Raw genomic sequence first — 71,764 nt, 5'->3', positions numbered from 1 at the left:
TAATTTGTTATATAAAATTCTCGAAGTTGTATATAACTAATAGTATATAGAATTAACTTGGTTTAATCAATCCAATTTATACAAGTTAATTTAGTAGTAAATTAGATTTTTAAAATAAACACACTAAAATATTGGAATTGAATCAAATTCTTGGAATCTAATTAATTCCGATTCAATTCATATATGTGAATGGCCTAAATATTCATGGAGTCTAATATTATATTAGATAACACTTTCAAAATATATTATTATATCATGCATAATAACATCCTCAAATATTATAAGAACTCTAATGAAAAGGGAAACCCTGGTCTATACATAACCGTAGCCTACAGAAAGGGCCAAAATCTCAAAAGTTTTAAAAAGCACAGACACTTTTTTTTAGTTATTATTGTATTTATGTAAATCAAGGTGGTTTGGTTTAATAGTTAGTTCACTAATCTATTTAAATAAGTGTTAGGGTTTAAATTTCGTTTTTTGTATGCAAAAACTCATTTATCAGCGACAAATTTTTAAATGGAACTTAGTACCACACTAAATTAGTCTTTAATTTACTAGATTGGAAACAAAAAAAAATTATTGTATTTATGTATTAAACGTATTTTGGATATAATTTTTATTTGATATTCATTTGTTACATGTATTTTTTAATCTAATCGTATTTTAACAAAAAATATAAAATATTTTTTCAAACACACTTAAATATACTTAAATATTATTATATATTAGTCGTATCCAATTTGATCATTGATTTTTATTTTTAAAATAAATTTAAAAATAATATATATTATTATTTATTAATACAAAAAATTATTTTAAATACATATATTTTTTTGTATTTAATCGTATTTTAACAAAAAATATAAAAATTTCACCAAACACACTTAAACATACTTAAATAATCATTACGTATTAGTCGTGTCCAATTTTATTATTGGTTTTTATTTTTGAAATAAATTTAAAAATAATATATATTATTATATATTCATACAAAAAATTATTTTAAATATTTTATATAATTAAAATACATTAAAAATAATTAAAATATATAATATATATTTTAATATAAAAAATATTAAAATATTATTATAATATACCTAAAAAATATTTTATATTTTATATATATATTGTATTTTTATTTTTTATAAAATATTAAAATTTATGTCTATTATATATTCCATGTCGTATCATATTTTGTAAGTGTTAAACTGTTCATACTTCATAAGATGAATGAGTTAGTCCTATTCAAGGAATATATATATGACCAAAAAAAAAAACAAAGAAAAAATATATTGTGGTTTATTTATGTGATGATATGAAAGAAGACGGTGGTGTTGTGGTGGTGATGGATATAAATGTATAGACACCGGCAACACATTTTTGTCCCAAAAAGCCAAACGAAAATTCGACAGATCATCATTCATGAAAGATAGCACAAGAGACCTTTTTTGTTGCACATGGCTGAGACAACATACCAACCACAAATATCATTATTAATTAAACTAAACACGCGGCTCAAATTAATTAATGGCTCAATGGCCATAATCTAAATTCTAATTATTATTATGTTTAATTTTTGTGCACGGTGATGAGTGAAGAACCCTTTTATTTGATATTTAGTAAATATCATAGGAAATAAATATAAAAATAATGAAAAAAATATATAGGGGTGTTCATGGATCAGATCCGATCCACATATCCGCGGTATTTATCCGAATCCGATCCGAAAATTGCGGATATGGATCCGATATCAGATCGGATCCGCACACTAATCAGATCGGATTGCGGATTTTGTGTTGATATCCGCATATCCGCAAAAATAAATAAATAAATAAATAAATATTCTTTTTATGTTTTATTTCAACTAATAATTATAATATATGTTGTATTATTTAATTTATTATTTAATTTATTATTTAAGAAAAGTATGTTTAATATTATTTTAAGAGTAAACATTTTTAAAAGAATAGAAAAAATGAATTTCATTGATATTTTTTTAATAAAAATAAGCTTTTAAAAATATTTTTGTGTTTTGCGGATATATCCGATATCCGATCCGATCCGCAAATGTGCGGATCGGATCCAACCTTAAAAACTGTGGATATTGGATCCGATGATTTTAGTGCGGATCGGATCGAAATTTTGGCCATATCCGATCCGATTCGATTAGCGTGCAGCCCTAAAAAAATATATTCTGTTATATGACTAATAAATATTATTATTTTTAATCAGCAATTAATCATTAATAATTTACATCTATATTTATAAATATTTTGTACATAAAAAAACATATAATTTGTATTTATATTTTTTAAAATTTTATACACATTAATCAATACAATTTATATCTATATTTTCAGAATTTACATACATAAATTAATAATATTTATTTATTAAAAATAATTTAATGTTTATACTGACTAAATTATGATAAAAAAAACTATTAAAAATTATTGATTCTCAGAAAATTTTCATATATATATATGCAATTTTTTCTTAAAAAAACTTTGTATCATATATTAGAATAAAAGTGAGAATAATAAATATAAGAATAGGCATATATTTTATTTTGAGGCATTTATCAAACACAATTTATATTAATTTAATTAAATAATGTCACGTAAATAAAAATAATTAATTTTTTAATCCACTATTCAAGAAAACACATTTTGATATATATGAAATACCTATTTTCTTTTAAAAAAAAAAGAAAAAGAAAGTGAATAAATAAATTTAAAGTAGTCTTATTATTGATAAATGCTAAAAGTTGAATTTGAATTGACATGAATGAAAAAACACACTAGTGTGATGACAATGCTGAGTATACCCCATTTGAATTTTGAGTTTTTTGAGGGGAACCAAACTTTGGTTAAACTTATTAGGGACATTATTGGGAGGACCACAATATATCAACTTCTATCACTTTTCTTCATTGTGTCCTCACTCATGTGTAGGGTGAAACATTTTTGTAGCCACTTAATTATTATAATCATTATTAACCCATTAGATACACAGCATATATATAGAGAGAGGACAAGCTATGTGAGGTGAGGTGCTGTGTAGAGTTAAATTGGGCTTGTTTGGGTCCATTTCAAGTTTTCAGTTACATGTGTTACCAATCCAATCCACCAAGAATGAATGATGAATTTCTTAGGTTTTGGCATTGTTTTATGGCAATAATTTATACATGCGTGTAAAACATTCCTAGGGTTCAAATTTTCCTATCAATTGAAGCAGAGAGTTTTTTTTTTTTTTTTTTTTTTACGGTATCCTCTAGTTTGATCGGTTATAAATTAATTTATTGTGGATCGAAATTTTATTTATGAATTTGTTATTGGCCAATGAATTACTGCAGTATAAGGTGAGATTCAAACTCCCAACACTTATTTAAATAGACTAATGAACTAAGTATTAGACCAATTTAAGTTGGTTAATAAAAAAAGAGAGTATAAGATTCACAAGTACATGAAAAAAATGAATTCATGCTTAATCTATCCACCAATAAAAAAATTTGTATTATATATGGTTATTCTTAAATCGGTGTGTGGATCAAATTATAGTATGCTATAATATAATAACATATAATTTAATTTTGATACATTGTCAATGTAAAATAACTTTACACATGTATTTAATTACGTAACGCCATATTAACAAAAATAATTATTTTTCACATTGACCGCGTAATGATCATAAAAAAACAGACATGATTGTACGACTATGTAAAATATTTTACATCATTGGCAGATCAAAATTAAACTCAAAAACATACACCATCTATCATAATATCAACAAAACTATTCAACAAAGGAGAGTTGTAAAATTTATTTGTCCAGCACCATCAATGATTTTCTGATTTTCTCATACATTTTTGTTTCTTTTTTATTTTATATATATATATATATATATATATATATATATATATATATATATATATATATATATATATATATATATATATATCAAATCATACTTTTTTACCTTTTCCTTGCTAAGTTTTAAACCAATCAATTAACCACATTATAGGGTCAACTACTAACCATGGCATGGGTATTAAAAGATGGAAATGATCGTAAGGTAAAAATTCGGGTGAAGTCAACTTCACGTGAAGTTGATACTTGAGAACTATTAGATGAAAATTTAGTTAAATCAGTCAAATCATTTAACGGCTCTCAAGTATCAACTTCGCGTAAAGTCAAATGCACCTGAGTTTTCACCTTGTCGTAATAAGGTTAATCTCCTTATGTTAATTCTTCTACTCTGTGGGTCAAGCTGTAAACAAAAATTTTCGAAACAAAAAAGGATAAGTTGGGTGACTTGATCAGTTAAAAACTTCTCTAATTAATTTTGGTGTAACAATAGATGTAATAACTAGTGACAAAAGTCGTAAGTGTTTACTACCACGGTATAGGTAATTAAAGAGAGGAGAATGTTTCTAAAAACAAAAATTATTTTTAGTGGTAAATGTTTAGTAATAATAACATAATGATTATTATATGTTTTATTTCATTTATATTTTTGTGATAATTATATATTTTTTGTTATTACTATATGTTATAACGACAATTATATACTCTTTGAGATTATTAAAATTTTTTTTACCAATAATTATAAAATTAACATTAAAACTTTTTAGCAACAAAGTATAAGACGACTAATGTCTAATTACCAGTAAATATATTAGTTAAGACCATCAAAATGGGCTAATTAAACACATTAGGTCGGCTCATTTTCTCGTTTAAACAGGTGAATTCTGTCTCTAAAATTAAGCATATTTACATTTCAAATTAAACAAGTTGAGTCCAATTAATCCGATAAAAATGGCGGGTTAAAGTGGCTAAATAAGCAGTCCATTTATTTTTTTTACAATTAAACAAAAAAGTTAGCACTTTCGGCTAATGTTTCTTCCGATCTGACCCATCAATAAAAAAACTGTTTATTTAAAGCTTTTGACTTAAAAGTGATATTTTTTACTAAACTATTTTTTAAAAATTATAATAAAATAATAAATAGACCAACCCGTTTAATCCATCAAACTAGTCATAAACAGTCCGATTTAAAAAATTATGGTCTACAAATAAAATGAACTTAAATAAACCGATTCGTTTAACCCACGAATTTAAAGCTAAATCGGTTGAATTGGTCTATTTAACCGTCCGAATATTAATTACTATACTAATTTTTCTCTATTTTGTGGGTTAAATTGTAAACAAAAACCTTTTGAGATAAAAAAAGATTACTAGGTTTTTATGTAACTCACAACTCAATTCACATAATTTTTTTTTTTTTTGAGTGATCTTAAATTTGTGTGGTAGAATATGTGAATATGAGCTTTTGTTATACGGTTTGAAAATGACTATTGTTAAGTCTTAAGAATTAATTTTAAAAAAGGCTATAAATCCTAAATCCTAACAAATTTTAAAATTTTTTAAAAAATTTTAAAAAATCCTAAAAAAACTTTTAAAAACACTTTAAAAAATTCTAAAAAACCGTAAAAAATCAGACTAATGTAAATATGATATGAAATATATATTACATATGTCTCTTCCCACCTCCCTTCTTTTACTCAAGGTTTTAACTTAAAAGGATTGATTTTATTTTGAGAAACATGGTAAAAAAAGATCAGATGATAATCATCATATAGTAGTATATTTTAGGGTTTAGGCAAACTGCATGCTAAAGACGCCATTATTACCAATAGGAAAAAAGGAACAAAGCTTGAGATGGATTGTTAATTTTTATTATTAGTTTAAAAAAAAATTAAAACATAATAACATGTCGCTGCATGTTGATAAGATCAGATATTTCCAAAACTATATAATAGAAAAATAAATAAATTTTAAGGGATCAACATTTTTTATTATTAATATTAGCTAATTCTTTAAGTTAATATTTTATTTGTATACTATTAGAATTTAAAATTTAATACCAAAAAAAAAAAATTGTTCGTCATAGTATTGCTAAGAAAAATATAACATGCCACAAACATCTTGGCATTTATTTTCAAAAGGAGATAATGTTCACAACTTATATTACACTTTTTTTTTGGCTAATACAAAAAATTTACGAGTAAATACTTATAATAGTCCTTTAGATTTATGAGATTATCCAATTTGATTTTAGAAGTTTCAATTTTATCATAGCAATCTTTTAGATTTAGCTTAAGATATCATAGTGATTCCTAAACATCTTTTTAGTAATGATTCAATTGTTTCAGTGCTGATGTGGCTAAGAGCACCTCCAATGGTGAGTTTCTCTTTGACTTTTTTCTGACATACAGGAACTATAACCATTGGAGTAGAGAAGGAGTGAGTTTCCGCACAAGGATCAAGGTAAGGGAGTCCCTCTAAGCAGGGACTCAAATTAACCAATAACAACTTGCCATTTGGCAAGTTATTATAAAAAAATAATAATATAAAATCTGAAATAATTAAATAATAATTAAATTAGTAATAATTATAATAAAAATTATATTAAATAATTAATTAGATTAAATAATTAAGTTTTTATTTAATTAATTATTTATATTATAATTAATATTGAATATTATTTATATTATTATATTAAATTATAATTAATTAAAATTTACTTACATTAAAAAATAAATTTAATTTTTATACTTTATAAAATAATTTTTAGTTGAGTTGGTTATTTTTATTTTTAAAATTTAAAATGCTAATGATATTATTAAAATTAGCAGTTGTAAACACAAAACTATAAATTAATATAATCTCGAATTATATATTGTGTATTATTATTATATATGAATTTATTTAATATTAATATCTTTTAATAATGAATTATTTTTAAATTTATAAATTTAAATAATATTATTGAAAAAAATTAATTATATTAATTTTAAGTATTTTAATTAATTAATTAAGTGGGACCACAATAGGGACTAAAGTTAGTTCCTCCTAATGGAGAAGAGAGAGATGCTTTGAGTTCCTATTTATTGTTTATGACGCAAAAGCTGATGTAGAGTTACTTTTTATGACAGGTGGGCCATAAACAGGAACTGGGATGAGTTCCCTACTGGAGATGGTCTAACGTGTACCACTTTGGCACTTGTAACTCATCTAACTCAAACTATCTTTCTCTCTCTACAATCAAAGGGTGCAACTTTCTCTCCTTCCATCTTCGCCCTTTCCTAGTCCTCCAATATTCTCTTCACCATGGTTGGCCACCCCTCTAACGTTCGCTCCCTCTACCTCAACGGTCCAAACTCCGTCATCTCCTCCCTAAACCCTAACTAGCTATGTCACCGTCGACATCACTAGTTCTCACTCAGACCTCGCCTACCAGATCTTCTCCGCTGCATGACAACACTCGTCTTGGTCCGTCGACGTGCCAGTCTCGAGCGGCGACATTGGCACTCAGGATAGAAAAATGGCGATTTTCGCGGCTGGAGATTGCGATGTGGTGGAATGGCTACAACTGTTGCTCTCGATGATAGGAAAAATAACGTACATAGGAGGTGTGGGGTGCAGACAAAGTTGCAAGATCGCGCGAACCAGATCACCATAGGAGGGAACCTGGTTAGACTAAATGAGGGTCTGGTGTTCGCGAAGTGTGTGGGACTCGATGTAAGCGAGGTAGTCACAAAGTAAAAAAGTTCCAAAATTCTATCCTAGAATGGCGTCATTGATAAAGAAAAGTAGAATAAGAAGAGTAGAAGTGATGAAGATGCATGGACGAGTGAACACAAACCGTCTTTGAGCCTAACCAGACGACGTCGTTTTGATCCACAATAGGCGGCGCCAAACCAAAACGATGTTGTTTTGGTATGTTTTAGTGTGTACACGATAGTTACGTCATCTTTGAAACAGTCGAGTTATAATTAAAAAGATGTATAGAGATCACTATGATATCTAAAATTAAATCTAAAGAATTATTATGATAAAATTAGAACCTCAAGAATCAAACTGAATAATTTCATAAATCTCAGAGAGTTCATTATGAAAATTTATTCAAATTTCACTTTTTTTTTTGTAAAGAAGAAAAATATTTAACTCGTTTAAATTAAGTGCATGCAGGTGTATTTTATATAGTCAAGTGGACAATCTCAATTATTTGGCAGAATAAAATCCGATTCCACAATATGATTAGTTGGTAATATATATTAATATCAGTTAGCAAACTTTTTATTCCAAGTATCATCTCCTAATTTTGAAGGCCCTAAAATAAATTAAGGAATCTTCTCACTCAAATAATTACTCTAACCCTATGCCATGCATGCAATTATATATTGCTAGAAGCACTCAAACTTATTACCACTACCGTACCATGCAATTAAACAAACCCCCCATAATAATAATAATAATAATATATTTATAATATTATATGAATTTCTCTCGTTTATTTAAAGTTGCACCGCACTTTGGCAACATACATATTATAGGAAACATTTCAAGTGTACCGGAGAGTATCGGTGCACCAATTATTTTAACCGTTAATTTCAATTAATATATATTATATATATTTTTTATAATTCAGATCAACGGTTAAAATAACTGGAGCACCGGTACTCCCGGTGTACCTAAAATGTTTCCCATATTATATACATGCATACCTAGCTAGATTTTTATTGTTTATTTCCTTATATATAGTAGTGATCATAAAAGTGTTTATTATTATGTACATTCTATGGATACGATGAATTATTTTATACTATCCCATCCCAAAGAAAGTGAAGTCTACAAAATATCCTAATGTCCACTTTGCTACCAATAATAGTGACTTTAATTTGTAGATACTAAATATAATAGTAACGAAATGGGATCAGATATGTACTTTGGTGCATAATATCGATATCATAAATTTACCACTAGCAAACTAACCATCAAAATTAAAGCATATATATAATAATTTCGAGGTGTTATATGAAATTAAGATAGATTTTAGACGATCTAGACGTAAGGTCTAATATTTTTAGATGAAAAATCTCACTTATTCAACTAGACGATAGTTTATTCGATGTTTTTGTCTGAATAATAAGAAGATGAATTTTTTGGTATAGAATGAAAGACAATTGCACACCTATAAAAATGTGCTGGAAGTAGTTAGTGTGTGACAAGTGTCTAAAAAGAGACAATTTCTAACCGTGCACAGTGAAATTGTTTGGAATTTTTTACGTAATAGGTTAAGTTAATAGTTTGTTAATGTTAGAAAGTTCTGAATAATTAATATGGGATAATCAATGGACTTATAGGTGAGCTTCTTTTGGTGCAAGGTTAAATGAATCTGAATTTTTGGACGAAGTTAGATAATTTTTACAAATACCAAAAAAAAATAATTTTTACAAATTTATAATTAGTTTGTTATTTTTTGGACGTTGAGATATAATTGGATTTGTGAACATGTGTATATTCAAAGGCTTGACGTACACACTAAGAGGGCCAAAGAATATCTGACCCATGTTTTTAGTAGATTTTGAGTTAGAAAAAATATTTTCCCACCCTTTAAGAACTCTTGTGGTCACGTTCTTTCGCAAGGAGAGCATATTTCTCTAGATAGCTAGAGCGACTACTTCAACAGGAAGCTGGTTCATCTCCGACAGCGGAGCTTTCGTAAAGAAAAAATAGAAATACTAACCAAAACTATTAGAAGTGTCCGAGGCCAGGTCTCCTCTTTGCTAGAAAGTACTTCAAACTCATGGCTATTTTAAGAGGAGAAGTTCTTCACCTAGATGAAGACCATCATGTCGGTGAGTTTCAAATAACAAAGAAGCTAGTTGGAAGACTTTTGACAGAGAAAAATGTAAACAAGATTACTGTTGAAAAACAATAAAGAGGATGTGGGGTGAGCCTCAAGGATTGATCATCTCAAATATGGGCACAAACTCATATTTGTTCAATTTTAAAAATGAAGAAAATGCTATGAAGTGTTATGAAGAAGGTCCATGGAGGGTGGACGGGCATATGCTCAGCTTGCAGTGGTGGAGGCCAGAGCTTTCCTTTGAAGAGATAAGTTATAATTCCCTTGCTATTTGGATTCAAGTTCATGCTTTGCCTTTGGAGAAGCTAAACAAGAATATTGCAGAGAAGATTGGGGCCTCATTGGGCAGAGTGTTGGAAATAGAAGATCCATATGTTGATGAAAATTTGCTTAGGAAGTTTTTGAGGGTTAGAGTAGAGGTGAATGCTTTGGAGCCATTGAAGACAGGATTTTGGTTTAGGAGAAGTGATGGTAGCTATTCAAGGGCGTCCTTTAAATATGAAAAGTTATGTGATTATTATTATAATTGTGGAAGGATTGGGCATGATAAAAGAGGATGCAGAGAGGTGATAGCAATGGATAGTGAGAATTCAGGTTTACCAAAATATGGGCCAGACCTTTCAGTTCCGGGGCTTAGGTCTATTACTGCAGTGGTTGAAAAGGTGGGAATCAGAAAAAAGGGTGGTGGTAATAACAGTTTAGAAGGGAGTTCATCGGTGGCGCGTGGTGAAGACACAGGGAATAGCGAGTGGGTATGGGAAAGAGATAGAAGAGAAAGAGAGACAAGTCAGGAGAAGGTAGATAGAGCCAGAGCTGAGGGTATAGAGACAGGACTACATGCTACTAGAAGGTTCTCACAACAAATAGGATTTGTACAAGTGGAGGAGGTCCCATTTTATCAGCAGGAGCAGCAGATGGAAGTAGAAGGAATGAGTGGGAAAAAAGATACCCAATTTCTCGAAAATAGTGATACTCAGCACTTGGGAGAAAAAATGAAAAAAGATAATGATAGACATGATGGGATTGTAGGAGAAGAGATGGATGGGAGTAGGAATCTTTTAAATGTGGAGAAAGGGCCTAGTGAAATGGAAATTGGGCCAGCTTTAAATGGCCCACTTAACACTTTGCAACAGAAAAGGGATGGAGTAGAGCCCATACAAGGGATTCATAAGCAAAAGACTTCAATAATGCAGGAGGCGGATCACATGGACAGAAATGAACGAGTTGAGGAGATCTTTCACAAGAACCAAGAAAGTACAGATGGGCCTGGGAGAAATGACGAAGCATTAGTATTCAAGAGGGATGATGTGCACCAAAATCCAACCAAGAATAATTTTCAATTAAGTAATGAGAAAAGGGCAATTAGGAGAACAAAAAAGAGCGGGAATGAGCAGGAATTGGATTTAGACAGAGGAGAAATTGGAGGCAATCAGGAGGGACACAAATCTGAGAAGATCCGAGCACAATGGAGCCAAGAAAAAATGCCAGAAAGAAAGGAAAAGCAAATTCATAGGACTGAAGATGGACGGAGTTACATTGTTGAGCTTGCAGATGAAGAAGAGGAGGAAGAAAAGTACAGCAACCATGCAACGACAGTAACATATGAGTATGAGATTGATTTGGTTTCAGAGGATTGTTCATAGCTTAAGACTGAAGGGAAAATGGGAGGAAGAGGCACAGGTACAATTAGAGGACATTACTGAAGAAGTAAAATACTTGATACAGGGTCGGGGAACAAGTAAGAAGAGCAAAATGGTCCAAACAATTTCATGGAAAGGGCAATGAATGCGAAAAGAGCATGGCAATGAAGAAGTAACAGAAGATACGAAGGCCGAGGAGGCGGGCCTAATCATGCCCCCAACTCAACCATGAGCATCATAAGTTGGAACTGTCGCGGGTTAGCGGCTCCTGCGACAGTTTCAGAACTACATAGTCTATGTAAACAGATTAAGCCGACAATAATCTTTTTAATTGAAACAAGAGCAAAAGAAAAGACTGTAAGTAGAATTAAGAAGAGACTTCATTTTGAAAATGCCTTTTGTGTAGAACCCCGAAGTCTGTCCGGCGGTCTATGTTTGTTTTGGAATGCAATATATAAGGTTGATATTTATTTTTGGTATGATAACTATATTAAAGCTCGAATTATGGATAAATAAGGAAATATGTGGTTATGCAATTTTGTATATGGTAATCCTAATTTAAAAAAAAAGACGAGCAATGGAGGGAGATCACGGTCAGTTGCAGAAGTGAAGGTGAACCTCAGCTCTTCATAGGAGACTTTAACGACGTTTTGAGTCAAGAGGAGAAGGTGGGACTGCATCTGAAGCCGCAAAACCAGGTCAGAGACTTCAGAAATTTTGTAGATTCAAATGCTCTCATAGATTTGGAATTGAAAGGAGGAGGGTTCACATGGTTTAGCAATCCAAGAAATGGATTTGTGACAAGGGAAAGAATAGATAGGGCTTTGGACAATTGGGAGTGGAGGATGATGTATCCACATGCCTATCTTTCGTCAATGCCTGCTATTAGTTCAGATCATAGTCCTCTAATTCTAGATTTGAACCCTATGCATAATGTTAGAAGGAGTTTTAAGTTCGAAGCTTTTTGGGCAGACCACGAAGATTGTGAGAATGTAGTGAGAAGGGGCTGGAGTAAACGAGAACCTAATGGCTGCGAATGGGGGAGATTAACTAATAAAATCAAGAGTTGTAAGGATGAGTTAAGAAAATGGAGTAAAACTACCTTCAAATGGGCAGACAAAGAGATTCATTGTTTGAAGGAGGAACTTAAAAAATTACAAGCCTCTAATTTTTCAGAAGAAAAACAAGAGCAGATGCAGAATATAAAGGAGAAATTGGTTAATTTGTGGAGCCAAGAGGAGAAGTATTGGGGACAAAGAGCAAGGGTAAAATGGCTGAGGCTAGGGGACAAAAACACCTCTTTCTTCCATGCAACCACCATTCAGAGAAGAGATAGAAATAGAATTCAAAAATTGAAGGATGCCTCAGGACAATGGTTGAATAGCAAGGAAGAAATAATGGAACACATTGTTAATCATTTCACGAATTTGTTCACTTCAACAAGAAGACAGAATTTTGATAGCACCATTAGAAAAATCCCTAAGAGGGTTACAGAAGAGATGAACAACGAGCTGCTGATGAAAGTTTCAGAGGAATAAGTTAAAAAGGCAGCATTCAATATGGGAAGTCTCAAAGCACCTGGGCCTGATGGTTTGAATGGATTGTTTTATCATAAGTATTGGGATGTCATTAGCAAGGAAGTGTGTAAAGCAATGAGAAGTTTCTTCAAAAATGGATATATACCGGAGTGTATTGGGGAAACTACAGTTGTATTAATACCCAAAACCAAGAACCCCGAAAGTCTTAACCAACTAAGACCCATTAGCTGTTGTAATTTTATTTACAAAATATTGGCAAGGGTCATAGTGTTAAGACTTAAGGGAATAATGGAGAAAATAATATCACCAATACAGAGTGCATTCGTGGGAGGGCGTCTCATTCAAGATAATTTAGTCATTGTGCAAGAAATATATCATAGTCTCAACAAAAAAGGTAGAAATGGACCTCAAGATATGGCGGTTAAATTAGATATGAACAAAGCATATGATAGAGTGGAGTGGGACTTCTTGGAACGGGTCATCACAACTTTCGAATTTCATGAACGGTGGGTAAGATTAGTGATGGAGTGTGTTAAAAGTGCCAACTACTAGTTCAAAATCAATGGGGACTTGTCAAGAAAAGTGAAACCACAAAGAGGATTACGACAGGGAGATCCGTTTTCGCCCTATCTTTTTATTCTTGCAGCGGAAGTGTTTCCTATATTAATGGAGGAAGCACAAAAAGAAGATAGAATTTCAGGCCTAAGAATTGCCCCAACAGCTCCAACAATTACGCATCTTTTATTTGCAGATGATTGCATTATTTTTGCCAAAGCAAAAGAAGAAGAGGCTTATCAGATAATAACAGTCCTTAATGAATATACAGAGGCCTCGGGGCAAAGAATAAATTTAGATAAATCTGGTATTACCTTTGGACATCAAGTCTCAATACAAACAAGAGTATGCATTGAAGAGATACTAAATATGTCATCATGTGAATCCCTAGGAAAATATTTAGGACTACCTGCAATTTGGGGAAGATCTATAAATCGGGCTTTGTCGTGGATAGAAGAGAGAATTTTGAACAAGCTTGAAGGATGGAAAGAGAGGTTACTGAATCAAGCTGGCAAGGAAATTCTGATTAAAGCAGTTATGCAAGCCATACCAGCTTACGCTATGAATGTGATAAAATTTTCCAAGCAGTTTTGCAAGAGAATCAATTCAAGAGTAGCGCGATTTTGGTGGGCGACATCCGGAAAGGAGAGAGGTATTCATTGGAAGAATTGGAATATAATAACAAAGAGCAAGATCGAAGGGGGATTGGGCTTCAAGGACTTAGAAATGTAGAATATAGCGCATCTTGCAAAACAAGCATGGAGAGCTTTGAAGAATCCATATGCAATTTGGGTAAAAATTCTACAAGCTGTCTATTACCCAAAGGGCAATTTCTGGGAGGCGCAGGTTGGGAAGAATTCTTCGTGGATATGGAAAAGCATTCTGCATGGACGAGAATTGCTAAGGAGGAAAGGAAAGTGGAGTGTTGGAAATGGGTCAAAAATTAATATATGGATGGATAATTGGATAGCTGAAGTAGGTAAGGTGCTGGGGAATGGTAGACAAGATAATCAGAAAGTTGAAGAGCTCATTGAAGAGGGAAGGGGTTGGAATGAGAGCAAAATCAGAAGCATGTTTTTGCCAGAAATTTGTGATGCTATTATTAGAACCCCAATTAGTTTTGTGAATAAGGAGGATAATTTATACTGGCCTGCAAGAGATGATGGTATATATACTATAAAGACAGGTTATTTCGCAGCAAAAGGAGAATTTCAATCTCGAGATCATGGGAACCCATCCACAAGTGATGCTAGGAGGGAGTTATGGAAAGAAATTTGGAAAATGAAAGTTCCCTCTAAAATCAAATCATTTTTGTGGAAGGCAGCCTATGATATCGTGCCGGTAAATTCAAATTTGTTCAAGAAGAGAATTGCTGGGAGTCCTATATGCCAGATTTGTACTAAAGAGGTGGAGACAACAGAGCATGCGTTATTGCTATGTGAGTGGACAAGGGCTGCATGGTTCGGAGCTGATTGTCAGTGTATTCCAACAACAGAAATAGTTACTGAGTTTGGAGACTGGTTTATGACTATCATACAAAAAATCAAATCAGTAGGGGGAGGAGGAAAATAAAAGAATTAGTAAAATAGGATTTCTGGTGTGGGAGATATGGAAGACTAGAAATCAGAAAGTGTACCAGCAGCAAGAAATTAATCCTAGCTGGACTATAAAGAGGGCTAAACTAATGGAAAATCTGTTTTGGAGAATAGCGAAAAAGAAGATAAATTTAAAAGAAAGACAGGTTCAAAAAGGAACGAGAGAGGTTCATTGGAGGCCACCCCTGCGGATTGGATCAAGGCAAATGTGGATGCTTCTTTCAAAAAGAATACAGGCAAAGGAGCTATAGCAGTGGTGTACAGAGATAATAGAGGAAAGATTTTATTAGGTTTCACAGGATTAATTCAAGCAAACTCAGTCACAATAGCAGAAGCTTTAGCAATCAGACAAGCTCTAATCATTGTAAATAATTTGTTCATGGAAAAAGTTCTCATTGAATCAGATAATCTAAAAATCATACAAGCAATTAAATCCAAGAGTCCAATTGGAGAAGCATGGGCAATTATTCAGGACATTCAGTTGTTATTGGAACAATTATCTGGTAGGGGCATAACTTGGACTCCCAGAGAAGGAAATCTTCTTGCACATAAAGTGGCCAGAGAAGCAGAATTAGGGAATCTTCATTCAAATTGGAGCATGCAACCATCATTAGAAATTTTGCGTATTATGCACAATGAAAGTAAGAATCAATAGAAAGAGCAAGATATGTGAAGAGACGAGCTATATAAAAAACATCACCTATTCTCATATTTCATCGATAATAGAAAAGAGAAACGTCTCTTAGCCAGATCATATGTGATCTGAGGCAAAAGCTCTAAATGTTACCCAGAGTGACTCGGTCCAAAAAGAAGATGGCCCAGGTTATTATGTCCATGGATGAGAGCTGTATGGTTTGGAGCTCAAATTCAATGAAGTCCCAATACACAAACAGTCTCCTCACTAGGATGTTGGATGCTAGAACTTATCAACAGAATGAAAGTGTATGGGAAAGGATTACATATACTACATTAGTAAAGTAGGATTTCTCATGTGGGAGGTGTGGAAAGCAAGAAATCAAATAATTCACCAGAAAACAGAATTAAACCCAAACATGGACATATTCAAGGCTAGATTACTAGAGCATGAGCATGCAGAGAGAGCTACTGAGAAATTAAATGCAACAACACATACTACAAGAAGAGGAGAAAGAAAAGTTACCTGGCATCCACCATCCAAGGATTGGATAAAATGCAGCATTGATACACAGGCAATGGTTTTACATGGATTACAGAAGAAGGACATCGATCAGCTTCACAATCCAATGAATCCTCATAGTTGGTGCTGCATCATTTGAGAGGGAAAAGATAGGAAGATGTGTGTGCGTTTCAAAATAGATTGAATGAATTAGGATATTTAGGTCGGGCTGGAATTGGGCTATGTTGTTCTGTTGGGTAGCTCGGGCCTTAAAGGCCCATGTCCAAAAAAAAAAGTTAGAAAAGAAAAAAAAAATATATATATATATATATATATATATATATATTTTGTACTCATGTAATTTATGAGCAGTTTATTAGTTTTATTTTGTATAAATAAAATTTAAGTGTCTGATTTAAATAATTAGTGGTTAAAACGAATTTAATGAATGAAGTTATAGTTGATAATGTATCTCCAAAGATGAGTAATTTGGAATTTTCAAAATTAGGATTTAAGATTCAGATTTAGGATTTATGATTTTAGAGTTTAAATAATTTACAAGAATCATGAATATAAACTATATAATATGACACTTGACAATAAAATTAATAACCGTAAATCATATATTACCATTTGTGAATCGAAAACGTATATTTGTAAACACTAAATCCTAAAGTATAAACATTAATTTTGTTAAAGATAAACTGTAAATTCTATTTTGCAAACCATGAATCCAATAACTTAAATAATAAACACTAAATTATAAATCGTAAATCCATAAACCGTAACACATAAATCATAATCTATAAACCTTAATTCATATATTATAAAACATAAACTTTATGCGTAAAATTCTAAATTCTAATTTCTAAATTTGTGAATTCTTTTTTATATTAATTTAATATTTAAAATTTAGGATATAAAATTATGTTGTATCATATTTGTTGTGCGTGTTGTTCTCTTATGAAAAATAATGGTGTGGTTTATATTTTGATTTTTGTGGCTATTGTAATTGAGTAGTATAATGAGTAATTAACGTAGGTAGTTGAACGTGTGTATTATTTTATTTTGTATAATGAATGTTATATATATATTTAGAGTAATTACCCAAATCAGTTTTCAAGAATTTAAAAAATGGACATTTTAGTCTTCAAGAAAAATTAATACACAGATCAATGTTCAAAGTTTTACTTCGGCAGATAAATCAGTTTTTAATTCATTTTCTGGCAGAATAACTACACAGATCAGTTCTCAAAGATTTTAAAAATGGACATTTTAGTCCCCCCAAAAAAATTAATGTACAAATCAATCCCCAATATTTTTTTTCGTTAGATATAACAGTCCTCCGTCTAAAAATAAAATAAAATAAAATTATTATTATTATTATTATTATTATTATTAGTATTATTATTATTATTATTATTAATTACCTAATAATATTGTACTATAATTTTTTGTATTTTTTGGACAAAAATAATGATAAATTTATTCATTAGATTCTTTTATATATATATATATATATATATATATATATATATAGTCATTTAATAATAATAATAATAATAATAATAATAATAATAATAAATAAATAAATAAATAAATAAATAAATAAATAAATAAAATTATTAGAGATTATTTTACAAGAAATTCAAGGTTAAAATATCTGATATTTTTGTATTTAATATAATCAAAAGATGTCATATTTTAAAAAATATGTATGTATTAAAATAAACATGAATTTAATATAAATTTAAATTAAAATATTTTCTTTTAATACATATTTTTTAATACAAATATATATTTTTTTTAAAATAGGATATCTCTTGATTATATTAAATACAAAAATATCAAATAGTTTTAACTTTAAATTTTTTTATAGAATAATCTCTAATAATTTTATTTATTTATTTATTTATTTATTATTATTATTATTATTATTATTATTATTATTATTATTATTATTATTATTATTATTATTATTATTGAGTGACTATATATATATATATATATATATATATAATGAATAAATTTATCATTATTTTTGTCCAAAAAATACAAAAAATTATAGTACAATATTATTAGGCAATTAATCCTAATAATAATAATTATTTTATTTTATTTTATTTTTGGATGGAGGACTGTTATATCTAACGGAGAAAAATGTTAGAGATTGATTTGTACATTAATTTTTTTGGGGACTAAAATGTCAATTTTTAAAATTTTTGGAAACTGATCTGGGTAGTTACTCTGCTGAAAAATGAACTTGGGACTGATTTGTCTGTTGGAGTAAAACCTTGGGGATTGATCCATGTATTAATTTTTCTTAGGGATTAAAATGTCTATTTTTAAAATTCTTGAGGACTAATTTAGGTAATTACTCATATTTTTATTTTCGTTTAATAGTTTATATATATGGACCAGGTATATTATGTAGCAAAATTATTTAGGTGTGTGCACTTTCAAGTTCTAACTGTGAACCTTAAAGAGTTTTGTCAATCCATATACACTTATTGTCTAGGGGTTCTATTAGTCACAATAGTAGAAATCTTTTTTTCTTTTTGGACATGACCTAAGTCCAAAAGAAACGACCCGGCCCACACAATCAGAACCCAACCCGACCCGAAGAACTACCCACACAGAGACCCACCCCAACCCGACTCCTATCCTCTCTTCTTCTCGTTCACCTTCAACCAGAGATTTTCCAAAGCTTTCAGCCTATTGTTGCATGTGGATGAAAATGAGCTCCCGGATCCTCATCACTGGCTTTAGTCGGATTCTGCATGTACTGATTTCTGAAGGTCGTGAAAACTGCATCTCCTAGAAATCCTTTGAAACACCTCAATTGGATTTTTTTTTATTGAATTTTTCAATACATTTCTTCTATTTTCTCTCAGCATTGTTCAAATCCTAGCAACCACAAAGCCCACTAAATTTATAAGAATCATTCCACCTATGCAAAAAGGCCCAATAAAATGATTCCCAACTAAAACTCATACTAATTAACTATCCTTAGTCTAGTTAACACAAAATAATAATGTTCCCATGTCACGTGAAGTTAGTAGCGATTTCTGACTCGAAAGAAACCATTACTACAACTTGTCACATCTGTTCTCTAGGTCACACACTTGTCGTACACTGCCAGCTTCACGCATTTTTATACATGTCGAAGCCACAACACTTTCTACACAGAAGACTTCGCCTAATAAAAATACTTGGTCTATAAAAAATTCTGATGTGTAAGTCAACAAAAATATTAACAAATTTTAAATGAGATTAAATTTAAAAAAATACTTAAATATTTAAATATTTATAAAGTAATAGAATAAAACTTAATATTTTTTAGAGATAATTTCTAAAGTTCATAAGCAATTATTCTTTTATAAAGTAGAAGATTTTTTTTATTCACTATAAAATAGTAGAAAAATAATTTAATTTACTCTCCAAATTGGGTGGAATACAAAATAAAAAACTGGCATCCAAATCAATCCAATGCGTGGATGAGACCACGTGGATTAAATTCACTACTATTGGACCGATCGAGCTTGTGTGACTCAATTTAAAGATTATTCATTTCTTAATAAAAATGTGGACTGGATCTATAAACCAAGGTATGAACATATATATTCAACCTTGCCCCTTGCATGCAAAAACAAAGTTCTCATTCACTGCAATAATATATATGACTTGACCAAAATCAACATAATCTATTTATCATAAATACTATATTTTATTAGTAATATAATTATTTATGCATATTATATGACCAAAAAAAAACTCAATTATTGTTATAAAAAAAATCAATATAAAACAAATTAAAGGTTCAGGCCCATACACGAAAAGAACAAAGAGAAAAGGGAATGTGAAAGTAAAGAAAATAGAAAAAGTGAGAAGCTGATTCTTGTATTGTAAATTAGTAAAGTGAAAAGTAATGAATAGTGACCCATCTCTAAGATCACTTCCAATAGGAATTCATCCCAGTTTTTATTTATGACTCACATGTCATAAAAAGTAACTCCACATCAGCTTTAACGTCATAAACAGTAAATAGGAACTCAAAACATATCTCTCTTCTCCATTAGGAGGAACTAACTTTAGTCCATATTGTGGTCCTACTTAATTAATTAATTAAAATACTTAAAATTAATGTAATTAATTTTTTCAATAATATAATTTAAATTTATAAATTTAAAAATAATTCACTATTAAAAAATATTAATATTAAATAAATTCATATATAACAATAATACACAATATATAATTCGGGATTACACTAATTTGTAAAATTAATTAATACAAAGAAAAATATAATTAAGCTTTATAGTTGATAAATTTTAATAATGTAGTTAGTTTTGCAACGACTAATTTTGTAACGGCTAATTTCGCAACGACTAATTTTAATAATGTGGTTAATATTTTAAATTTTAAAAATAAAAATTATTTAATAAATTAATTATAATCTAATTATTTAATTATATAAGTGTTAGCATTTTAATTATTTAATCTAATTAATTATTATTTAAATAATTAATATAAATTATTAATTACATAGAGAAATAATTATTTACTATAATTATGTATTATAATTATTATTAATTTAATTATTATTTAATTATTTAATATAATTATTTAATTATTTTAAATTTTATATAATTATTTATTTTTAATAATAAATTGCCAAGTGGCAAGTTATTATTGGTTACAATGAGTCCCTCTAAACAGGGGCTCTCTTCTCTTAAAAAATGTGTTGGGACTGAGTAGTGATATACTCCAACGGTAGGTTTCCCAAAATGTCAGAAAAAAGTGGAATGGGAACCAGCTGTTGGAGGTGCTCTAACTATTTAAACCAGGAAAAGCTATAGCTGTCAACTAACTAACTTTGTTATCACAAAACTAACCACGTGCTAACTCTAACTAAGAGCAATGCCAATACTCACAAACTAACTATCCACATTTTACTGAAGGTCTGAAGCTGCTAATCAATTCTGTTTAATTTATTTACTCTATCATGATCCCTGCTTCTTAGTTCTTCTTCTAGTCTTCCAGCATTTTAGTCTTGTTAGCTTTAATTTCCAACTCGATGTCATGACCCTGCTGCTAGGTTTTTTGCCTGTATCTTCTGACTCTGAATTTTTGCATTTCTCCAATTTCCCTTTTTAATCTCCTCTGTTGAGCCTATTTGTACCATTGTTGTTACTATACTTAACCAGATCCTCAACCAGCAGTTTTGACCTGAGCTCCAAAAACGCAGTACTGGGTAGAGGTTTTGTCAATATATCATCCAGCTGTGTAGTTCCAGGAACATGGTTTACATGAACAATTCTCTTAGTGACATAATCTCGGATAAAATAAAGGCCAGTCTCAAAGTGTTTTGACTTTGAGTGCAAAATTGGATTTGCAGCCAACAGTACAGCACTCAAATTATCACAATAAACAATTGGAGTTGTAGAAAGTGGGGCTCTTAACTCAATCATGAGGTTCTTGATCCAACAGTTCAGCCACTAGGTTAGCCATAGCCTGGTACTTAGCTTCAGTACTGGATCTAGCAACAACACCTTGCTTCTTTGAACTCCACAAGATTATATTTCCTCCAAGAAAAATACAGAAACCACCAGCGGACTTCCTATCATCCGGGTCTCCCTCCAGTTAGAATCATTGTATGCTTGAACCTGCTTAACACTCATCTTGGATAGGTGAAGGCCAAAATTAAGTGTCCCCTGCACATATCTTACCACGCTTTTGACTAGCTTCCAGTGTTCATCTAGTGAATTTTGCATAAAATGAGAGACTTTACCTACACAATAGGCTAACTCCGGGCGAGTGACAATGAGATATTGTAAACTTCCCACCACTGACCTATATAGCTTAGGGTCTTTGAAGGCTACTCCTCCAAAGGCAGAGAATTTTACTGAGGAGGGCAGGGGAGTAGAACAGGGCTTGCAGGTCTCCATATCTGCTTTCTTGAGCAGATCCTTGGCATATTTTTCTTGCGATAAAGCTAGACCACCATTGACAGTCTTAGTAACCTGGACCCCAAGAAAGTAGTGAAGTTCTCCCATATCCTTTAATGCAAACTTAACATTCAGCTGCTGGATTACTAGTGAGATTGCATCATCAGAATCTCTAGTGATTAATATATCATCAACATATACCAAAACAAACAATGAGGATCCATTCTTGAACCTGGTAAAGACAGATACATTGGACTTTGTTGCATTGAACCCAAGATGCTGCAAGGCTGTGGACAGTTTGTGATACCAGGCTCTTGGTGCCTGCTTCAAACCATAGAGGACTTTGGTAAGTTTGCACACCAAATTGCCATCACCAACTTCATAACCTTTGGGCTGCTTCATGTACACTTCTTCATCTAGATCACCATGCAAAAATGCATTATTTACATCAAGCTGTTTGATTCTCCAATTTCTGGACAATGCTAATGTGAGCACGACCCGAATTGAAGTGGGTTTTACCACTGGGCTGTACGTTTTTGTGAAATCAAAACACAGTCTCTGAGAAAAATCTTGAGCCACGAGACGAGCTTTATTCTTTTGTAAGCTACCATCTGAGTTGTACTTGACCCAAAATATCCATCTGCTACCCACTGCCTCTCTATCTTGGGGAAGGAAAACTAGTTTTCAGGTTTGGTTTTGCATGAGGGCATTAAATTCTGCATCCAGTACAGCCTTCCACTCAGGCATGGACATGGCAGCCCGGATTGTCCTTGGTTTAACACTGGCCAGAAAAGATCCGGGCTTAAAAACTCCACTTTTACTTCTTGTGGTCATAGGATGAACATTGGAAACGAGTGGGGCTGGAACTGGAAGCTCATCACTAAAAGGAAGAAGAATTTCAAGGTCTGAAATGGGAATAGGGATTGGAGTTGCAGATTGAGCTAAAGGTGTTATTTGTGCTGCTGTGGAAGTTGGGTTTGAGAAGGACAAGGTTGGTGACACTCTTGTTTGTACTTGTGACTGGGGGCTGGCGTTTGATACAGTGGGATTAAAGCGACGTGTAAGTATTGGACTTTGAGGTATTTGAGGGGAGCTGGTTGCAGTGGTTGAAGAACTGTGGGAGGGCTGGGTAGGGTTGCTTGTGTAGGTGTTTGGAGGTTGAGTGGGGTGTGTGTTTAACAAGGGAATCACCGGAGGTAGGTGAGGGTCAAAGGTTGAATTGTCAGTATCAATTAAAGAAGGTGAAGTTTTGAATGGAAATTGTTGTTCATCAAATACCACATTACTAGTAACCAACACTTTCTCTTGTGCAGTGAGGCATTTGTAACCTTTGTGCACTGAGCTATAACCCAGAAATGTGTATGGTGATGATATGAATTCCAATTTATGCCTGTTGTAAGGCCTCAAATGTGAAAAACACAGGCACCCAAAGACCCTTAGGCTTGTGTAGTCAAAATCTTTTTCAAACAGCTTCTTGAAAGGTGACTGCCCTTGCAGAACTTGGATTGGTAATCTGTTTATGAGATGTACTGCTGTCATAAACGCCTCTCCCCAATATTTGACTGGCATTCCAGCCCCTGCTAACATAGCTAAGCCTTTCTCCTTTATGTGCCTATGCTTGCGCTCGGCACTGCCATTCTGCTGATGCTCATATGGACAAGAGAATCTGTGCAGAATTTCTTGCACCTGTAAATCCATGGCTAGACTTACATACTCAGGAGCATTGTCAGACTGAGGCATCTTAATTTTAGAATTTAATTGCAACTCAATCATTTGTTGAAAACATTTAAAAACTGATTTGATTTGAGACCTAGTTTTGATGAGATATAGCCAAGTATATTTACTAAACGCATCAATAAAGACAACAAAGTAGAAGTTTTCAATTAAATCTGGAATAGGGGCAGGACCCCAAACATCTTTGTATATTAACTATAGTGGAGCAGTGTACAAAGAATTTGAAGGAGGGTAAGAAAGACTATGGGACTTTTCAATACAGCAAGATGCACATGGGTTTTTATTTAAAGGAGCAACAACATTACAAGACTTTAGAACGAAAGAAACAATATTATTTGTGGCATGACCTAACCTGTTGTGCCACAAAAGGAACTGGTCAACAGTGGACACCGTTGAAACAAATACAGCTAACTTATTTGAAGGGCTGAAGTTGAGAAACTTGTACATTCCTTTATCAACTTTCCCATGTATGACAATTTCTCTAGTTCCCTGAGATTTCACAACAACCATCAGTGTGAAACTCAAAAAAGACACTATTGTCACAACAGAATTTATACACACTAAATAAATTCTTTGTGATATCAGGCACGTGTAATAGTTTATGCAGCAGGAATTCTCTATTATTCAAATCAGTTTTAAAGTATAAGTTTCCAACAAGATTAATGCGCAAACCTGATCCGTTTCCAACGATCACCTGATCCACGCCTTCATGCTTTTCTCTCTCAACCAAATTTTGTTGATCCAAAGTCATGTGGTGTGTGGCACCCGAATTTGGATACCAATTCTGATCTTGCAGGTGTGGCCAACACATTGCTCATATTTGCTTGTGAGCTTTGCAGGTTTTGTGAGTTTGAGTTTTCATATTGAACTTCTGAACCTTCTGGTCTGTCATACCTATACCAGCAAGTTTTTATATTAAACTTTTGGGATGAATGGTTTCATGACACAAATTTAAAAAAATGTTTGTGCACAATTACATTTCAAATGCAATATATATATTATATATATATATATATTATAAAAATTATAATTATTTATATAATTAAGTGTATGGAATATAATAGATATATAATATATTATCAATCAATCATCAAAGTGAATTACATAAACAATCTTCTTCTATACACAGTTGCTTTGCCATGTGATAACAGTGTAACACACATTCATGCTAGAGAGTACAAAATGGACACTATGAGAATTAAGTATAAAAATAATGAACTTTCGGTATTAAAATATTTAAATAAAATGCATTGGCACAATCTCCACTCATCAATCATCATCGAGCACTACTTGCATAGTTTTTAATGGAAAAGACAGATATGTCTCTAATTTTTTATTTTGAATTCATTAAATTTAATTGTAAATAGGTTTTCAATTTCATGACAATTTGACCTGTTGTATTGTAGTACATAATTAATGGGAATTTTAATTTATTAAAACATTATTGAAGCATTTTCTATACAAATTAAAGTAAATGAAGTTAGTTGATAGCCCTTTAATAGTGTTTTTTTTTTTTTAATATTCCGTTTTCATGAATTTCTTATATATGATGTGAGTGCAGGTGGAAAATATTAGGTCGACCAAACTTTATGCTTTAAATAATTAAGAAGGCATGTATGGTTCTGAGTTTTTAAGGTTATTTAATTAACATATTTTTTGGTCCAGCATGAGCTTTTTAATCAAATGTATGTGATTTGATTGAATACCAATTGGAAGGTTTAGTTGGTTAGAAGTTTATGTCATATGCTTTTATTGATTGTCAATTTTCGTGTTTTTGTCAAATCAATTTTAAGATGATATTTCTATAAATTCGTAAAATAATTGAATAATCTATTTTATATTTTAGATGTCATTATGTATTATTGAATATTAGTACTTTCACTACTTTGTGATGGAAGTCTTTTGGTGATTAAAAGTTTATTACTAATTATATACTTTTTTTTTTACTAAATATAGAGAGACTCGAACTCGCAACCTCTTAAATGAGTATGGAGAAATTATGCCATTTGAGCTATAACTTATCGCCATTACTAATTACATACTTGTTATAAAAAAATTTTACACTTTCATCTAATTCTCTTTTTTGAGTCCAACATCAATGCAGGTATATACTTGAGTAGATCACATGATAGATATATAATGAGTTTCTCTTTTTCAGATATGAATTATTATTTGATCTACAATAATATTTGAGAAATAATAAAAAATTAGTCTAAATATTTTAAAATATTTTATTTAATATTTATTAATTATTACTAGAATAATATATAATTTTAAATAAAATAATTTTAAGTATTGTCTTTTTAATATTACAGATTGATGTATATCATATATTAATATTCTAACTCTTTGTATAAATATGACAAAACTTAACATATTTAGTAGTACGTCATTTAAATAGATAAAATGCCTATTAAATAATTTATAAAAACATTAATAGATCATACGCTTGTTAATTATATATCTCCAAGAGATCTATGTATATATATAATAAAAAATATTCTATTATTATTGTTATTATTATTATTATTATTGTCAAATGATAACAATTATAAGTCTATTAGTAGACCTATAATAATAAACTTTTTTCCATCTCTTATATATGGCATGAAAATTTTAATTAGTTGACTTTTCTAAGGAAAAAAATTTTGCAGTTAATAACAGTATACAGGTCTAATGCATGTGACCTAAACCAAAAATCCCACAGAAAACCTATTTGTTGAAAAACAAATAAATTTTTCGTAAGGTCATTTTTTTTCAAAAATTAAATTGATACAAAAAATACATATAAATTATTATAACTTTAACATGTTGATAGGAATATTAATATAATTACTATATTCTGTTTAAGTGAAGTTAGCAATTCAGTTAGAAGCTAGTAATTTAGTTTAAGAATTAGTTACAAGTCAACACTTCTATACTTTTTTAGATGAATTTTCTCTTTATAAATATAAAAACCTTACTCACTCACTGTACACTTCACTTTACCAATTACACATTTAGAAATACATTCAAGTCACGTTTCTCTTCCTCTCTCTCTGTTCTTGAAATTTTGCTTTTTCACTCACTCTTCTTCTCATATCTGATCCTCTCCTTCAACACCACAAGTTCTTGATACCTTTCATGGTATCAGAACTTATGGTATCACAGTTTCCATAAAGTTCGAGAAATCAAGCTTGTTCAGCTACAAGATTCAGTAACAATGGCATAAGGGTTCACAGCAACTCCGATTTCAATGAAATTAGATGAGGATAACTACTTACAGTGGAAATATCAGGCAGAGTCAACAATTGAAGGTAATGACATGCTAAGTCACATCACAGGAGAAGAAATACCTCAACAATTTCTGGTGTTTGAGAATGGTGGAGCTGGCACAATAAACCCTGGGTTTCAGAAATGGAAGAGGCAAGATGCACTCCTCAAGTCATGGCTGTTAGCTTCGATGAGCAAGCCATTTACAACAAGAATGGTTGGATGCATGTACACATGGCAGGTTTGAAAGAGGCTGGAAGATCACTTCTCTTCTTAAATCAAAGCTAAGGTAATGCAGTTAAAGAACAAGCTGAGTACTTCAAATTGGTGCCTCTGTCACTGAATATGTCCTGTCTATAAAAGGAATAATAGATGCACTAGTTTTTGTAGGTGAATCTGTGAAAGAGAGTGACCATGTAAATGTGATACTAAATGGATTGACTGAAGAATACTCATCACTGATAACCTCAATGTTAACAACATCAAGATCCCAAAGTATAACTGTAGGTGAATTAGAAGTATTACTTTTATCACATGAAAGGATGTTAACAAGGTTTAGAAGGTTAGAAACACTTGTGCAAGCCAATTTAGCTCAGCACTACCAGTATGGACAAAATCAGCAAATGAGAGGAGGATTCAGAGGTAGCTTTCGAGGCAGAGGTAGCAGATTTAGAGGAGACAGAAATTCATACAGTGGTGGCAGAGGTATGCAAGAACAGTATAATGAAGGAAATGAATATGGAAGGGGACAACACGGAAGAGGCAGAATAAATAGTGCAAGAAATTTCGGGAATGCAAGAACACAGTATGAAAAGCCACAATGTCAAGTATGTGACAAATAAGACACACAACAAAGACATGCTGGTATAGGTATAGCGAGGATCAATATGCAGAGGATTACAACAACCAGATCAGCAAAGATTATAGCAACCAGATCAGCCAGCCTGCAGCTAATTTCAGCAAAGTACTAGTTGCACCTGCCACCATTCAGGACCCAAATTGGTATCAAGACTCAGGGGCCACGCATCACATGACACATAATGAACACAATTTGATTGAGAAAGAAGAATATGTTGGAGATGAACAAGTTATCATTGGAAATGATCAGGTTTGCGAATCAATTTAGTTGGTAATTCGTGTTTTAAATCTGATTTGAGTTCTAGGCTATTTAAGTTGAGAAAAATTATGTTTGTGCCTGAAATTACAAAGAACTTGATGAGTGTCCACCAATTCTGCTGTGATAACAGAGTTTTTTTTGAATTTCATACTGACAAATGTTGTGTTAAATCACAGAAAACCAAAGAAACTGTGCTTCAAGGGAAGGTCGATAAATGCCTCTATAAGTTTGTCAATTTTTCTGCACACACACCACCAGAAGCTCATGTGACCATTCTAAATAACAATAACAGTCTCCTAATATGGCATGTCAGATTAGGACACCCCAGCCAAAGTGTTTTGTCAAAAGCCTTAAGCAATTGTTGTAATTTTTCTTTTCCAACTAGTAATAAAATAGATTGTTCAGCCTGTTGCATTGGAAAGTCCCACCAATTGCCTTTTCCAACCTCACAAACAGTGTATACACAACCTTTACAATTTGTATATACATATATCTGGGGTCCAGCCCCTATGTCTGACAATAATGAAAATAGGTACTTTGTGAATTTCATTGATCCATTCTCAAAGTTCACTTGGTTTTATTTCATTAAGTCTAGAGCTCAACTAAAAATAATTTTTTAATCACTTTCAACGAATGATTGAATTGCAATTAAACACAAAACTAAAAGTGATACAAAGTGACAATGCTGCTGAGTATATGAGTCTGTCTAAGATTTTGCAGGAAAGAGGGATTATACACAGGTTTTCCTGTCCTCATGTACGTCAACAAAACGGCTCAGCCGAAAGGAAACATAGACATGTGGTTGAAATGGGGCTGACCTTACTAGTAGCAGCTTCAATGCCTACAAAATTCTGGGGTGAAGCCTTTGCTACATCAGCAAAACTAATCAATTTACTACCTTACACCTGTGTTGGAAGGACAGTCACCAATGAAAAAACTACTTGGAAAGAAACCAATCTATGAGAACCTCAGCGTATTCGGATGCCTATGCTTTCCCCATCAAAGGCCCTACAACAAGCACAAGCTTGACTTCAGGTCCTCTTCATGTACTTTCATTGGATATGATTCAGTTCGAAAAGGCTACAAATTCCTCACTCAACAAGGGAAAATCATCACAACTCCAAATGTGGTGTTCTTTGAAGAAAGGTTCCCTTTTCAAGAAGCAAGAGAAGCAACCAACACCAGACAAGACTCAGAGACTTCAATTCCAATTTTTCCAACAATTCCTAGACTCAGTGAAATCACAAGGACACTAGCCATTAGCCTCAGAGAAGAAAAAATCACTCAGGACAGCTTCAACTCAACACAGTTCAGATGCAACTCAACAGACTTCAGAAGTAGCAGCTTCAACTCCAACTTTTCCAACAATTCCAAGACTCAGAGAAGAAAACTCACTCAGGACAGCTTCAACTCAACACAGTTCAGATGCAACTCAACAGATTTCAGAAGTAACAGTAGCAAACTTTCCTATAAATGCAAGCTCAGTCCAACGAAATTTAGTAACTCGAAGCCCAATTCAAACAGCACAGCAACAACCCAACCTTCAAGCAAGTACACCTCAACAAAGGCCAGCAACAACATCAGCAACTCCCATCCCAATTCCAATAAATGATATAGAAATTATGTTACCAATTTCAGAGCTAGAAGCTAGTCAAACAGTGTCAAGAAATTTACATCCGATAGTCACTAGAAGCAAAGCAGGAGTATTCAAACCAAGAGCCTTCCAAAAAAGTGTAGAACCAAAGAGTGTACAACAAGCTCTCAGTCTACTCGAATGGAAAGCAGCGATGGATACAGAATATGAAGCACTAATGAGGAACAAAACCTGGGAATTTTTCACTCTCCCTCCTAATAGAGAAGCAATTAGAAGTAGGTGGGTGTTTAGGATCAAGTACAATGCAGATGGGTCATTACAAAAACACAAAGACAGGCTAGTAGCACAGGGGTTTGCACAAAAGCCTGGATTTGACTTCCCTGAGATATACAGTCCAGTGCTAAAACCAACCTCCATCAGGCTAATTCTATCAATGGCCTTGGCAAAATCTTGGGTGATAAGGCAGCTAGATGTGAACAATGCATTCTTGCATGGAGAACTGATAGAAGAAGTGTATATGAAACAGCCTAAAGGGTATGAAACTAGTGATTCATCCCCAGTGTGCAAACTAAACAAGGCCCTCTACGAGTTGAAACAAGCCCCAAGAGAGTGGTATCACAAGCTGACAAATAGACTAAGTACACTAGGCTTTCAAGCAACAAAGTCAGATGTCTCAGTTTTCTTAAGAAATGTTGATGGCACAAAGTCCAACATATTGGTGTATGTGGATGATATAATCAACATAGGTGAGTCAGAGAAGCATGTGAAAGAAGTAATTGAGCAACTGAATGCAAAATTTGCCCTTAAAGACATGGAGAATCTTCATTACTTTCTTGGAATTTAGGTGGAAAAATCAAAGGCTGGTGGTTTGCTCTTATCACAGCAGAAGTACATTGGTGAGGTTCTAAAGAAAGCTGGCATGACCGGATGCACTAGCTATCACACCCCATTGCTGTGAACTATAAAATTCTCAGCTTTTGGTGGTTCACAATTCGCCAATCCTCAGCTATATAGGTTAGTAATTGAAAGCCTATAGTACCTAGTATAGTGACTAGGTCAGAGATCTCATACAGTGTCAACAAAATGGCACAATTCATTCAAGCTCCTTTGGACATTCACTGGCGAATAGTGAAGAGGATCCTGAGATATCTCAGTGGCATAAGACACTATGGACTGCACCTAAAGAATGAAAACTCAATGCAAATCACTGTATATAGTGATTCAGATTGGGCAGGAGACTCGGATGATAGGAAGTCTACAAGCGGATACTGTGTGTTTCTAGGTGAAAATCTGATTTCGTGGGCATCAAAGAAACAAACTACAGTTGCAAGGTCCAGTACAGAAGCAGAATATAGAAGCTTAGTTGATCTGGTTGCAGAGTTACTGTGGATAAAGAACTTAATAGTTGAACTACAGTGTCCCTTAAGGGAAGCACCACTAATGTATTGTAACAATCTGAGTGCAGTACTATTAGCACCAAATCCAATCGTACACTCAAATTTCAAACATTTTGAAATTGACCTTCACTTTGTAAGAGATCATGTAAACAATAAAAATGTTAGAATCGGCCACATTTCAGGAGCAGTCCAAGTAGTTGATATTCAAACAAAGGCAGTTTCCTTAGAGAAGTTCTTACAGTTCAGGTCCAAGCTAAGTATTGTTGGAATGGAGATTAATGAACAACAAGCTTGTCAGAAAACCAGAACTGGTAACATCATCTAAAAGGAGTGCAGAGGCTTACCTTCGTCTGTGTCTTTGCAACAATAACAAAGAGAACTTTCTGAAGAAAAGGAAAGTGGAGATGATGATAGGAGTATTAATATAATTACTGTATTTCTGTTTAAGTGAAGTTAGCTAGAAGTTAGCAATTCAGTTAGAAGCTAGTAATTAATTCAAGTTAGGAGTTAGTTATAAGTCAACACTTCTACACTCTTCTAGATGGACTTTCTCTTTGTAAATATAAAAACCTTACTCACTCACTATATACTTCACTTTACCAATTACACATTCAAAAATGCATTCAAGCAAGTCACATTTCTGTTCCTCTCTCTCTGTTCTTGAAGCTCTGCTTCTTCTCTCACTCTTCTTCTCAAATTTGATCCTCTCCTTCAATACCACAAGTTCTTGATACTTTTCACATGTATCTCTCAAATTTTGATATCATATCATAAACTTATTTCTCCTAATAAATAATATTTAAATTAAAAAAAGAGTTATATAAATAATTACATCTCTTAACAAATTTAAAAAACAAAAACAAAACATACACTGCCCATAAGGTGTAGCTGCTCAAACTTCTCGTGATCTCTATTTTATCTTTTATTTAGAGTGAGTTTTTTAAAAAATGATCAAGATAATACCCAAATGCATTCTTAATGATGAGAGATGTGTTCTAGAGTAGCTAGAGATTAATTAATTAAATTCATATACTCATGTTATTAGTGTTGACTGAATTGAGCTAGTAGCAAGTTTACACATTTAATTTATAGTAGCAATATATCATTTTTGAGGATAGAACACAACATGCCTATAGTAATATTTAGATATAGAATTAATACTTTGTTGATCTCTATAATTTATAATTAGGTTCTTATATTTTTTTTTTTCAATTGAATTTTCAAATTGCTTTTATTGCTTTTAGTTTGAAATTGATTATTTACGAATGTAAAAAGTATTAGAATTAACGAAATGCTTTTTTACAAATTAAAGGTATCAGAATTAAGAACTTAAATTAATTTTTGACACATATTTTTAAAAAGAATATTCAATTAATTTTAGTATTTTTAACATAAAAAAATCTAATTATAAAGTTAAAAATAATGAAAACCCAATTGAAACAAAAAAGAAATATAAAACCTAATTACAAATTTAATAAAATTATAAGAATTAAGTATTAAATTCAATTTTTGTATGTCTGGTTTAAATTTGGCTTAACTTAGTGTCTTCCAATTCTAATGTCACTATATAGTAATAAAAACTAAAAATATATTGATAATTGTTTTAATATTTTAATTTAAAAATTTAATAGATTATATTAATACTTAAAACAAAATAATAAAATATATTTCTAGGATTGAGACACTCGTATATATAAAAAGAAAAATTTGAAAATGAAAAATAGACAATATTTCTAAGTTCTATAGTTGTCAAAGAATATAATAATAAATAAAAGAAACTGCAATACCATAAAGCACTGAATCAAAAGTCATCATGAGGCGATTTTGTTATATATATAGCAACAAATAATTCTCTCATTCTTCTCTATCATTCACTCATTCATTATTTCTTTCTTTTAATTTTCACTCTTGCTTCTCTGCTTTCTTGAAATTCTCTATAATATTCAAGCACAAATTGAATTGGTGGGTTTTTACATACTATTCTTTTCCTTATTGCTGTAAGTTTTTTCACACCTTTGAATTCACTTAATTAATTACCATTTTATATGTCTTTATTAATCATTTTTTCTATGCCACTATATATTAATTCCTGAAAGCTTGACTTCTTTTTTTCCTTTCTAGCTTGTTTCTTTAAAAAATATTTGTGTATAAGTAGTGAATATATAAAAGTATAATATACATAATTTAACATAATTTGCTGATGATTAGGATAATAATGGGTAAAATAAAGTTTAAATTTTACACTAATTCTATCTTTGGATTGAAATTTTTCAAGTTGAATTTGTCTATTTTACAGGTTTTGATCTGATATTATCTGACTACTTGATCTTTAAAATAAAAAAAATGTATTTCCATTGATACCAAATATGATGTAAGAAATGACATATTTTATTACTAATTTAGCAGTATTGAATATTTATACGAAAAACAGACATTTGAGTTTAAATATTTGCTAACTCGTTATATGTATATATATTCAATTGAATATGCACATTAAATAATAAGAATATAAATTGAACAACTAAAGTTAATTCGATATTTAAATTTATTTTTAATCACTGCAGATATTTTTTAAGTCAAACTTTACCTATACTCTACATATCTTGATCTAACGAATTTTATCTGATGACTTAATCTGTAAAATAAAAAATGTATTTTTTACCGACAATATTAAATTTTTATTTCACTCTGATCGAAGTACAAATTAAATAAGTAAATTAATTTTATATTTAAATTTATCTTTATTCACTACAAATATATCAGATTATCAATTTATTGTAAAATGGGTTGGATATTCGTAGATATCTAAAAAGAAAAAGTCGAAAGAAAAAAGTAAACAATATTATTAAGTTCTATGGCTGTCAAAGAATATAATAATAAATAAAAGAAATCGCAATATCATAAAGCACCGAATCAAAAGTCATCATGAGGCAGTTTAATTATATATATATAGTAATAAATAATTCTCTCATTCTTCTCTATCATTCACTCACTCATTATTTCTTTCTTTTAATTTTCACTCTATACCTCTCTGCTATCTTGAAATTCTCTCTAATATTCAAGCATAAACTGAGTTGGTGAGTTTCTACATACTATTCTTTCCCTTATTGTTGTAAGTTTTTTCACACCTTTAAATTCACTTAATTGATTACCATTTTATATTTCTTTATTAATCATTTTTTCTATGCCATTACTAATTTCTGAAAGCTTAAATATGATCTACACTTCTTTTTTCCTCCCTAATTAGCTTGTTTCTTTAAAAAATATTTGTATAAAAGTATAATATACATAATCTAACATAATTTGCTGATGATTAAGATGATAATGGGTAAAATAAAGTTTAAATTTTATACTAATTCTATCTTTGGATTGAAATTTTTCAAGTCGAATTTTGTCTATTTTACAGGTCTTGATCTGATATTATCTAACTACTTGATCTGTAAAATAAAAAAATGTATTTCCACTAATACCAAATATAATGTATGAAATGACACATTTTATTACTATTTTAGCAGTATTAAATATTTATATGAAAAACAGACATTTGTGTTTAAATATTTGCTAACTCGTTATATGTATATATATTCAATTGAATATACACATTAAATAATAAGAATATAAATTGAACAAGTAAAGTTAATTCGATATTTAAATTTGTTTTTAATCACTGCAGATATTTTTTAAGTCAAACTTTACCTACACTGTACATATCTTGATCCAACAAATTTTATCTGATGACTTCATCTGCAAAATAAAAATATATTTTTTACCGACAATATTTAATTTTTTATATTTTATAATATCAAATATGACGTATTATTGGCACGTTAAATTACTAGTTTGGTAGCATTGAATATTTATGACAGAAATTTGAGTTTAAATTTTTACTAACTCATTATGTATATATATTTGATTGGATATACACATTAAATAATAAGAATACAAATTGAACAAGTAAAGTTAATTTTGTAACAGCCCAAACCATCCGTTAGTACGATATTATCCGCTTTGGTACACAAGACCTCACGGTATTGCCTTTGACGATAGGGATGATAGTCGAAGCCCCCCACACTCACTCGTCAAAAAGCATCATGCTAGGGAGAGTGTACTCTGATACCATCTGTAACAGTCCAGACCATCCGTTAGTACGATATTGTCCGCTTTGGCACAAAAGGCCTCACGGTTTTGCCTTTGACGATAGGGATGATAGCCGAAGCCCCCCACACTCACTCGTCAAAACGTGTCATGCTAGGGAGAGGTATCCATACCCTTATAAGGCATGTTTCGTTCCTCTCCCCAACCGATGTGGGACCTTACAATCCACCTCCCTAAGGGAGCCCAGCACCCTCGCTAGCACAGGCACATCAATCAGGACTTTGGCTCTAATACCATCTCTAACAGCCCAGACCACCCGCTAGCACGATATTGTCCGCTTTGGCACACAAGGCCTCACGGTTTTGCCGTTGACGATAGGGATGATAGCTGAAACCCCCTACACTCACTCATCAAAATGCGTCATGCTAGGGAGAGGTATCCACACCCTTATAAGGCATGCTTCGTTCCCCTTCCTAACCGATGTGTGACCTTACAATCCACCCCATAAGGGAGCCCAGCACCCTTGCTGGCACATTGATCCGGGCTCCGGCTCTGATACCATCTGTAACAGCCCAGACCACCCGCTAGCACGATATTGTCCGCTTTTGCATACAAGGCCTCACGTCCACCCCCTAAGGGAGCCCAGTGCCCTCGCTGGCACATCGATTCGGGCTCCGGCTCTAATACCATCTGTAACAGCCCAGACCATTCGCTAGCACGATATTGTCCGCTTTGGCACACAAGGCCTCACGGTTTTGCCTTTAACGATAGGGATGATAGCCGAAACCCCCCCCCCACACTCACTCGTCAAAATGCGTCATGCTAGGGAGAGGTATCCACACCCTTATAAGGCATACTTCGTTCCCCTCCCCAACCGATGTGGAACCTTACAATATGAGTGTGGGGGGCTTCGGCTATCATCCCTATCGTCAAAGGCAAAAACCGTGAGGCCTTGTGTGCCAAAACGGACAATATCGTGCTAGCGGGTGGTCTGGACTGTTACAGATGGTATCAGAGCCGGAGCCCGAATCGATGTACCAGCGAGGGCACTAGGCTCCCTTAAGGGGTGGATTGTAAGGTCCCACATCGATTGTGGAGGGGAACGAAGCATGCCTTATAAGGGTATGGATACCTCTCCCTAACATGGCAGCTATGGTAAATTGCATATCATTTTGAAACCCCGAATGTTTCTGATACATATCATTTCTCTCATTCTTCTCTATCATTCACTCATCACTCATTATTTCTTTCTTTTAATTTTCACTCTATGTCTCTTTGCTTTCTTAGAATTCTCTCTAATATTCAAGCATAAACTGAGTTGGTGGATTTCTACATACTATTCTTTCCCTTATTGCTGTAAGTTTTTCTACACCTTTAAATTCACTTAATTGATTACCATTTTATGTTTTTTTATTAATCATTTTTTCTATGCCATTATTAATTCCTGAAAGCTTAAATATGCTCTACACTTCTTTTTTCCTTCCTAGCTAGCTTGTTTCTTTTAAAAATATTTGTGTATAAGTAGTGAATATATATTAAAGTATAATATACATAATCTAACATAATTTACCGATGATTAGGATAATAATAGGTAAGACAGAATTTAAGTTTTATATAAATTCTATTTTTGGATTTAAAATTTTTAAGTCAAATTTTGTCTATATTTTACATGTTTTAATCTGATTTTATCTGACGACTTAATCTGTAAAATAAGAAAATGTATTTTCACCGATAATATTTAATTTTTTTATATTTTATAATATCAAATATGATGTATTATTGACACATTGAATTACTAATTTGGTAGTATTGAACATTTATACAAAAAACAAAAATTTGAGTTTAAATATTTATTAACTCATTATATGTATATATATTCGATTGAAATATATACATTAAATAATAAGAATACAAATTAAACAAGTAAAGTTAATTCGATATTTAAATTTGTCTTTACTCACTGCAGATATTTTTTAAGTCAAATTTTACCTACATTTTGTATATTTTTATCCAACCTTATTTGATGACTTGATCTGTAAAATAAAAAATATATTTTCACTGATAATATTTAAATTTTTTATATTTTATAATATCAAATATTATGTATTATTGACACATTGAATTATTAATTTAGTAGTATTGAATATTTATGTAAAAAATAAAAATTTAAATTTAAATATTTACTAACTCATTATATGTATATATATTCTGTTAAATATATACATTAAATAATAAGAATACAAATTAAACAAGTAAAATTAATTTAATATTTAAATTTATCCTTACTCATTACATATCAGATAGTTGTAAAATTGAATTTTTATTTCACTCTAATCGAAGTACAAATTAAATAAGTAAATTAATTCGATATCTAAATTTATCTTTACTCACTACAGATATATCAAATTATCAATTTGCTGTAAAATCGGATTTTTATTTTACTCTAACCGCATTAAAATGGTTTGGATATTCGTAGATATATATAGATAGTGTTTCCAACCCTACTAATAACACTACAAGATACGTGGAGGATAGCGGTGGTAAATTGCCTGCGATTTCTTCATTTGCTGCAATTTTTCAAAATAGTTGCGATTGACATCCAATTTCTTCATTGTGACGCAGAATCAACTTAAATTAGTGTCGATTCTATGAAGTCTGCCGCTAATCCCAACCTAATATAGTGATTTCACCCTAAATCAGTTCAGTACCCAAAATCAGAAAGAAGAGGAACCTGCGACAGAAGAGTGAAAGTGCAAGAACCCTCTGTGCTCAAACACACCGTGTGCCGCTGTGCGTCACTGTAGAGTCGCGTGGCTACCGACCCAACCGCTTCTCACCGTTGTCGACCGTTCCTTCTACTTTACGGTGCGTAATGATGGGTATGTAGTAGAGAGGTGACCAAAGTATCAATAATTAATCTCCTTTCATGGCGTATGTTCTAACTTTTTCATGACATCCCAATTTCTAATATACAAATACTTTTTATCTTAATCAACCAATCCAGGTTTCTTAATAATTGCTCATTAAAAAGTTCATTTTTTTTATGTTTTCAATAAAAAAATTCATTTATAATTTTAATAATACGTGCGTTTAAAGCACAGAATAGGTAAATCTTTAATTAAAAAAATAGTTTTCTAACAAAATCGAACTAATAATGTTCAAACTTTAACATATATATATGAGTGGATTAGGTTATTGTCTTTCTCATTTTCAAATTAAATATGAATGAAAATAATTTTTTTTTTCTAAACATGCATGTTTATTGTGGGAAGAGATGCTTTTATATTTCCCTAGAGGTCACTCCCTCCTCCAAAAACATTGTTTAGAAAATTATATTCAAATTGATCAAGAAATTAAATTAAATCAATAATGACAAATAAATGGTTCTAGAAATGAATGTAATTCATGCATGATTGATACTCTATAATATTTCCAATGCCATTAGTAAATGCAATAATTGACTTAGACCCAACTAAAAAAAGCAATTCTCTCTCACACACACACATAGTACTTTTATCATTATTACATATGTAATTAGAAAATTTTCTCTCTATTAATTAATGCATTGATCTACATCTATACTACTAGTCACATTATTCATTCTCATTTTTCCATATATCTTGTGATACCCTAAAGAAGCTTTATCATACATACATTTATTCCTTTATCACAATGAATATTATTGTATCCACAAAAATTAAAGAACATTGGTTTATTAATTAATTTGTTTTTGTTCATTGAGAAATTTCTTATTAGTTCATGTGGAAACCAATTCAGAATGTGACTTGATCAAGTTATATCAGATAGGTTTTTTTTTTTTCATGAGTTAATTTTTCTAAATTTTAAATCTTAAATCCTAAATTCTAACCCTAACTAAATTACTCAAACTATAAAAAACTAAAAAATAATTTTATAATAAAAAATAACTAATATTAATTAATTAAAAATTGTTCCCTAAACTTTTTTTTTTATTTCTTCTAATAAATGGATAAGGGTGTCACATGGTTTCACTTTCTTTAGATTTCATGAACAATTTGAGCAATAAATGAAGTAGTCAACTTCAACATTTATGAAGCCTTAAACCATGCTTTTGAAAGCAATAGCCTTGTGAACTTTTTGCATTCTTCTTTTAACTGTCAACCAACTAACACAAACTATATATAAATCTATATATATACCTGACCGGTCTTGTTTTAAGAAAGATATATGTTGGTTAAATACATATTGTTATATATTTTATTAATTTTTCACAAACATACATTTGGGTGCAGGTAGAAGAAGAAATCAATTAACTTGATGGGATACTTTCCACAATCATCATCACTTTCGGACATGAAATCAATCTTTGTTGAAAACTCGGATGAGAATAATGAAGAATCCGCTGTTTGTTCTTATGAATCTTGGCTAGTAAGCTCAAAACTTACCCTTCAATATATAAACTTCTCTCAATATATAAAAATTTTCTTAATACTTTTGATGCATATGTGTTTATATTACAGAGAAATTTGAAAGTTTACCTAAATTAATTAGTTAGTTTATTAGGTAAATTAAACTTATAAAATCTCATACTGTTTTAAACTTAAAAGTTTGATTATTTTTATAAGTATAAGATAACTTTTATCGTTTAAATTAGTTTTTAAGATAAATTAAATCTACTTAATTTTTAAAAGGAAAAGTCTACGGGGCCAGCAACTTTGTTAAATTCTGGCCAGCATGTAACCAGCAAAGAAAAGTGAGTCATTGGATGAAATTTCACACCAATCTCACACCATTAAAACCATCATTGATGGCTATTTGATGGCTACAAATCACAAAAGTTGCTGGCCCCTAGCATTCCTCTTTTTAAAAAATCTAAAATTTGACTTCAAAACTCATAAAGGTTTTGTTTTATTTACTTGTGGACTCAATTTGGAAACTTCTTAAAATGGTAAACTTGTAAGAATTTTATGAGTTGATTAGCTTGAGAGTTTGGTAACCCATTTGCTTTTATATATATATATATATAACAAAAGCAGTAAATAGCGGTGATTTTTTTATTGTTGCAAAACGTATAGCAACGGTTGATTGACCGTTGAAACATATGATACCGGTAAACCTTTAGCGGCAGTTTTCTATGACCATTGAAATAACTACTGCTAAATTGTTTTTAGCAGCGAAAATATTTTGCGGCGGTTATGACTTCTACTATTGAACAGAATTTATTCTAGGCCTTATCTTGCAGCAGTTAGTTAACCACCGCTAAATATGCCGTAAAGAATAGTAGTTTTGCAGCTTTTTACAGTAACCGCCGCTAAAAATAATGTTTCGTATTTCATTTATATAGCTTATTTGAATTTTTATTTTATATCACAATCACCAATTAAAAAATCTTTTAACCTGAAACTATTACGTATTGATTTAACTGATTATGTTTTCAATTATAATAAAACAACATAATTAAAACACAACACAATGTTAGAATAAACCAAATTATATATATAAATGCCAAAATAAAATAGTAGATAGTAATTTGTCCTTAAAGTGCACTGTTCATCAAGCAAACAAAAAAAAAGGTTGTTACAATGATTTGTATTAGATATAAGCTTATCATTGCATATATATTATAAAATCTTATATCGTAAAGGTTTCACCATCATTCCTAACTTGAAAAACAAAAATCAAAATCGTGAGTGGGTTAGGCCGTTACATATATTATTACTCATATAAATCATGAATCTAAAGTGGTAGGCCTTGATGTATGTTGAAAGGAAAATCATCCTAATGCATTGGAAAACTTTGAAGAAATATTGAGCATTGCTAATAAAGGGAAAGAGATTGTTTTGTTTTTGGATTATGATGGAACACTATCACCAATTGTGGAAGATCCTGATCAAGCTCATATAAGTGATGCCGTAAGTATTATACATTAATTAATTTTTCAGTGTATATAACATAGTTTAATAATCAAATAACTTATTTCTTTTTACATTTGCCAAAAATACTTAGATATATATGTAATCATATTTACTAAATTTTTCAACAAAATAATGAATTATATGTTGCAGATGCGCACCGCCGTACGTGAAGTTGCTTTTCATTTTCCGACGGCCATTATCAGCGGAAGACAGAGAAATAAGGTAGTAATTAACATTTGTAATGAACTAATGATTGTGTCAACTTGGTTTTAAAAAATTAATTTTGATCAAAATTAGATTGGTATTTGAATAGAAAAATAACTTTTAACAAAAAAAGGGAGACAATCTAATTAATTAATTAGTTTATTATTATTATTATTATTATTATTATTATTATTATTATTATTATTATTATTATTATTATTTGCTAAGGTTAAAGTATCTAAATAAATCCCACTTTACTTGCCTTATCCAACTCTTTAATTTTTTGGGTTTAATTATTATGTTTGTCTTTATAATTTACTAAATTTATAATTAAATTATTTTTATATTTTTTATTAATTAGGTTTGTATATTATTTTTTATTTTGTAATTAAATTTTTTCGTGTCAAAAATATTAAAATTAATGGAATATTCTTTCCAAAAGATATATGGTCAAATATTTAATTAGGTTGTTAATTATGAGTATCTTTAATTTATGAAAAATATTTTATTAACTCTAATATTTTTTTATAAGAACTTAATTATAAAATAAAAAATAGTGTAGAAATTCAATTAAAAAAATTATAAGGACTAATTATAAATTTGATAAAATAATAAAGACTAGTAAAATAATTAATTTTTTTCTCTAATTGAAAAATGGATAATAGTTTAATTTGCATGGAAAGTTTTCTTAATTAGAGAAAAAAAATTTCTTACATGTAATTTTATTTTACTTTTTATGACACACTTATTCATCTTAACTTCTTAAGTACTAACAATATAATGTCTAATATATATACTAATTAATTTCATTAATTTGTTGATGACATCATCATCATCATCTAGGTATATGAATTTGTAAAGTTAAGGAATGTGTATTATGCTGGAAGTCATGGCATGGATATATCCACTCCATTAGGCTCTTCAAATAATCAAAATCAGAAGCATCAAACAAAGGTTATTGATGAAAATGTATGTTTACACTTTACAGAAACTCATTTTTTTTTTATTTTCCAACATACTTTTTTTTTTTGTCATTCATATATCTCAATATCTCATAATATATATTATATATATAATATAATGTATTTATACGTTAATTTGTAGGGTAATCAGTTTGTTAACTTCCTTCCAGCAAAAGAATATTTGTCAACTATCCAAGAGGTATATATATAAAGACCCACACTGAATAGATCATTCTTTTTCTTCATCAATTTTTATAATAATTATTATTAATTTATTAATTATATATATATCGTCATCTTCTACTTATCAAAGTTTTTTATTTTTTAATTTTTTTTTCTATTTAGCAGATAATTGAGGTTCTAAGGAAAAATATTGCAACAATAAAAGATTCTACTATTGAAGATAATTTGTACTGTATTAGTGTACACTACCGACGTGTCAAGAGGGAAGAGGTATTAATAATAATCCTAATTTCATATTAAACAAAAATGTTTAATAAATAATAGTAAATCAATCTAAAATAATTTAAAATTATTTTATTTTGTATTTAGTTATCTTATTTTATATTTTTTAATCAGTATTGCAATCATTTAATAATATTAGATATAATAAATATATAATTATAGATATTATATGTATAAAATTATAAATATTAAATTAAACAAGATAATTTTAGGTTATTATCTCTTGAACATTACTGAAATTAAATATCACCATGTTATGATAATTATTATCAGTCATTATATATATCATGCTTAATTGTATAGATTGACGAATGTTGTGTTAATGACTTAAACTCTTCAAGAATGATTATATATTAATTAAGATTCACACCATATATAGTGATAAATAGAATTATTCCAAAATACATAACCTTCCAATTTATTATAATTATTAGTTCTCAAACTTATAGGATGTTGGTGTCCTCAAAGAGATTGTGGAGTCCATTATGAAAGCTTACCCAGATTTTCAAATATCAGGAGGAAGAAAGGTAATTATTAATTAAAATAAAAGTTTCTTAGTCTTGTATATAGCCATGTTATGTAGGAATTAGTTTCGGAATGTTTTTAATATATGAAAAAAAATATTTCTACATAAATTTCATTTAATTATGTATTATCACAAACCATTAATAGTATTTGACTATCCTTGAAATTGTTAAAGTTCATGGGACCATTAGGAACGAAAGAAAATAATAGAAAGAAAGTGAAAATAAAAACATAAATTTATTAATAAAAATAAAAGACATAGAATAATAGAAGCATATGCCTTTTTATATATAGAGAGCAAATAGATGTCACAAAAAAAATACAGAGCAAATAGAATAATATTTGAGGAATGTGATAAAAATATGCTAACAAAGTAGTAAATAATCCTAACTAATGTTATCTTGATATTTTCTAAATAATAATATTTTAATTATTGAAAATATACCATATATTACACTGATATATATCAAAATTAATTTTCTGATTATATGATATTACAATTTTTTATTGACACATACATTAGAGAGCTACGCTATTGATTATTCTTTTTTCTTTTTTAATTTCTTAGACTTAATCTTATTAAGTTGAATAATTAACATAAAATTAAAAGATTGATATGTTTGATCAGGTTATGGAGATACGGCCAAAGATAAATTGGGATAAAGGTCGTGCACTATTGTATTTGTTAGATACTCTTGGCTTTGACAACTTTAACCATGTTCTTCCAATTTACATAGGGGATGACAAAACAGATGAAGATGCTTTTAAGGTATACATACATATAAAAATACATAATTAAGTATAGATACATACATGTATGTTTGTTTAGGGAATGTTAAAGAGATATGATAGAAATTTCTTTAGGGAATGTATATAGGTGCAAATTATTGCCATTCCTAAATGGAAAAGTATATGGAATCAATTCCAAATCAGCTAAGAATAGAACAACTTAATTAATTATAAATATAGTAATTAGTTTTATTTATTTATGATTTAAAATATTAGTTATTAAATATTTCACCACATTCAAATTAGGAGGAGATACGTTCAGTATTATTGCAACGTGAATCACGGAAACTAATTCAATTAGCTTCCGTCTCTTCACTCTCCTTCCCTCTCCAAATGCTTAAAATATGATAAATTAAAAAACAGATTTAGAATCATCTAATTTATAAAGTAAAGAAACATTCTAATGCCTAGCATAAATACCATCCACGTAGAGATTTTAGATTCACTCAGAGACATTTGGCTGGTTTTTTTATGAAATCATCTTGGTTTCCTAGCATTATTGTTCCTAAATATGTTACCGTGCATTAACATTATTATTATTATTTGAAAAATTAATGTATCTACTAATGATTGTTGTTTGCATGCATGCAGGTTATAGTTGAGAAAGGGGAAGGTTTTCCAATAATAGTTTCTTCGGTTGCTAAAGAGACCATGGCTTCTTTTTCTCTGCGTGACCCTTCTCATGTTATGACCTTCTTGATACGTTTAGCAAAATGGAAAAGGAACTACTCATCATTCATCACCAAAACCAAACAAAGTTGAGATAAGAGTAGAGGGAGTATTATATTAGTTATTTAAGAAGAAGGAGAGATCTTTGATGGTCAAATGTTATAGTGGCTAAAAATGATTTAATTAATTTATAAACATATGACATGTGAAGAGTTGTTTGTAGATTGGTAGTGGGTTTGATCATATTATATGTTAGGGATGATGTAAAGTAGAAAATGAGTTGACCAAAATGATGTATATATTATGTGAGCTTTTTATGTGAAAAAAAATTCTATTAATATTTTTTGAGTAGATAACACTAAAAATGGAAAATTCATTACAACGTTGGATCAATAAAAATTCTTTAATTATTAATCTATTATTTATTATTTATTATATATTATTAATTTTATAAAATCAAAATGTATAATATCATATTTTTTAATTATAATTAAAATTAAAACATAGTTATATTATATATAGTTAAATTACACAATTAGTCCTATACTTTTAGTGAAATTGTAAATTGGTCCCTACACTTTAAAAGTTTGTAATTAGATTCCCAAAGAGAATTAAAATTTGTAATTTGGTCCTCCGTTCAAAAAGTATTTAATTTAATAGAATATGTTCATTATATTCTCTATTTTAAACATGTGAGCTGCACATATTTGACAATAGGGACCAATTTATAATTTTAGTAAAAATATGGGACCAACCGTGTAATTTAACTATTTGAAAATGACCAAAAATTTTCTAGGCTATCTGAACCCACCTCGTCCCTCCCTAGCTCTCTCGCTCTCACTTTCTCACTTTCTAAAATGGCACCCCAACTCCAGCGCTCTCTGTCTCTTACCTTGGCTCACCATCGCTGTGTCTCTCGCCTCCGTCACTGCACTGGATCCACTGATAAATTGAGTTGCTATTTTTATGTTGATTTGTTGCTTTTTTCTCTTAGACATTGAATTGTTTGCTTTAAGCATGTTTGGGTTTAGAATTGTTCTCTTTCATTTATCGGTGTTCAGTATTGGGATTGGAAGAGAAGAAAAAGTCGCCGGATGAGAGAGGCGAGATGGAGGAAGAAGGCGAGACCTGACTCGTAAACACAAATGCGGTGGATCCGGCGCGGCGACAATTATTAAAATATTTTATTAATAATTGTACAATTGTCGGTAAAAACCTTTTTAAAGACATATATAATTATCGCAAAAATACAAGTTAAATAAATAATAACACCAAATATTTAATTATCGTAAAAATATAAGTTAAATAAGATATATATATATATATATATATATATATATATATATATATATATATATATATATTGATTATTATGTTATTGTCAAAATTTGTTACTAAAAATGATTTCTGTTGTGGTGAAACATATTTAACTAAACATAGTATATGTATGTCTATATTAATATTAGAGTAAAGTGACAATTAATTAGGCCTTAAAGATTTTGATTTTGGACGAATTAGTCTTTGAAAAAAATAAATATCAATTTGGTTCTCTAAGATAATAAATAGGGATGTCAACGGGATAGAGAGGGGGCAGGGGATGCCTTCCTGCTCCCCATCCCCACCCTCAAATTTGCTTCCCGTCCCGTCCCTATTTTTCGTTGCGGAGGAATATTGCTCCCCATTCTCATTTTTCATAGGGCCCCATTCCCCGCGGGGACCCTATTCCCCATCTATCTGATAGTTTTAACTAATTATTAATTTTCATATGAATAGAGCTGCAAGTATCCTTCCTATACAAAAACAACAAGATTTTATACAAAAAGTCTAAATGACACGATGGTAACTTCTTTCAAAATGACGCGGTGAGAGGACTCAACAACGAGCCAGAGGACAAAGCAGTGGACGAGGTGGGAGATGCGACAACAAAGAGGAGAATGGACACGACAGCAGAGTTACGAAAAGGGACGCCGCAAATAGAAAGCACGACGCGGTGAGGGTAATGGCATGGTGAGGTGTGACGATGCGGTGAAAAGGGAGAGTGGCGAGGGGGTGGCTGCAGAGAGGTTGGATAGAGTATGGACAGCGTTAGAGATCTCTGAATTGAAGAAGGGTTATGTAAATGAACATTAGGAGTTTTGGGTTTCTATATATATGTGTGTGTATATGTAAAATGACTAAAAAACATATATGAAAAATAAACTATTAAGGATACTTCAGTAAATTTATAAATTTGAGGGAATAGCGGAGACGGGACGGGAATCCCCGCTCGGATCCCCACGCCTGTCTCGGAGGAATTTTGTCTCCCATCCCCATTCCCGCGTAAGAAATTCTCCATAGTTGGTTCCCCATTCAAGGCAGTTCCCGCATGGATTCCCGCATCTCGGAAAGTTTTACCATCCCTAAATTAGTAGACACGTTATGTTATTCTGTCAATTTATCACATAACACTTAACAGTGGTACTTATATGTACCCTTAATTACTGTGACATGTCTATTTACGAAAGATTGTTATTTAGATAACCACTTTTGGAGCAAAATTTTACTTGTTTTAATAAGATTCGTGATAAATAGATAACAGTTGATAAATCTTATATGAAATTTCAAAATATAATAAATATTTTATTGTCCAAAACTACATTATTTTTATGCTAATGTGAAAACAATAAAACACATACCACTGTAGATAACAAAATACGTGAGTAACTCCATCTCATTTTGCATTATATATTGACGAAAAAATATATATGTCCATTGTTTAATATTGTAAAAGACTTAATTGATACTTTTTTTTTCAAACACTAATTAATCTTAAGTCAAAATCCTAAAAAATCTAATTTTCACAATCCTCTTAATATTATTAAGAGGAATGCTAGGGGGCCAGCAACTTTTGTGATTTGTAGCCATCAAATAGCCATCAATGATGGTTTTAATGGTGTGAGATTGGTGTGAACTTTCATCCAATGGCTCACTTTTCTTTGCTGGTTACATGCTGGCCAGAATTTAACAAAGTTGCTGGCTCCCTAGACTTTTCCTATTATTAATATGGAATAATTGACCATTTGTACCCATGATAGTTCAGAACGCTGACAAATGTACCCATCGTAGAAGGAAATTGACTTTGTAACCATGAGAGATGGGCTCCGTGTGACAAAAATAGCCTGGCTTGGGTTGGCACCTGCTTCGGGTTTGTATAGTCCTACATGGCAATCCGAACCTCCCAAAGCCCAATCTACGTGGAATTTAACATTAAAAAATTTAACATTGAAGAAAAATTTGCGGGACATTGACTATGCCCTAGCAGAGAACGTCCTTTTGTTTCCTAGCCGGAGAAGACGCCGGGAACACTCTGAAACCATCACCCTGAAGCTACGGCTTTCAACGTTGTCATTCGGAAGTTGGAAAAGGCATTTGGAGCAGTACAGAGCCATCAAAACGAGAACGTGGTAGAGGAACTTGCAAGGAATAGGCAGCGGAGCTCGAACCCTGTGACTTCGTCGCCGACGGTGTAGAGGTCACCCCCTTTGCTCGGCAGAGAGCTGAGGTATGTCATTGCCAGTGTTAATTTATTTCAAATGTCACTGAGACTAGTTGGATAGATTACATTACCATATGAAATCGTGGTTGAGAGTTGCTAAATTAGTTGATTAATTGATTTAGGGTTTCTGTTAGGTGCTGAAGTAGTTGATTTATGGTTTGTGTTAGGTGTAGTAACATGCACTGTTATCTTAGAATGTGTTGGTTTATTTCAGTTTCAGGAATGGCCACCATCCATATAACACTGTGTATTAATCATAGAGGACGGTTTGAGAGAGGGCTGTCTGGAAAGGTTACTTATGTTGATGGTGAAGTCACAGAGATAGAGAGGGTTAATGTTGATACCTTGAATGGTTTTTTCGCATCTGATTTGGTGAAGGATATAGGATATACATTTGTTTCTAAATTTTTCTGGCTGGAACCTGGGAAAGGGCTTGATGATGGGTTGAGGGACCTCAAGGTTGACATGGATATAGTTAGGATGTATGAGGCAGCTGTGAAGAACAGTAACAGAGTAAATGTATATACAGAGCATCCGGTGGATGAGCCCGTGTTAGTAGAGGAGAACAACATGACTCCATCAAAGAGGAGAGTAAAGCGGTGTGCTAAAAAGGTTCCAACTCCGAAAAAGAGTCCCAAAAGAAGGTTGATAGTAGTGGAAGATGAGGATGATGCTGATATTGTAAGTAATCTGCAAGTTGGGATGGATGACCGAAAAAGGAGTGAGGCCCAGAGCAGGGAAGGGGCCTATGAAGCACATACACAGGCTGGTTTGGATGCCCAAAAAGAGGACAATATCACTATGGAAGAGGAGACAACAGACCCACAACTCTCAGGATCTGTTGAGGCAGGACAGGTTTCTCAGCCTCCCCCAATGCCTGGCATACCAGATAAACCACCATCAAGTCAGTCCCAACCTTCCCAGCCACCTATTGAACAAGATCAGCAACCAACACACACTGCTTGTTCAGACTCAGTCCCTGCTTCTGAACCCAATGTCTCTGCACCTCTAGAACCAGAACAACTAACCCAATACACCCCTCATCCATATGGGAATCCACTCTCACAATCAATCCCTCAGACAGTCCCACCCTCTGACACCAATAGGACTCCCCAGAATGATCAGACCAATCCTTCAGAGGAGGTTCAGGGAAGGCCAAAGGTGAATAAGAGGAGATCAACTAGGAGGCCCCCCCTACAGGCCAGTCTTTCATTCCAAACCCCGATCCAGACAAGCCTCCAACCTTCTACGTCCCCGTTGATGATGATGATTTCTCTGATGAAAATCCTGGTCATCATTGCTATGAATCAGAGGAATTGCATAGCATAGCAAGTGACGACGATACCGAACAAACTCCAGTTTTTCCTCAGAGCAATCCTGATGCTCCAGTTAACCAGGTTCGGTTGGAGGTTGGGATGGAGTTTGAAACTCTAAGCCACTTCAGAAAGGCTGTCAGAAAGTTTAATATCAATATTGGAAGGAGCATATTCTTTGCTCGATGTGATTCTACAAGATCGAAGGCTATATGCTATGATGAGGAGTGTCCTTGGCAAATTTACTGTGCCAAGAGAACATTTCCAGCGAGTTTTCAGGTAAAGACATTCGTAAATGAACATACATGTAGCCGGGACAATCGATGTAAGTCAGCAGATGGAAAGTGGGTCATAGATGAGTTGGAGGAGAGGATTCGAGTGCAGCCAAACTTGACAGTTAGAGAGGCTGACCAATACTTCAGATCCGAGTATGATGTACTAATTAATGAAAGGAAAATTTATAGAGCTATGAAGAAAGCAAAAGAGTGGATTAAAGGTTCTGAGATTGCACAATATGCACGACTTCGTGATTATGGTAACCAGATACTGAAGACTAATCCAGGTTCGACAGTAAGGATCCAAACAAATCCCATGCCTGATTCAAATCCGGTTTTTCTGAGAATCTATGTTTGCTTTGAAGCGTGTAAGAAGGGGTTTGTGGGAGGATGTCGACCTTTTATAGGTTTGGATGGGACCTTCATAAGAGGATACTATGGGGGGCAGTTGCTGACTGCAATAGAACAGGACGCAAATAATCATATCTATCCTATTGCCTACGCAGTTGTTGAATCAGAGAACAAAGAAAGTTGGAAGTGGTTTCTGGAGATACTCCAGGAGGATGTGGGAGATTTTCAAGCTAATGGGTTTAACTTCATGTCAGATATGCAAAAGGTACTTGTGCAGATTTACTTATAAGAATGTATGGCTGATTCATGTGTTTAGTGACTTTGATGTTTTCTCTTAATATATGTATAATAAGGTATGGCTGATTATTTGTTTTGTGTCTGGTTTAGGTATGTATTAGAAATTATATGTTTTCTCATTGCTTAATCATTAGTAGCCTAATGCTGAAAATTGTATCAGAATGAGAACCCTTTTGATGTGTTTGGATTGTTGGACTAGCTAAATAGTGAATGAGACATATGATTTATTATTGGAATCTGGTTTAGTTTTACTTATGTATGGTTTGTGCTGAGACATATAAACAACTCTGTTTTGTTTTGAGACTGATATTGGAGTGCTGGGAAATTGCCTAGCTAAATACTTAAATCTGTTTCTGGTTTGTTTAAAATCTGAGCACTGTTTACTTAAATGAATTACTATAGGGACTAATCCCAGCCATACAAGAGATTTACCCATATGCCAACCACAGATTCTGTGCAATACATATATGGCAAAACTTTCGCAAGAAATGGAGTGACTTACAGCTGAAAATGTGCATGTGGTCTTGTGCCAAGGCAACCACAATACAAGACTTCAATGCTGCCATGGAGAGACTGAAAAGCATCAATGCTGGGGCTTGGGAGTACCTGCATAAGATTAGTCCTAAACAATGGAGCAGAGCTCATTTCAGTGAATACCCTAAGTTGGACAACTACACCAACAACAACTGCGAGGTGTTTAATGCTAAGGTTAAGAAGATGAGGGGTAAGCCGATCATTACAATGTTGGAGGAAGTCAGGTGCTACGTAATGAGGATTATGGCTAGGAACAAAAAAGCTTTGGTTGGGTACAACAAAAGACTAGCACCAACCCAACAGAGCATATTAGAGAGGGAAAAGTGAGAGAGCAACAAATGGATGCCTCTGCCTACTGGAGATGACGCAGGGAATGTGTATGAGGTGCATTGTTTGCCAACGAAGGTAAGTGTGGATCTTGGCAAAGGTACATGCAGCTGTCAACTATGGCAAATCACAGGTTTACCATGTAGACATGCCTGTGCTGCACTGGCTTACCAGAACAGGAGGCCAGAAGAATATGCCCACAACTGGCTCACCATGGGTGCATACAACGCAGCCTATCAGATTACTATGCGTCCAGTTCCAAGCCAGGAGTACTGGGAGCACAACGTTGATACCCTCCCCATTCTGCCATCACGGTATAGAAAACCAATTGGTCGACCTACACTCAAGAGAGACAAGAGAAATGATGGCCCTAAGGAGAAGAGTGACCCTCATAGAACATCGAGGAGGATTGGGACTATTATCTGCAAGTATTGCCTCCAGGTATGGTTAACCAATTATAGTTGAGATTCTGTCCTGTTCTATAGTTATTGATAAATGTGATAACTAGTTCAAATTATGACTAATACGTTTATCATTAGGCTGGTCACAATAAGAGAAGTTGTAAAAAGCGGAAGGAAGCTGCAGGTGAAGGGAGTTCTGCCCCACAAGCACCAGCAGATGATGAGGATGAGGATTTACTGGCTGAAATGTACTATGAGGAGACCTTAGAATCTGCACAGGCTGAACAGGAGGCCACTGAAGAAAGAAACGAATCTGCAAGAACCAACACTCAACAAGTAAGTGCATCGTTTTAATCATTTAACTAAGCTGCCTAGCAAACCTTGTGTGATAATAACTGACTTGTTCTATGGTTTGCAGCAGCATCACCTAATGCCTCCCCCACCAACTGCACAACCACAGCCACAGCCAACCAATGCAACAACTAGAAAACAGGTTAAAAGGAGAAGTGTTAAACGCCCGCCTCCGACCGGACAAAGACAGCAGCCAAGTACACCAGCTACCAACCAGCCAGCAACAACTCCCTCCACACACAACTCTCAAACTACACCACATCCACTACAAGGTGCTAGTGCAGGAACAAGCACCCGGTTCATGCAGTTCATGCCCACACCTGGAGTTGTGACTCCAACAGCTACAGGTCCAGGCACAACTGATAGAGGGAGAGGTCAAGGTAGAGGTCGAGGCAGGTTACGGGGATCAAGCGGAGGAAAAAATGGTTTATCAAGCGGGAGCAGTAACTCGACCCCAATATCATAGACTAATACTGCAAAATTTGGAATCTGGCTTTTTGTTGTTTTTAGGTTACACTTGTGAGATACATAACTCTTATGTTTTTCTGATGGATTTTCATCCTATTGCTTAGTTCTGACTTAGTAAGGCTTTTTTTGAGGGTATAAATTCAATGACCAGTACTTGGTTTTTTTTTGTCTAATATCAGAATGTTTGGAACCTTCAGCATCTATATATATATATATATATATATATATATATATATAATGAACAATTTACTTGTTAAGGCAATTATATACTTGCCATCTTTTGCCTCTTTTTGATATCACTATTGTTATTGTAACAACATTTTCGTCTTCCAATTAGTTCCTTACTCATATATTGAACAGCAAAATTATCAGGTTGCTAATTTCCAGCTTACTGTTTGATCCTTAATGTTATCAGAATCATTTTAGATTGCAGCAACAAGTTCAAACATTGTGTATCTACATCAATGTATCACATGAAAAGCAAACCAGTATAGATTAGGAACAATCCATATCATTCAAAAATTTTAACTATGACAGAACAAAAACCTCTCTTTTTACAAGTCTTATGATTTCATAACCAAATACAACTCATAAAACAGACAAAATGCTACCCCCAGTGCAACAGTAATAATCATCACTCTAATTCCCCTAATTTCACCCCTAATTTCAACCCTAAATTTGTCTATCTTCTTAGCCATAATTGATGATGCTTGCAGATTTCCCCCCCCCCCTGAACTCAGAGTCAATCCATCATCAGGTGTTGCATAACAATGCTCGAACTTCCTCTTGGCTAAACATCTTGCCACGCCCTCCCATCCTTGTTCGAGTTCATCCACCCAAACAAAGTATCTGCAATCTCTTGTCTAAGAGAAAAAAAAATCCCAAATTTGTCAACTAAAACTCAGAAATCATTGTCTAACCTCAACAACAACAGCAGCTGTCCCTTACCGCCCATAGAGGACATCTGATGAACCATCTGTTAGGGTTCGTAATCGTTCCAGACTCCATCAACACAACATCTCTCCCACAGAAACATTTGCCGTCGAGCTTCTTCTCCTTCATCTTCTTCGAACTTGAAGAACTGCTGCGAGTTCCAAAATTTCCATCCGAGTTAAATCTGCGTGATGACATCGCTGGGGTTCTGAGATCACTCTGGGTTATGGTTCGAATTGCAACAAAATTTCAGATTTGGGGTTATGTTTCGAATTAGGAAAGAGAGCTTGCTAGGGTTTTCATTTCAACCATTACCTACGTATACAACGTTCAGATCCACGTGGATTGGGCTTTGGTAGGTTCGGATTGCCATGTAGGACTATACAAACCCGAAGCAGGTGCCAACTCAAGCCAGGCTATTTTTGTCACACGGAGACCATCTCTCATGATTACAAAGTCAATTTCCTTCTACAATGGGTACATTTGTCAACGTTCTGAACTATCATGAGTACAAATGGTCAATTATTCTATTAATATGGAATATGCCCATGTTAGAAAATAAAGAAAGTATTACAATAGATATGATCCCTACTTATAGTTTAAAAAAAAAAAAATTGAAAAAACACCCTTAAACCCTAAAAACCTCAGTCCAAAATATCCATAAGCAATAGCCGTTATCCCTTTCTTCTTCAGAATGCCAACAACTAAGCTCTTCTTCTCCCCACTCCGTCTTCTCCATCTCCCTTCTTCTTCTTCTTCTTCTCTCACAATGAAGCCACCATCTTCATTATTCCTCTCTCGTCCTTCTAGAACTTTCTTCCCTACCTTCCCTTTCAAATTCAAGTACCTCGCCCTCCGAAACGCACCGTTTCGCGCCCTTTCCACTCGCTCCGACTCCACGCGCCGCAAAGAAAGGCCTCGCCTTTCTTCTCCCTCCGCCACCCCAAAGAGCTTAATTGACGACGAGGCTGAGCTCAGTGACTGGGTCGACGAGATTAGAACCGCGCGAGTTGACTCGGACTTTGGCGAGTCAACTCGGAATCGCAGGCAAGTTCGCCGTGACACTAATTCGAACTCGTCGTTCTCGCGGAATTCGGGGTTTTCGCAGCGCAGATTCGGTCGCGAATTGGAGAAGGAAGACAATGGCGGATTCAGGACAAGGAAGAGAAGGGGTGTGGAATTGAACAGAGGAAGTGGAGGGAAGAGTTTGAGCAGAAAACCTAAACCCCAATTGATGAGCGATGATGAAGATGATGAAGTGGTTGTGAGAAAGGGATTCAAGGGTTTTCTGAGTGAGGAAGAGGAAGAAGAAGAAGAAGAAAGTGGTGAGAGTGAGGATGATGAGATTGTGAGAAAGAGTAGAACTGCTTTGTTTGGTGGCACTAAACAACAACAACCAGCACCAGCAGCTCCAAGAGCTTCTTCACCTTCTGGAACTGATTCTTATTTGAGTGACACCAGGTACTTAAAAAAATCTGTTTTTGTAACTCGGTCTTGTTTGTTTTCCTTAAAGGTTGGAACTTGTTTTTAAACTAATGTTAGCTTAGTTCAAGTGGTTTTGCATTGGTTAATTGGTATAATTTGGACAATGTCTAGTATGCTTAGAAGTTGAAACTTTCACCTTTTTTTATGACAGTATTAATGTCTCTATTCACTGTTGAGACATGGGAAAAAAAAAATTGAACTTTGTTGATCATAGTATTGTCTGTTCGGCATTAACTATTGGTACATTGGAATAAGAAAAAAAATTTAGAAAGTTATTGGCTTATTGCATAAGCTAGCTAGTGTTCATGGGCTATAATGCCTGTGTGGAGGAGATGAATGAGACTTGCATTTTGTTATTATTTAATTAGGAGTTTTGATGGACATTATCTTTACTGCATATTTAATTATCTTTACTGCATATTTAATTAAGATGCCATGGATAAGGCTTTGTTCATTATGTTGTACCACCGCTCATGTATTCTGTATATCTGATTTTTGAAATATAATGCCACAGGTTCGATCAATGTTCAATCTCCCCACTATCATTAAAAGGAGTCAAGGATGCTGGATATGAGAAGATGACTATTGTACAGGCGGCAACTCTTCCTGTAATACTCAAAGGTTTATTTTTTTATCTTGGTCAGGAGCAACGAATCAATTTTAAGAAAAAGCAATCTTGACAATAATGTCATTTTGTGCTGGTTGTGTTTTTGCCATTTGTAAGAGATTTCATCTTATTGCAGTATGCCCTGTTAACTCTTTCCTTTTTGGCTTATTCATTTTGGGATCCTTCATGTGTAAACTGTTAAGGATATAGTTTGCTGGGTGCTAGCATTTAAATATGTAAGATCTTTAGCATTTATAATAGGGCTATCCCTAAGTGATAATATTTAGCATGAAAGCAACTTATACCTGCTATGGTTGACATCATTCTTGTATCTCTTCGGTTTATTTATGACGTTGGCTTACATTGTAACTGTATTTCTAGGTAAGGATGTCCTTGCCAAGGCTAGAACAGGCACTGGGAAAACAGTTGCCTTTTTGGTAAGCCTCTTAAAATTTGTATTCACCTAATTGAATTTTTTTCGTTTGTGGTCTTGGGGCTTTCTTATTTTTTTAGCTTGTTGATGGAGGCACAAATCTTTGAGCTGGAACTTGGTGCTTGTTTTATTCCACCTGTAGTAAGTGATGAATGGTAATTTTGAGTAAACTTATTTTTTCATTTTTTTCTTATTTCAGCTTCCATCAATTGAAGTTGTTGCAAATTCACCACCAACTGAACGTGATCATAGGCGGCCACCAATTCATGTGCTTGTCATATGTCCAACTCGAGAGCTTGCAAGTCAAGCGGCTACAGAAGCTGCTAAATTGCTTAAGTATCATCCTACCATTGGTGTTCAGGTTGTAATTGGAGGGACGAGACTTGCCTTAGAACAGAAACGTATGCAAGCAAATCCTTGCCAGGTAAATCCTTCTATTATTGCGGCTGAAGTGTTATTTCTAGTGGAATAGAACCATGCACACTTTCCAAAGGACATGTATATAAGCAAACAAAAAGATCAGTAGTTTTTCAACATTACTAAATAACCTTTTCATATAGATGCTGAATATTATGATCTATTAGGAAATAATCACTAATGTTTTATACATGCTATACAGATCCTTGTTGCTACACCTGGAAGGCTTAGAGATCATGTGGAGAATACTGCTGGCTTTGCAACTCGGCTGATGGGTGTGAAAGTGTTGGTGCTCGATGAAGCTGATCATTTACTGGACATGGGATTTCGGAAAGACATTGAGAAGATAATTGCAGCAGTACCTAAACAACGACAAACACTCATGTTTTCTGCCACTATTCCGGATGAGGTATCTCTCTCTCTCTCTCTCTCTCTCTCTCTCTCTCTCTCTCTCTCTTATTTTTTGTTTAGGGTTCTGTGTTGTGCTTTAGAATTTAGATAAAATAGGAGTATAGGACAACCAGGCTCATTCTGATATGGTTATTGTTTTGAAGGTGCGTCAAGTCTGTCATATTGCTTTGAGAAGGGATCATGAGTTTATCAATACGGTTCAAGAGGGAACTGAGGAGACGCACTCACAGGTAATTTCTTATAATTTATTCTCATAACCAAAAAGTTACCTATATTCTGAGGTATTGCATGTGAATATGCACTTCCCACCATAAAATTTCTATTCATTGTCTTTATTATTGGGTTTTTGGATGACTTCAGGTTCGCCAAGCACATTTAGTTGCCCCATTAGACAAGCATTTCTCTTTACTCTATGCTCTTCTAAAGGAGCACATTGCGGATGATGTTGACTATAAGGTGTGATTTCTAATTTGCAACCAGTTGTACTGGTTTCTCGGTTTTCCTTATTATTCAAGATGCATACATAACTTTTGAATTTCTTAATTAACAATAAATGTTTTTTTTTTCATTGCTCTTTAGACTTGAGAACAAAATGTTTTACTTTTCCTATCACACATTTTGGGAAGGACATGTGATGTAGCTATTGGTTTATCAGGTTCTTGTGTTCTGCACAACTGCCATGGTGACAAGACTTGTTGCTGAACTTCTTGGCGAGTTGAACCTGAATGTCAGAGAAATCCATTCAAGAAAGCCTCAGAGTTATAGAACCAGAGTCTCTGAAGAATTTCGCAAGTCAAAGGGACTTATCTTGGTTACATCCGATGTGTCTGCACGTGGAGTTGATTATCCAGATGTCACTCTTGTTGTACAGGTAACTAATGCATAACTCCTATTTCGAACAATGTTCGACGCACACGATGGCAATGTGGTAGACTTTGAATCTTTAAATTTTATTATTTGAACAAACATTAATTAACAATTTCATGTGTCCTCCATTTCTCAATGGTCAGGTTGGTTTACCCACTGACAGAGAACAGTATATACATAGACTTGGTAGAACGGGACGTCGAGGGAAGGAAGGGCAGGGCATATTGCTTTTGGCTCCATGGGAAGAGTTCTTCTTATCTACCGTAAAAGATTTGCCTATTGAGAAAGCTCCCATTCCTTCTGTTGATCCTGACACAAAGAAAAAGGTATTCATTCTTAGATATATGATGATGTAGACAATTTTGAATTATGTTTCCTATGGTTTTGCAAATGTATACCCAGAGAAATACCAAAATAGCCTCTTGAAGATCACTTCGGTATCAAAATAACGGAAAAAGATCTTCTAAAGTGAGGAGAATTCTAGAGTGATAATTAAGAGGTTAATTACTATTAAATTTGTTACTTATATGTTATATCATGTGTCAGCCCCACTTTCATGATTCAAAGGTGATTAGACTCTCACTTTTTTATTTTACCAACTTTCTCATTTTAGAGGTGCTTGATAACCCATCATGATTCGTTCAGTCTCTAACAAATTCATCCAGTCATCGTTTGTGACACAATGGTTGGATCAAATTTCAAAAGGAGATAATCTTATAGCTATATCGAACGCATTCAATCTTTCAGGGATTATTTAAGTGATCTTGTAGGGCTATTATAGTACTCAACTCATCGATTCGGAACTATATTATGATAACAGGTGGAAAGGGCTCTATGCCATGTTGAGATGAAGAACAAAGAAGCAGCATATCAAGCATGGCTTGGTTACTACAATTCGAACAAGAAGATCGGGCGCGACAAGTATAGGCTCGTAGAGCTTGCAAATGAGTTCAGCAAATGCATGATGCTTGATAACCCTCCTGCTATCCCTAAGCTTGTTCTTGGCAAGATGGGACTTAGAAATATCCCTGGTTTGCGTTCCAAATAGGTAGGTTTATTGTTTTCAATTCAATTTCTACTATAGGTCTTTTCAAAGGTAGAAATTTCATTCTTATAGTTATCTCTTATATAAATTATAATTTGTAAGAGTAGAAATATTATTCTTATTATGATTAAATTATATTATGTTCAAGTTTTGTTTTTATCAAAGTTTGTGATATTGCCTGGTAATTATAGTCATGGATGAATCATGTTTCAACAAAATGATGATGGAATATTGTAACAATTTGGAGATATTCATAGAATTATGCATATATGGTTTGCAAATTTATGATAAATATGAGTGGTTAAACTTATACTATGGAAATATTCCAAAGTTACCTAACTTAAAAGTTCTCTTCTTTTTTCCTTGCCAGATACCATTTTGTAAATGGATCATTTTGTGTTAAATATTAAAATGGCAAAGCTTTTGATTTAGTTTAGTTTTCTCAGAACCTAGACTTGATAATATTAAAAAAAATTGGGCTGGTTAAACAACCTTGTTATATATAGAAAATATGTGAATTTTAATTTTTATATTTATGTATAACAACATCGTGATTTTTATAAGTTGAAATAAGATTTATATATTTTGTTATACATATATTAAAATGCTTTTTTTTAATACAAAACATTATGTTATATAATACACATTACTTGAAGTATAAAAAGTTTGCAATGCTAATTTTGTTAAAATCTATATAAGTAAATTCTCCAACTATTTTGTAATAAGTAGTAGTAATTGTTTTAAAACAAAATTCAGGCGAACTAAAACCAAAAAATAACTTGAAAAAAATTAGTAAAAAACAGTCAGAATTTTATTATGTTTTTATTAATTATTGTTAGAATTAATAAATGTTAAATAAAGTAAATTTTGGCTTCTGTTTTTTTTTGTCTCTATCGTTACGAAACAAAATTTGACCCACAATAATCATCAGTTCAAAGCCAACATTAAACAGGAACATCTCATGTCAATCATGAATAATGAATCATGATAAATCAAACCTACTTAAAGTGCATAAAAGCATACCACAAAATTTTCTGAAATATACCTATTGACAAAAGGCAAAAAAAGACTACAAATGACATCAAGGTATTAAAGATAAAGTGCATAATCCTAAATAGGAGATGGACAACATATATCTAAATATTTAAGTACAACTTTCTCCTTCGGTAATATATTTAACTTACAACAACACAATGATGTTAATAAATTAACTTGATTCGATAATAATGTATGTACTAATTATTAATATCTTTGAATATTTAAATAAAACTAATATTACACTTTTTTTTAAACCAAAGATAGGATTGAGACTCGAATCCGCGACCTCTAAATGAGTATAGGAAGACTATGTCATTTGAGTTATAACTTGTAAAAAAACTAATATTACACTTGCATACTAACAATCTTGCTTGTTAATTGTAAGAATTAATTAACCTTCAGACGTGATCTAACTAAATAGACAGGTGCTAAACTATGTAGGATTGATCATGTTTAGGATTTTAAAATAAGTAGAGCTTGGCGCTTATGGTTATAGTAGCTATGATGATTTTACAAATGTTAAAATTAAAGTCACATATTTTTTATATTTTAATAATATTATTTTTAGAATTAATTTTAACAATACCTTTTAAGAACACCGTAACCACAATAGCATGCAGCTTGAAAATATGCAACAAATGATAAAACCTGAATTTTTTAAGTTTGTAATATGTGCATTTCTGCCTGTAGTATGCTACTATGCTATTGCTTGGGAATTAATTATTTCACTTTTATTTAGCGAGGAAATTAAATAGGCATGCATATATATGTTATATGGGGACTTCATCATTACCTATTTTCTTGATGTGAAAAATTAAGGAAGATATTCTAACAATTTTTATTGCTAAACTATCACATTGTTCATAAAGTTCAACAAACAAGTTCAGCATGATATAAAACAAGTACACTAGCATCATGTATAGAAGAGTGAACCTGAACTCTGTAACAAGCTAAAAATCTCTAAAACACTGAATCTAAGCCAGCTTTCTTGTTTTTGTTTTTCTTCCTTCTAAACTTTGATGATTGAGGGGTTACAATTGTGTCTAAATCCTTCAATAAAAATCTGATACCTAAGTCTTCCATACTCTTTCACTTTTGTGGAATTGGAGGAGTGTTGCATGCTCCTCCTTGCCGCCGCCGTGCTTCACCCTAAACCGAGGTGTTGGGTCCGCAAACATAACCAAAGTTGGTTAGATCAACCTGTCTAAGTGTACATGCAAGTAGGGCACAAAAAAGGGACCTTTCACTATAAGGATCAAGCAATGATATACCAAAGGAACCTTCACTTATGTAGATAAGTGGGTTGAGACTTGAGAACAAGAATTGCCTTGAAATGAGAGAGCAGGTGTTTCACCCATTTACATGCCCACCATTGGAAAAAGGATCAAAATCCTTTTCCAGTTGAAAACTTCTGTATTCTGATCTGGCACAAGAATCAAGGCCCTCTGCAAAATCACAAAATCAAAGACATCATCAATAGGGTATTGCTAAATATTTCCTTGTTATTAACAAAAGTTCCTTCAATTTTTCTTTATAAAGTTTTCCATGCATTGAAGTTTTTTAAAAATTGCTAATTTAGCTTCCTTTGAGACACTTGTTAGCTAACGATTTTAAACTAGAGAATATCCTTCAACAGTGAAATGTACTAAAAACTTATGATGAAAAGGAATACATACTTACAAGGTGAGGTTGGTTATGTGAATCGAATGATATTATAAGTGCTCAATTGTAAACCGTGTCTATAGACATGAGTGAAAAATCATGTTTTGGGATTTCTGATGCAGCAAACATTTTATAAGGATTTCACACTTGGATGCTAACCATCCAACAATAATATGACTTCAATAACGTGTCGCTGCTAGAAGCACTAGTGGCAGTTTCGGTACAGAAAGGGGCAACTACCTTGAGACATGGGGTGAAGAAGGCTGATCCGGAGAGGATCGTTGTGCAGAGCCACCATGAAACCTTTGCTCTTCAAACACTCCACCAGATCGACTTGCCTCATTCGGCTGTGGTACTTCGTTGACACCAGGGAAACCCATTGGCCCCAGAGACCCAAATTCAAGCTGTTCTGCCGGGGAACCGTAGCCTGCATTATGATCATAAGGATAAAACATTACAACAGAAGGCATTGTTGGTCCATTCGATGATATCCCACCGGGATTCATGCCAGGTATAGGGTACATTCCATAGGCTACATTGGCAGCACTGTTCTGTGAAGAGTTTGCGTGGACCGGACCGTTCTGGTGAGAAATGAAGGAGTCATGTCTATGCGAAGCTCCCCACGATCTCTCAGAGCGGCTCTCACTTGTCGACAACCTCTCTGGCTTTGGGCCGGTTTTCTCACTTTGGTTGCGATTGTGGCCACGTCCAGTTCCTCGCAACTTTGAGTTCACCCAATTCCCTTCTCTGTCGCCATGATGGTCATTTCTGTCATAGTTGTAATTTCCCCGTCTGGTATTTGTGGAATGTCGCTCGCGAACAGAGACCTTCTGATATAAATTTATAAACATGACACAACATTACAACGAAATCACCATCAACAAAAGCAGGCTGATCAATGGTTTTGTAATTGAAAAACTACTTTATTTAAATGCATGAGCATATGTAAGAATAAAATACAAAGTTTTTCTTTTAGAAATTTATCATACCGGATTTGGCAGGTAGGTTCCGGTCCCACTTCGATACCGGGGAATATCATCCACAAAACGCTGGTAAACGTTGGCAGGTCTATTAGAAACAGACTGGACGGGAGCAACAGGAACTAGACGTGGCCCATAGTTCATATTCATAAGCTGGCTGAAAATATTGGCATTAGCCGCAACAGGTCTACCAGGACCATCCCAAGGATAACGACCCTGCAAATAAACGGGAGGTACCATAACTGGTGAAGGATACACCATTGAAGGAGGATGACGCGTGTTTTGACAAAATCGTCCATATTGCAAATTTTGCCAATGGCTAACGAAGTCACTGTTGAGAATATCAGGCTTGTGTTCCGATGGCTCAGTCACCACCCTTGGCATAGAATTGGAAGGGCTTGAAACCTCAGGTTGATCATATCCCTCGGATGAATCAAAATTCTGATTAGAGTCATTGGTATCTGTTCCTTCTTCTGCAGTGAAGTTGCTTGTTGCAGTTTCCGATGACTCTGTATGAAAATTATATATAGGAAGCATTGTAACAAATGGTACAGGTGGCCCTGTAGGATAGAAGGCAATCGGAAGAAGGCCAGAATTATCAGCTGCTCTTTGGCGAGAACCAGAACCTAAGATCATGGGGGCCATGGGTACTGGAGAATCTGGTCCACTTGCTTGGGCTTCAAAACCGGATACTTGATGCCTTGGAACATGCAAGGAAGTAGCAGCTGGAGGGCCAGTGCTTCTTTCGGACATGTCCGATGGCATAGTTGACAAATGTGTCCATTCCCTGTTTTCATCATCTAATCTATTCGTTGAAACCTCTGTGGCGTTCTTACCCTTACCATAAACACCACCATATTGCCCCAAGGGAGTGCTTTTCCTTCCCCTTTTATCCCTCGTTGGCTTCGAGGATTTGGCCGATGATCCTTCCCAAGAGCTTTCAGAAGAAGTTTTACTGCTCCTGAAGGAGCTTGAAGGTGGTCCGCTGGACAACTGAGAATTTGGCATTCTATCATCAAAATAAACCTCATTTCTCCTGCCATCTTGATACAGAAAATTTTCTATATGCTCTTCTCTTGTTGGGCCTCGATTTTCTGTAGTAAACTTCTGTGAGTTTCTAGTTGAACTACTAGAGCCGGCTGCCCGAGATGACGGGCCAAAGTTATAACTACCTGAAGTTGACTGTTGCTTATCATCTGGAAGCATTTCAAAGTTTCCATTATCAACTTCAACCCCACTTCCAGAACCCCTTTCCTGCTCATGCCAGAAATCATTATCGGCTTCTCCAACAGGACTGAAATTCTCATTCCCAGATTCAACTAAATCTTGAGGATTTGATGCAAATCCTAAGCTAGGAAAATATGGTGTCAATGGTGAAGGGACTAAACCTTGAGGAAATTGCATGTTAGTGCCCCAAGAAGGCTCAATGAAAGGAATATTACCCATGTTTCTATGAGCATATCCCATTGATGTGAGAATGGATGGAGGAAATGGAAATGGTATGTGACCTGGAGCAATGTTCACCGGAACATGACCCTGACTACTGAAACCTTGGGCTGTCGGAGATGCCATCATATTCAGAAGGTCTTGCTCCTCCTGATGCATCATCTGCATTCCAGCTGTTCCTGCAATAGATGCAAACTCTTCGCTCACAATCACCGAGCCGGATTCATCATGATAACTATTTGAACCACTGTTAGACTCAGCAGAACTATCATGAATTTGGCGAGATGGCATGTGCCTAGTTGATGAATCATCTATTCTAACACCATAACTTGGAACAATCTCAGGCTCAACAACATTCTTCCTCTGACTAACCTCCAATTTCGCAAAGGAATTTGGGAGTTTACTACTTTCTGCAGCTCTTGAACGTCTCCCTTGGGAAGAAACTTCACCATATGAGTCAGTTAGCTCAGGGCTAGAACGTGTTCTGGCAAAAAGAAACCTCCCTTGAACATCAGTTGGAAGATTATCGACCTTAATGTTCCTCTGGACCTTATCGACATGAGCAGCATGATTAGAATTAGTTTCTCTTCTGCTTTGATCAGAGGTCCTTGAATTATTTTGGCTTCCATAACTTTTTTGACTCTGAGTATGTGACACTGTAGAAACTTCACTACCTTTATACGAGTTTTCAGAGGATAAATTACTATGCTGAGACAGCCCACTACGTGAAACATGATCTCCTTCTATATGGAATTCATGATTCGAGGTAATATCAATTTTGTGGATATTGTGCTGGACATTCTCAGATCTCTGTGATTGGTCGGGACTGGATAGCCTCAATCGCCACAAGTCATTGCTTGGAGCATCAGGTCGTTGCCCACTTCCATGTCTATCCCAAGTGTTCAGAAAGAACTGATTGACTTCAAAAACCAATTCCTCCTCTGGACATTCAAGTAATCTAGCCAGCCTTTTAGCCCCGAAAGTAAAGGCACTGCGTATCCTATAGAAATTACCTGGTTCACATGAATCATAGATGCAAATATTAGCCATAAACAGATAAGAAAAAGTAGATTAAATAGTTTGGGGAAACCAATACAGTACATGTTTAACTCCAGCAACAAGCATAAAATTTACCATACTTTCATCATTAATTGAGATTCTATAAACAGAAAAGCATAACATGAACCAATATACCTTTGCTGACACTACGGCCAAGGTTATTGTTGACACGCAAAGGATCGATAACATTGAAATACTTCAAAGCAAAGGATTGACCCTGATTTTCTTGGCCACTGGGAAAAACAGCATACACTGAGCTACAGGCATCAAGAAATAGCTTACTGAGCAGTAAATCTCCACCATCTTTTCGAGGAGGTTCAGCTGTGGAAAAAAAAGGGATAAATAGGAGGGGGAAAGCAATATAAGAAAGACAGAGCTAAACAAAAAATTAGTAAACAAATGTTTCAACAGATTGTAACCACCTGTTACATCTGGGAGTGAACTAATGGGAACTGGACCCCAAAGACTTATGCAGAAATTGTCCCAGTCAAACTTACTAAAAAACTCCAGAAATCGATACAACACCTATATTTTCAAAAAGGGGGGAAAAGATAACATTATGTTAAAATTAATGATAAAAAATACAAAAAATAAAGAAAACCATGATAAATTCCAATACCTCGAGTGGTCCAGCAAAGTTATTGTTGAAAACGTGGAATATGTAAAGAACCAAGGTTTCTAACGCATAAGTTGAGATAAGTCCATGGTGGGCACCAAGTATACGACTCTCATAGTAACACCAAGCTTTTATAAGTATAATGCTACGCTTGAATAAATGATTTTGGTTGATCAGATTATCAACCTACAGAAACAAAATCAAATCTTTATCATTCCAATACAAAAACAGTACCAAGGACACAGCTCTAAAGAGAATGATACACTGTGAGGCTTCTGGCTTAGATGCGCTGAATTACCTCCTCAAGAAAACAAAGGGTACACAACCCTCCAAGCTGGTTAAATGAAATGTCTACTACAATATTCTCAACAAGACACTTTATAATCTTCACCTGCAAATATGAAGAAGAATGTAAAACACTACTACTAAAATATTACAATCCTAACTAAAATTAATCCTAATAGTGTCACATATAAGAGACACCATAGGTATGATTATGATTTGAAGTGCAACGAAATGTACGTAACTCAAATCACTACATATTGGCTACTACAACACTTTTCCTCAATGTAGTTTAATGTTAAAGGTAATTGCCTTGCAAGGTGATATTTGTATTAATAACTGGACCAAGTGATCAACAGAGAAAAGACACAAATACACATATGCAAAAATCAACAAAAAGGGTTAAGAATTCAGCAAGCAGAACAAGAATTCATCATGAACTCCCCATAAACTTCCTAGTTCCTACCAAATTTCTTTGCAAAAATGAGGAAACTTAACACACTACAAGGTTTCATCGTCATTTAATAAGTCAGCAAAATTAGCACAAGACTTTAAAAATAAACTGGACAAGATTCCAAACTTAACCTTGACACTACCTAAATTACAAAAGCAATAAATCTTAGCAAATTAAATATATTCTCTTAAAAAACTTACTTCAGCCTGAATGTACTGAACCTCCTTGACATGAAACTCTGCATTCTCATTCTTCTCCTCATTCTCAAGCATGTCACGGACCTGATGTGCCCAATTGTCCTTCAGATTTTGATTCTTACTGAATGCTGTTAAGTCGATATCTCCATCAGGCAAATAAGTTTTGAGCGGTACCGATCCAAAGGTGAATACCTGTATCATAAACAATTATACACAATAATATGGGAGTACAAGTTACACAAACACAATCAGGGTTTAATTTCCTCACTGCAAACAAATCATTTGTGCAGAACTGATCATCAAAGTAGCATTTCTAACTTAGCACTAGGCTGAAGTCTTGTTGACCTTATTTTTATGAAATAAATTAAAATAACTTCCTAATTCTAGTTAAACAGATGTACATAATTTTAAAACAATTAGACAAAAAATTAGAAAGAAAATCTAAAACAAGAAATAGAAAAGTTGTTTTAATGCTTTCTGAAATGAGCTAAAAATAATAGCTTTTGAAATATCTCTAAAATCTGTTGTATCAATAATGCATTCTAATTCCACAATAAAAACCGTTATTCCAACACATTCTCATCTAATGGATACAAAACTCAAGTGTTACTACAAGTTTACACCATACATTTTGCATCATTGACCAGTTTTTCAAGGTTGGAGAAATACAACAACCTAGATCATGATTTGTCATAACATCCCTCAACATTTACCATATTGTAGTATGATTGACTTACCAACAAAATAAGTCCTCAAAGCAAAGAAGCATACAGTAAACACATAAGGCCACTGACCTGGCAAGGGAAGCATTTCATGATCAAGCGCTGTACATAGTCTGCGACGGCATTTCTTCGCTCCTCGGAGGGTGGATTAGGCTGAATGCAGGCAATAAGCTCTGCAGTCCTCTCCTCAGCCTTCAACCACCTCTCAGAATCAAGTGTCTGTAACACCGATGCGGCCTCATGGGGCAACAAGCCATTTGGCAATAGCCCACTTTGTGGCTGTGCCCATGTCTCATGTTCTCCCATGCAAGCCTATGCCTTCCCTAACTGCTCCACCAAGTAAAACCCCACCAGCCACCCCCAAGCCGAAAATCAACACCAACCCCACCACCACCACCACCACAGCTTCTTCTTCCAGATACACTTCCACAGCAACAAATATTCGGAACTAACAAAAGCAACACATTAAAAGCATCCAGCTCTAGCTATTTTCTCAGTGGTTTTCCCTCAAACACTTCATGTGCACAATTTCTTTCTCTACTCCTCCCAGTGCAAACAACAAAACAAACCAAGATAAGCACTTTATTCCCTCTGCAGTTCCACGAAAAATAGCAACAACCAAAAAAAAAATTAAAAAAGTAAAAGTCCCACTCAACAAAATCTGGGTATTACTCAAAACAAGATAAAACACATAGAACCCAAAGTGCCCCACCTACTGCAAAAAACGAATCCTCAGAAATAAAACCCAGATTCTGCAAGAAACCCCAATGAATCAAATATATCAAAATATAAATTTGAAAAAAGTTTAACCTTTTATGTATTTTAATAAGAGATAAAGGTTAGATGATCAAAACCCTAAATGGATGAAGGTGAATCTCCACACAGTTGAAGTGCTGTACGAATACAGAGAAATGGGCGCTTGGGGAATCAAATCCAAGGTGAAAGGAGAGTTGGGTTGCGATCAAAAACGGGTCTTGGTGCAAGCCAGAGAAAGGGTTAGAAAACGAGGGTGTGGTTTTTGTTTGTGTGTTGTGCTTTTTTTTTTTTTTTGGTTTATGAAGGGAACAAAAATATGTGAAATGGAAGATATTAGGGATTGAAAAGAGAAGAAAGGAGGTTATAGCTAAGAGAGAAAGGGGTTCGGCGTATAATAAAAGAGAGAGAGAGAGAAAATGAGAGAGAGTGTGTGTGTGAATGTGAATGTGTGTGCTTATTTTTATGCTATGTACTATGTATTGCTGTGCATTTAAGGGTTTTTAATTTTATTTTGTTTTCCCTTTTTTGGGGGCTCATTTCATTTTGTTGTGTATTTGGTTTTGTGTATTGCGAAATGGTGGCATAAGTGTAATGGAATTGGAATATTGGAAATGGAGGTTGAACAATGGAAAATGAGAAAAGAGAGAGTAAAGGGGAAAAAAGGGGGAAAAGAAAAGAAAAAGGAAGAATGGTGTAGTGAGATTTTTCCATTTTTGGTACATGGAGATTTGGAGAAGTATGTAAGAATTGAAATTTCTTAATTTTGTGACATTGTGTATTTTTGTCTAATTTAATTGCTTGTTGTCTTTAATGTCTTCAAATAAAAACATATAGTTTAATGATAGTTTATTATATTATTAATAGTGTATTAAAATTAATATCATAATTGAATAAATAAGTAGTTTTTTTATATGTTGATGATAAGTAAAAGTAAGTAGGTTTTCTGTTTTGGTCTTATAAGTAGATTGTCTTCTTGGTCCTTTGGTTTTAGAAATGTTGACCAAAAATAAAATCCATTTAGACATGTTGCTTATGAGTGTGACTAAAAAGGAAGAGGAACATGAAAAGAAATGTTAATGTTGTGTCACTTAATTTGAATGACAAAAAACAAATGCTTAACAATAAATTAATTGTTTTGCCTTCAAATAAGCCTATTTTGCAGTGACATATGCAAATTAAAATGAAAACATTGCATCACGAAGTAGAGCATTTGGCTTAAAATTGTAAATGCTATGTATAATGAATCATATTTTGTTGGAATTTTTTACCTATATTCACATTTAGTGATTACTCACATTAACTGTTATATAATTGAAAATAGTTAAATAATTTAATATGTTTAATTAAATTATTTAATATAATACATACTAACACTTTAGAACTTTTTATTTTTAATATTGGAGTTGTAGTGATGTTTTTTTAAAATGTGGATTGTTAGAGTGTTATACTCAAATGTGAAATCGTTTAACTAGAAAAGCAGAAATCGGACTGTCCGATTTATTAGAAGTACAGAAATCGGACCGTCCGATTTGTGGGAGGTATACAAATTGGACCGTTCGATTTGTGAGAGGTACACAAATCGGATCGTTCGATTTGTAGTAAAAAAAATAAAAAATTTGAGGTACACAAATCGAACCCTCCGATTTGTATACTTTCCACAATTTTAAAAAACACCAAAAATTACAATGTTAAAGTATATCACTACTTCTACTTTCATAACAAAAAAAATTAGCCAACACTTTATTATTATTTTTATATATAAAAATATTTGTATATAAATAGTCACCTTCACATTTTACTAAAATTTGTAATGAAATGGTCGATATTGATGAAACTCATCATAAAACTCTTCAAGTTCTGTCAATGGCTCAAAAAGTGTGGAGATGGTGAAGTGATTAGTGGCCACATCTCATTAACCAATTGGATCCATTGTATGTGAACAACAATCTTTGTCTGGTTACTAAAAACTACATTGAAAGCTTTCAAACATTTGTCATGGAGAGTAATGGTCTCTTAGAATTTCACTATTTGAGCCATATGTTGTTGTTGGATTGCTTAAAAGGCAAATATCTTATAATAGAAAAATATAAAAACTATGGGATAAAAGATGAAGAAATAAGATTAAAAAAATGGTGTCTCTAGTCTTATCTTTTATGGTTTTTAGCTTTTTATGGTAGATTAAAATTTGACAAATTTTGTCTCAAAAAAATTGCTTACTTTTGTAAAAGGTGTGATTGGTTGAAAAAAAAAAGTTTAGAAAACAATCAAATAGTACATAATAATATCTAGGCAATTTGACTAGAAAGGAATGGTAGAGTCTTCAATAATCACTGTTGAGGAGTGGTGGAGATAATAATCAGGTCCTTTATGCTTTTCGACGAGTGGCTTGGTGGTGGACCTCTTGGCTGTTGATGTCAATGTCGAAGATGATTAGAGGGGACTTTACTCTTGAGTTGAGGATGTGGGTTTGTACATTGAGTAACCCGTTACTTACTTTCTATTGCTTCACCTTATTGTATTGAGCACTTTTTACTTCAAAAAAAAAATCTACAATTTTTTTTTATAATAAATTTGTGTAGATTTAACACTAATCAATCTATTAATATTTAAACATATTAATACTATAACGCATATTAAAAAAACATTTATATAGATATGCATAAATGGTGTCATTTTATGATAGCTTGATTGAAACAGTGATTAATGTAGTTAGGGCTTAGGAGCCATAAACATATAACAAGGTGATATATAACGAATTGACTTTTAAAATAATACACATATGACCAATTTATAGAGAATTGTAAAATGTGCTAATCAAACTGATAATTCTTTGTTGTGGGTACTTAGTTTAACCATGTAATTAAAATTATTCAAAAGAAATAGTAAAAAAAAATCAGAAATAAAATTAAGAAAAGAAGTCTTCTACTAACTTTCAATTCAAGACTTGTCTTTAACTTTCTTTCCTCAATAAACATAATTAGTGACTCTCCTTTTTTTTTTTTTTCGCGTATCTATCATATTGGCCGGTCAAACCATAATTATTTGTAATTAGGGGTGGAAACAGGATAGGTCAGGTTAGATTTTACTCTTAATAGGTTAGGCCTGTAATAAAATATATTGGCCAGTAGACTGATATAAGTTTTTTAATGAGTACTGAGCCTGATCTGTTATTAAATCTGACCTGAAGTCTATCAATATACCTTTTTTTTAATAATAATTAAATTTAAGATATAATTTAATTTTTAAAATTATAAAATATAAAATAATAAATTTATGGACAATATTGATACAAAATAAACATAAAATATCGATAAATAATTATCATGATTAAAAAAAATAATATATATGAATATATTCTCACTTGGCTACTTCCAAAATATGTAATATATCAAAATAAAAGACTTCATCAATATCAAGAGTTGTAACAAACCAACTAAACATAACATTAAATAAAAGCTAATAACTACTTAAATCAAAACAAAGTAAAGAGAATGTTGAACAATTAATCGATTAACCCTCCAAATTTAAAAGTGATTTAATCTTCCTGTTCCAACACCTTAAAAAAAAAAAAAGCAAGCATACACATATCATTAAATTTTTAAATAATATAAATGCAACAAATACTTTTTTTATTAGTACAAAAGAGAATATTTAAAATAAAATTGTGGTCATAATCT

At 32.8% G+C, this 71,764-nt stretch overlaps 8 protein-coding genes and 2 pseudogenes across 18 annotated transcripts; 8 read left to right on the top strand and 2 right to left on the bottom strand.

Moving 5' to 3' along the window:
• Positions 1-4,060: 4,060 nt before the first annotated feature.
• Positions 4,061-7,610, top strand: LOC148572878 (putative 3-hydroxyisobutyrate dehydrogenase-like 2, mitochondrial; annotated as a pseudogene).
• Positions 7,611-13,561: 5,951 nt separating this feature from the next.
• LOC148572877 (uncharacterized) lies at positions 13,562-15,700 on the top strand. The gene is made up of 3 exons (XM_088505560.1): positions 13,562-14,102; positions 14,208-14,970; positions 15,160-15,700. The coding sequence occupies exons 1-3, from the start codon at positions 13,562-13,564 to the stop codon at positions 15,698-15,700; spliced, it is 1,845 nt and encodes a 614-aa protein (XP_088361686.1).
• A 23,913-nt stretch (positions 15,701-39,613) lies between these two features.
• On the top strand, positions 39,614-45,043 carry LOC107626659 (putative trehalose-phosphate phosphatase 3). The gene is made up of 9 exons (XM_088505099.1): positions 39,614-39,724; positions 41,065-41,208; positions 41,362-41,433; positions 42,259-42,384; positions 42,520-42,576; positions 42,726-42,830; positions 43,292-43,369; positions 43,996-44,136; positions 44,748-45,043. The coding sequence occupies exons 1-9, from the start codon at positions 39,614-39,616 to the stop codon at positions 44,916-44,918; spliced, it is 1,005 nt and encodes a 334-aa protein (XP_088361225.1). The 3' UTR covers positions 44,919-45,043.
• A 3,539-nt stretch (positions 45,044-48,582) lies between these two features.
• Positions 48,583-49,621, top strand: LOC148572876 (uncharacterized; annotated as a pseudogene).
• Positions 49,622-49,775: 154 nt separating this feature from the next.
• LOC148572875 (uncharacterized) lies at positions 49,776-51,457 on the top strand. Its single transcript, XM_088505558.1, has 2 exons — positions 49,776-50,564; positions 50,999-51,457. Exons 1-2 carry the CDS (start codon positions 49,776-49,778, stop codon positions 51,455-51,457), a joined length of 1,248 nt encoding a protein of 415 aa, XP_088361684.1.
• A 15-nt stretch (positions 51,458-51,472) lies between these two features.
• LOC148572874 (uncharacterized) lies at positions 51,473-51,922 on the top strand. The gene has a single exon (XM_088505557.1). It carries the CDS (start codon positions 51,473-51,475, stop codon positions 51,920-51,922), a length of 450 nt encoding a protein of 149 aa, XP_088361683.1.
• A 182-nt stretch (positions 51,923-52,104) lies between these two features.
• On the top strand, positions 52,105-52,675 carry LOC148572873 (uncharacterized). Its single transcript, XM_088504150.1, has 2 exons — positions 52,105-52,194; positions 52,277-52,675. The coding sequence occupies exons 1-2, from the start codon at positions 52,105-52,107 to the stop codon at positions 52,673-52,675; spliced, it is 489 nt and encodes a 162-aa protein (XP_088360276.1).
• Positions 52,676-53,240: 565 nt separating this feature from the next.
• On the bottom strand, positions 53,241-53,808 carry LOC110267420 (uncharacterized). The gene is made up of 2 exons (XM_088505556.1): positions 53,626-53,808; positions 53,241-53,540 (listed from the first exon to the last, which is right to left on the bottom strand). The coding sequence occupies exons 1-2, from the start codon at positions 53,806-53,808 to the stop codon at positions 53,241-53,243; spliced, it is 483 nt and encodes a 160-aa protein (XP_088361682.1).
• A 424-nt stretch (positions 53,809-54,232) lies between these two features.
• On the top strand, positions 54,233-59,032 carry LOC107623525 (DEAD-box ATP-dependent RNA helicase 31-like). The gene is made up of 10 exons (XM_088505061.1): positions 54,233-55,071; positions 55,610-55,716; positions 56,084-56,139; positions 56,335-56,559; positions 56,755-56,961; positions 57,107-57,193; positions 57,324-57,419; positions 57,619-57,834; positions 57,974-58,156; positions 58,651-59,032. The coding sequence occupies exons 1-10, from the start codon at positions 54,305-54,307 to the stop codon at positions 58,876-58,878; spliced, it is 2,172 nt and encodes a 723-aa protein (XP_088361187.1). The 5' UTR covers positions 54,233-54,304; the 3' UTR covers positions 58,879-59,032.
• Positions 59,033-60,727: 1,695 nt separating this feature from the next.
• On the bottom strand, positions 60,728-68,549 carry LOC107623500 (nucleotidyltransferase). 11 transcript variants are annotated; one of them, XR_015905099.1, is made up of 12 exons: positions 68,186-68,535; positions 68,044-68,083; positions 67,404-67,922; positions 66,613-66,801; positions 65,975-66,067; positions 65,680-65,862; positions 65,483-65,585; positions 65,196-65,381; positions 62,565-65,014; positions 61,816-62,405; positions 61,241-61,358; positions 60,728-61,062 (listed from the first exon to the last, which is right to left on the bottom strand). XR_015905099.1 is itself a non-coding variant. In XM_021115218.2 (11 exons), exons 3-11 carry the CDS (start codon positions 67,635-67,637, stop codon positions 61,349-61,351), a joined length of 4,038 nt encoding a protein of 1,345 aa, XP_020970877.1. In that variant the 5' UTR covers positions 67,638-67,922; positions 68,044-68,083; positions 68,186-68,539; the 3' UTR covers positions 60,728-61,348. The 11 variants fall into 11 exon arrangements, 8 of the variants coding, with proteins under 8 accessions (XP_020970877.1, XP_088360765.1, XP_016181310.1 ...); XR_015905100.1 differs by having other exon boundaries at positions 61,816-62,402; XR_015905101.1 differs by lacking the exon at positions 68,044-68,083 and having other exon boundaries at positions 61,816-62,402; positions 68,142-68,523.
• Between the last annotated feature and the right edge of the window lie 3,215 nt (positions 68,550-71,764).

This window comes from Arachis ipaensis, chromosome B2 (assembly GCF_059453495.1).
Source record: "Arachis ipaensis isolate K30076 ecotype BB chromosome B2, ASM5945349v1, whole genome shotgun sequence".
In the NCBI taxonomy this organism is placed as follows: domain Eukaryota; kingdom Viridiplantae; phylum Streptophyta; class Magnoliopsida; order Fabales; family Fabaceae; genus Arachis; species Arachis ipaensis.
This window is presented reverse-complemented; position numbering and strand designations above follow the sequence as displayed.

Excerpts from the sequence above, each read along its gene's own strand:
- LOC148572875 (XM_088505558.1), top strand. The coding sequence starts at position 49,776 with ATGGAGTTTGAAACTCTAAGCCACTTCAGAAAGGCTGTCAGAAAGTTT. Across the intron at positions 50,565-50,998 it reads TCATGTCAGATATGCAAAAG|GGACTAATCCCAGCCATACA; the intron begins GTACTTGTGCAG and ends GAATTACTATAG.
- LOC148572874 (XM_088505557.1), top strand. The coding sequence starts at position 51,473 with ATGCCTCTGCCTACTGGAGATGACGCAGGGAATGTGTATGAGGTGCAT.
- LOC107623500 (XM_016325824.3), bottom strand. The coding sequence starts at position 67,637 with ATGGGAGAACATGAGACATGGGCACAGCCACAAAGTGGGCTATTGCCA. Across the intron at positions 65,863-65,974 it reads CCCTTTGTTTTCTTGAGGAG|GTTGATAATCTGATCAACCA; the intron begins GTAATTCAGCGC and ends TTGTTTCTGTAG. Across the intron at positions 65,586-65,679 it reads ACTTTGCTGGACCACTCGAG|GTGTTGTATCGATTTCTGGA; the intron begins GTATTGGAATTT and ends TTGAAAATATAG.
- LOC107623525 (XM_088505061.1), top strand. The coding sequence starts at position 54,305 with ATGCCAACAACTAAGCTCTTCTTCTCCCCACTCCGTCTTCTCCATCTC. Across the intron at positions 55,717-56,083 it reads TCTTCCTGTAATACTCAAAG|GTAAGGATGTCCTTGCCAAG; the intron begins GTTTATTTTTTT and ends CTGTATTTCTAG. Across the intron at positions 56,560-56,754 it reads TGCAAGCAAATCCTTGCCAG|ATCCTTGTTGCTACACCTGG; the intron begins GTAAATCCTTCT and ends CATGCTATACAG.
- LOC148572877 (XM_088505560.1), top strand. The coding sequence starts at position 13,562 with ATGGAGGAAGCACAAAAAGAAGATAGAATTTCAGGCCTAAGAATTGCC. Across the intron at positions 14,103-14,207 it reads GACATCCGGAAAGGAGAGAG|CATGGAGAGCTTTGAAGAAT; the intron begins GTATTCATTGGA and ends TTGCAAAACAAG. Across the intron at positions 14,971-15,159 it reads GTTACTGAGTTTGGAGACTG|CGAAAAAGAAGATAAATTTA; the intron begins GTTTATGACTAT and ends TTTGGAGAATAG.
- LOC110267420 (XM_088505556.1), bottom strand. The coding sequence starts at position 53,808 with ATGTCATCACGCAGATTTAACTCGGATGGAAATTTTGGAACTCGCAGC. Across the intron at positions 53,541-53,625 it reads TCAGATGTCCTCTATGGGCG|ACAAGAGATTGCAGATACTT; the intron begins GTAAGGGACAGC and ends TTTTTCTCTTAG.
- LOC148572873 (XM_088504150.1), top strand. The coding sequence starts at position 52,105 with ATGTACTATGAGGAGACCTTAGAATCTGCACAGGCTGAACAGGAGGCC. Across the intron at positions 52,195-52,276 it reads CAAGAACCAACACTCAACAA|CAGCATCACCTAATGCCTCC; the intron begins GTAAGTGCATCG and ends TATGGTTTGCAG.
- LOC107626659 (XM_088505099.1), top strand. The coding sequence starts at position 39,614 with ATGGGATACTTTCCACAATCATCATCACTTTCGGACATGAAATCAATC. Across the intron at positions 42,831-43,291 it reads GACGTGTCAAGAGGGAAGAG|GATGTTGGTGTCCTCAAAGA; the intron begins GTATTAATAATA and ends TCAAACTTATAG. Across the intron at positions 43,370-43,995 it reads AAATATCAGGAGGAAGAAAG|GTTATGGAGATACGGCCAAA; the intron begins GTAATTATTAAT and ends ATGTTTGATCAG.